Source organism: Dioscorea cayenensis, chromosome 10, assembly GCF_009730915.1.
Source record: "Dioscorea cayenensis subsp. rotundata cultivar TDr96_F1 chromosome 10, TDr96_F1_v2_PseudoChromosome.rev07_lg8_w22 25.fasta, whole genome shotgun sequence".
Lineage (NCBI taxonomy): Eukaryota > Viridiplantae > Streptophyta > Magnoliopsida > Dioscoreales > Dioscoreaceae > Dioscorea > Dioscorea cayenensis.
Window position 1 is genome coordinate 17,136,113 of NC_052480.1, and position 72,089 is coordinate 17,208,201.

Consider the following 72,089-nt stretch of genomic DNA (forward strand, 5'->3'; position numbering starts at 1 on the left):
AATGATTTTACATATAGTTTTATAATTTTTTTTAAATTTTAAGAATTTAAAAATTTTTAAGGTTCAAATTTGAAGTTTATATAAAAGAAAGAGTAATGATATTTTTACCGAATAGATTTCCCGAATAGGTTTCCTGAATGATGTGGATGTCAAGTTAGCATCTATGTCAGCATCCACGTCATTCTTTCTTTATTATTTTTTTTAAAGAAAAAATTAATTTCTCTTTATTATCTAAATCCTAAATTTAAACATTTAATCGTAAAAGATAAACATGTAAATGATAAACTAAAAACCCCTCCCTAAACCCTAAACTAGAAATCACAAACCCCCGCAGGGGGTTTGTGATTTATTGTTTATGGTTTAGGGCATAGGATTTACGGTTTAGGGCTTGAGATTTAAGGTTTAGGGTTTAATGTTTAGTATTTATTATTTAGGGTTTAAATTTTTAGATTTTTAGGGTATAGATTTTGTAGTATTTCGGTTTATGATTTTAGATATAGTTTTATAATTTTTTTTAAGGTTCAAATTTGAAGTTTATATAAAAAAAAATAATGATGTGGATGAGGATGTGGATGACAAGTTGGGCATCCACGTCATTCGGGAAACCTATTCGGTAAATCTATTCGGTAAAAATAGCATCGCTCAAAATTTAAACCCTAGATAATAAATACTAAACCTTAAACCCTAAACCTTAAATCTGAAGCCCTAAACCCTAAATCCTATGCCCTAAACCCTAAACAATAAATCACAAACCCCCTGCGGGGGTTTGTGATTTCTAGTTTAGGGTTTAGGGAGGGTTTTCAGTTTATCATTTACATGTTTATCTTTTACGATTAAATGTTTAAATTTAGGATTTAGATAATAAAGAGAAATTAATTTTTTCTTTAAAAAAATAATAGAGAAAGAATGACGTGGATGCCGACATAGATGCCAACTTGACATCCACATCATTCGGAAAACCTATTCAGGAAATCAATTCGGTAAAAATATGATTACTCTTAAATTTTTAGATTTTTAGGGTATAGATTTTGTAGTATTTCGGTTTATGATTTTAGATATAGTTTTATAATTTTTTTAAAATTTTAAGAATTTAAAAATTTTTAGTGTTCAAATTTGAAGTTTATATAAAAACAAATGATGTAGATGAGGATGTGGATGACAAGTTGGGCATCCACGTCATTCGGGAAACCTATTCGGTAAATATATTCGGTAAAAATAGCATCGCTCTTAAACAAAAGACTTTATTTTATAGAAATTACAAAGATGAAAAGCAATATGAAAAGCTTGTCATAAGAAAGATATTTCATATTTGTACGACATAAAATGTGAGATCTCAATATTATCTCCCTTCATCTCTAATCCGAACATGTGAATTTTTCGATGATTTTGAAAGTCAAAAAAGTTTAAAGTTCATCTGATCTTGATTTGGTACTCATTTACTTTCTAGAAATGACAGATTGTTAGAGGCTCTAAAGGTATAGAAACAGTAGAAAGAGATTTACTAAGTAAAGATACTAAAGAAATCTATCCCATTCTCCTTCACACATAGCACTAAAGTAGGTTTTGTTTTTCCTTTTTCCAAAGAAGTAGCATCCAACAAAAGCAAAAGGGGAGCTGGCTAAGATGTTTGGCATATCATAAAACAGCATAAGGGGAGCTGGCTAAGATGTTTGGCATATCATAAAACAGCATGAGTATAAGGTGGGAGATCCCAATAACATCCACTCTAGGAATGTAGAAGGGCTTTGTTGGAGCCACTTTTATTTTGGAGAAATGGAAAGTAGTAGAAAATTTGTTATAATGGATCTATTGCATCTATTTACCCCCTTCCATTGACTTTGTGGCTAGAATGCTAGCGGGTTGCTCAGGCCAATGCTGAGGCCAATCACCCAAAGATGTGTTCTCAATAGGCAGTTAATTTGAGTGAACCCAAAAAAAATAAAAAATTAAAAAATTGAAATGGAAAATACACTTTGTCCACCGGTCAAAAAAAAGGAATAAAATAAAAATAAAAATAATAAAATAATAATAATAATAACAATATTATTATTATTATTATTATTATTATTATTATTATTATTATGTATGGTTTCAGAGGTTGTGTGTCAGAGAATTCTATTAAGAATAAATCTGCTGATATTAATTAACTTGGGTTCTTTCATGTGAATCTTTGATTAGAAACAAGTGTGAATAATAGATAACTGGATAAAAGAACAAATTTAATTTTATTAATTTTATAAAGTACATAAATATATGAACTTGACTAGACTTATTACAATTAGAAACCTTATTGTCTTATTTTTTCTTCATCTTCTCCTAGCTTGAGTCTTTTTGACTTCACAAGAAAGAATAATGATACTTAAAATTTCTACTGACTTTCTAGCCAAGAATTATGCTTGAATATATGTCTTTTATTATGTTGACCTTCATTCTTTTGAATTTTTAAATTTATATATTCAAATATTATTTAGTTCTCAAATTGTGATCTCTTTATATTTATGAGTTACGAACTTGATGTCATTTGGCTTTGATGTTTGAAGACATTGACTTTCCATAATTGAAAGTTTTCAAGTCTTTAATTTATAAAACTATATTTAGGTCTTTGACATTTTTGTGTTTTACAATTTCAAAGTTGTATATCTCACTCATTTGAGATTTTTAAGTCATGACTTTTCCATGTTTTTGAGTTTTGACTTGATATTTATATCCTCATATTGTAAAAGTCTCATATTATTAGGTTACTAATTTAATTGCATTGACTTGTTTGCCTTTGAATTTATTTTTATTTTTTTTTTTACTTTTACTATATCTTCTGCCATCAAATTTTTTCCCCCTAATTAATTGACTTGAAACTTTATATCAAGTAACTTGTGAGAGTCTTGATTTCATGTGAAAACTTTCTTTATCAATATATGAATTAAAATTATCATGTGGATTTATTTTATTTATTATTACATGAGGAGTCTCTTTCTTTCTTAGTGAGTGAGAGAGCATCTTTATTTTTAATTGTTTGAGAGGTTTTTGTTTCTTTATCATTTAAGAGGCTCATTACTTAAGGGTAGTTCTCTTATTCATATTTTGAAAGGGTTTATAACATGATGCTTCTTAAGCAAAGGTGCCAATTGTTAGTGAGAAGAAAGCATACACCACATTGATTAGCCTTTTTATGCATAGCTACCAAATGCCAATGATGAGAGATAGTACACTAAAATAATCATTCTTTTGAAAAGGTAATTGTTTTTGAGTGGGTACCTTATTATGCCTATGTTTTATTTTGAACACTTTATTTCAATTTGTATCAAATGGAGCACTTGATTTTGATTTCCTTTCAACAGTATTGTACTAGGACTATTCCGGTGGAGAGTTGCTAATGTAAATACCCGGATTCTCATGTTGATGGCTTCGTTCATGTCATTTGCGCACATGGATGACATAACTTGACAATTTAACCACGTGGCCTTCCCCTATGCCATGCATCATGCCACGTTAAAAGACCCTCTTCTTCTTCTTCTTCTTCTTCTTCTTCTTCTTATTGCACTTTTGCCCTAATCTTCTTCACCCTCAGGAGAGCTCCTTATTCGTGCCTACACCTAGATGCTAAATACTAAGGAAGCAAACCATCTCCACATCGTGTGTTAGGGAAGCCCGCATAGTATTACCCAAAGAAACCAGATACTAGTTAGGAGGAATTGCCGGTGTGTGTAATACCCTGAACCTTTGGATACCTGTTGAAAAATATATTTAGGGTATTATTACAGTTGCAGTAAAATTATCCTGTAAAGTAATTCCGTTGAGAAACCCCAAGTAGAAAACTCATGGACCTAAGTGTGAGGGTTTATAAAAGTTTTGGGTTCACAAGTAAATTAAAAGGATTTTATTTGAAATATTTCCAGAGACCAAGGACTGAAAGGTAAGTTTGCAAGGACCTTTTGGAATACAATTTCATGATTTAGGTATCATTGGTGAATTTTTCAGGGACCTTTTTGTAAGACATTGTATTTTCAGGGATTAAAAGTGAATTTCGGCAGAAAACTTGGGAGAAAAGTCTAGAGATGGATGGTTTTCTCCTCCTTCCTCATAAGTGCTACAGTACCCCCGAGAGAGAAAAAAAGAGAAGAAATGGAGAAGAAAAATTGGAGGTTTTAAGGAGAGGGACTTGGAGATCGTCGGAGGTAGCTCTCCGGAAGGATGGTTTGGCTTGGTAAGAACTTTTCTTGGTGTATTTTTCATGAATGGGTGTATGTGTACATGCATGTATGATGTATGGCTGATTTGATGAAGAAGATGATGGATTTGAGTAGAAAAATATGGTTTATGGTTGTAGATGATAAATGCTTCAATTTCCTTTGAAATTCTTCTATTTTTGGAATTGAATCTTGCTTGTAATGGAGAAGAAATTTTCGGGTTTACTAGAACATTACTGTAGCAACCGGGGTTAGGGTTTGGTTTGGTTAATTAAGTTGATGATGATGGTGATTAAGTTGATGGTGATGATGGTTAAGTTGATGAAGATGATTAAGATGGTAATGATGATGCATGAGAATTGGAGTTGGTTGAGTTAGCCAAATTGATTTGGTTGGATCAAACCAAGTTGAAGTAAATTGGTTGAGTTGGGTTTAACTTGGTTGAGTTGGGCTTGATCAAATCAAGTGGAATGGGTTAAATTCAAGTGTGGGTTTGAGCCGAGATGGTTGGATGAGATTAGTAAGAGTTAAGTTGATTGGGTTCAATCACTTCTGTTTAAGTTTGACTAACCCTATTGATTTGAGAATGAGCTTGAGTTGAGTTAATTTGGGTTGACCAAATAAGGTTAAGCAGGTTTGGTTCAACCAGTTGAGAATTGGAGTGGTTGGGTTTAATCGAATTGATTTGGTCTAGGCTTGATTAAATCAAGTTAAGTTGGGGTTGGGCTTGAGTTATTTTGGTTAAATTAAGTGGGTTGAGACTGATTTGGGCTTCGTTTAGATGTTGGGCTAAGGTCTTTGGGCCGAACCAATTCAAGGAGAATTGGGTTCAGTTGAACCAAGTTGGTTCAACAGATTTTGTATAAGAATTAGAGTTGGTTCAATGCTGGTTGGTTAAATTGAAGTTGGTTTAGGTTGGTTTAGAATGGTTTAGCTCAAATTGAGTTAGTTTAAGTGCAATTGGAGACCGATTTAATTATGCAAGGTCGGGTTTTAACCGATTGGAGTGAGTGGGCCAATTAGAGAGTCAATTATTCGTTTCTTGTATTTTCTTTTGGGTTCAGTTATATCTTTAGGTTGTTATATATATTTATTTTATTCTGTTATCCTGTTAGGTGTTGTTCAGGCTTGGGAGGGAGTTCCAGGTCTAACAAGAAAACCAAAAAAGACCAGGTGACTTGGTACTAGCTATTGAGTCACAATCGACCAACTGAATGTGGTGTAGTTGCAAGAGCAAGACCCTAGTAAATCACCTGTTCGAGTATAGAGCTAGTCAGGGTTAAGTCCAAGATTTGTAGTGGGTCCCCTTTCTTTTTATTTGTTGGTGTCGTGATCTTGTAGCGGTTGTACCCACTAAATTTGAGTTATTATATTTGTTGTATTTATGTATTTGAATCTATAGTTGGTGTGAAGTTGTAAATCGAGATATGTAAGTCTAATTTGGTTTTTGAGGGATGTCAGTAAATCAGTTAAAAATGGATTTTTAACTGATTTGTGTGACATTTACCTCGGTAGAAGGGGTTGGTGTAACAGTGTGCCTCATGGAAGTGGATTAGGTGATAAGGCCACCAGACATAGGATCACTAATTTACTGTGAGGCATATATTAATTTGATTGCAATTTTGAATGTACACCCGTTTTAAGTTTTGCCATTTTTTTTCCAAAGTCTTGCTATTAAATTTTGAATGTACATCATGTTGTGTCAGATTGATCACTTAATTAAAACTCAATTCAATGAAAAACCTGAAGCAATTCAAATGTTCAAGCAGAACTTGTGTTACGTGTACTACTTTTGAAATTAAGCAACACAATATAACTGGCTAAACGATTGCTTAAGTATTTATATCTTCAATATAACTGGCTAATTTGGTTTTTCATATTGTGTCAGGTTAAGGACTTGATTGAAGCACAATTCAATGAAAGACCTGAAGCAACTCAAAATGTTCAAGTAGAACCTACATCACAAGTATTACTATTGAAATCAAGCAACACAATTAAACTGGCTAAACCATTGCTTAAGAATTATGTTTTTCAACAATATAGGTTATTAATACATAAGAGTAGGATCTCTATATTGCTGATGAAATGAGGCCAAAAAAATACAAAACTTCAGGCAAGTGGAAGGGGAAAAAGGCCATAATGAAGCTGTCCCAAAATTAGCAGAAAAAGACAAAGGACCTTCAACCAAAAGAGGAAAGAATGGATTCCACCAGTTATTAGTAGTGTTTCTAATGATGGAGGGAATGCTTGAAGGAAGACTAGCCTTTTTTTTTTGTAATTTCGTTTTTAAGGATATATTTCGAGCCTAATGGCATTTTTGTTATTACAAAGTGTAATCGCATTCCAAAACAAGCTAAATGAATGAAGTATAAATTTTTGTTCCCAAAATTTTGTCTCAAACTTACATGCCTTGTCTCTCAAATAGATGTTAAGTAAAACGGATATTGTGTAAGTAATTGATAACTGTATAAAAGTAGTAATCAGTGGTTTGAATGCAAGAATTAATACAGTATTAATTAGCAGCATTCCTCATTACTAATGTATATAATTGTGTGATTCAATTTCAATACTATTGGAACATCATTCTTTAGAATTTTTCATCAATCCAGCTTCATTCAAAATAGTTATTTAATTAGAAATAATTAACTTCAAAAGAATGTTACTTTCTCATAGAATGTGTAAAAGGAGGGAGGGGGGAGATCTCTCTGTCCCATGTTGGAACATCTTTCTCTAGAGATGTGGGCCTCTTTCGTCTCCTGTAGTGTAGATGCAAGAGCAGAGAAGTCACAAGTAGAGATGGTAGTATATGCCCTATTCAATGGATATACTAGTATCCATATCGGTACTCGTACCCGGTCAAAAAGGGTATTACTCTCTTTGACCGGGTACGAGTGTAGGTTAGGGTATTACCCATTATTTTTTATGTTGATAGGGGTTGGGTAAGGGTATATCTTTACCTAGAGGGAGGCACGAGCCTGTTAATCGAGCCTGACAGGCCTAACTTGGCGCGCTTGAGTCGGCTTAAGGCCAACCCGTAATTGGCCCGGCCAACAATGCCGGCCCGCTGGTCCAAGTCGGCCCGGCTAACCCAGCGAGTCATGGGTCACGATTGGGTGACCTGAACCGGTACACACTACAAAACTGGCGGGTCGAGTAGGAACCACCGGTTCACAAGCCGACACACTGGGTTTTATAAGTTTTTAAATAAATTTTAAATAACAATAAGTTATGTTGGATATTATGCCTTTTCCTTGGAACTAGCCAATGTGGGACTAAATAATGATAGTGTAACACTTGTTTATTATTTATATGATTTTAGTAAAGCATTTTTGTAACATCAAAATTCATCATTAGATTGGTTAGAGTGGTAGTTTATAAAGTGGATAAGGTCTTGAGTTCAAACCCTATTGGCTATCATTTTTTATTTTTTATTTTTTTTAAAAAAATCAATTACTTTTTAAATGACAAATTTAAAAATAAAATAATAATGTTTTTTTACTGTTGTCTAACATTATTTCACGATGAATAATTTTTTTTATCATAATTTAGTTTTCTTTCATCAAAATATTTTGTTAACACTGATTTTTATAAAAAAAATTATAATTAAAAGATTTTTTTGTAAATTATGTTGGAGTAAAAAGTGTTTTATTAATGGGGAAATTACATATTAGTCCCTGGAACTTTTCATTTTTACCAATAAGTCCCTATAACCAAATAGTATACCCTGCAGTCCCTTCTTTTTAAAATCATTTCTATTTCATCCCTGCCGTCATCTTTGCCAGTTTATATTTTTGAAAAACCCCACTTTACCCTTTGCTTTTGGGAGGGAAATCTGGCGCCATGTCTTGTCAAGGCAGCATATTGCTTGTACTTTGACATCCCTCAAAAGTCTTCTTCCTTACCTTTTGTCTTGCTGGAGAAGCTTGCATCTTCTTCATTTCATTTTCTTTTCTTCCTCCTTGGCCTTGGTTTTGGAGTGATTCTCCTCTTTCATCACCGATCTCTACTCACCATCTTTGTTCTTAGGCAGCGAGCTAACTTCACAAAGCTCTATCCCAGAGAATGTGTGAAGGTATTTCTTAGATCTCCATTAAGATGCATATCTTGGTCTTCATATAGGGTCCATGGTATCATATTCATCGGTCCTTCATCTATAGTAGTTTTTCTTAATGCAGGGTCTTCATGGACATGTTTTACGGTGTTGCGAAGTATAAAGGGGATCGTTATGTGTTAGATTTCACTGTCTTGACTAGATGGCAAACATTATTTGAGGAGATATGCACATATTGGGCTCTCGAACCTCCTGCAGTGCGAGTAAAGTATATAATGCCAGACGAGCACAAGACAATGTATTGTCTCTCATCTATCATTGGCAGTCGGTAGCTATGCATAAAAAGGCTGATCAATGTGGTGTATGCTTTCTTCTTATTAACAATTGATACTTTTGCTTAAGAAACATGATGTTATAATCCTTTTAATAATAAAAAGAACTCCCTAATTTGTTTCTCAAGTAATAAAGAAAAAATGTTCCTCTAAACAAAGATAACAAAGAAGCTTTCTCTCAGCCTATAAAGAGAAGCGACCATTTCAAGATATGAATAAGAGAAATACCCTTAAGTAATGATCCTCTTAAATGATAAAGAAACAAAAATCTCTGAAACAATTTAGAATAAAAATACTATCTCACACATTAAGAATGAAAGTGACTCCTCATGTAATAATAAAGAAAATAAATCCATATGACAATTTTAGTTCATATATTGATAAAGAAAGTTTTCACATGAAATCAAGACTCTCACAAGTTAATGGATATTAAGTTTCAAGTCAATCTAGGGAAAAAAAATTTGATGGCTAAAGATATAGTAAAAGTTAAAAAAAAAAAATCAAAGGCAAGCAAGTCAATGCAATTAAATGACCTAATGATATGAGACTTTTACATTATGAAAATATAAGTATCAAGTCAAACTCAAAAAACATGGAAAATTCATGACTTAAAAATTTCAAATGAGTGAGAAATACAACTTTGAAATTCTAAAACACAAAAAAATCCAAAAGACCTAAATAGTTTTATAAATTAAAGACTTGAAAACTTCACTAATATGGAAAGTCAATGTTTTCAAACATCAAAGCCAAATGACATCAAGTTCACAACTCATAAATATAAGGAGATCATAATTTGAGATCTAAATAATATTCGAAGATATAAACTTAAAATTCGAAAGAAATGAAGGTCAATATAACGAAAGACATATATTCAAGCATAATTCTTACCTTGAAAGTCGGGAGAAATGGTAAGTATCATTGTTCTTTATTGTGAAGTCAAAAAGGCATCAAGTTAGGAGTGTTAGATGTATGTACATATTGTTATGTGTGTATGTATGTACATATCTATATATATAGGTATACTTGTATGATTGTATATTAGTTTCTATATGTAGACCTAAGGTCATACATGAATTGTTGCTCAATGAATGATGATTTAATCCACTTTTGATCATCATCTTTCTGTCATGGTATCAGACTAGACTAGGTTCTTCCTCCGGTCATCTTCTCCAGGCCACTTCTCCGGCCAACTCCAAGCCACCTTCTTCTCTAACAACTTCCTTGGGCCACCTTCTTCTCTTTCTCCAGTAAACTTCTTCCTCCTCACTGAATACCTTCTTCTCCATCACCAACCACCTTATTCTCCATCACCGATCTTTTGCTTCTCCACCTCCATCACCAGTTAACTTCTTCTTCATCACCTTCTTTTATTTTCATTCATTAATTCATTTCATAAAAAAAAAAGCTCAGATCTTGCTCGTCACCTATCTCCTGCTTCTCCACCTCCATCACCAGTTAACTTATTCTCCGTCATCAACCTTTTTTTTTATTTATTACTTCATTTCATAAAAAAAAACAAACCTTAGATCTTGTTCATCACCCACCTTAACACCACTTCACTTGAGCCGCAGCAGCGCCACCTCTTTCACTGTGCAATCACGCCTGCCACCTGAGCCGGCGTTGCTGCATCACTTAGAAGCTACCCATGACATTCTTCTTTGCACTATGCTGCCAATGACTTTTTTTCTCACCGGTATATTATATATAAATATTTACTGATAGCTTGTGATCATTTTTCTTGCAACATCAAGACATTGATAGTGACTTGCATGTGATACACACAAATATATACATACATACATACATACATATATATATATATATATATTATATTACTACCAAGCTTTACTGTTAGCCTGTGATCCTTTGTCTTGAAAAAAAAAATCAAGACATTGATAGTGATTTTTTTAAAAAAGAAAGGTGGTTTCTGGTTATTAAAAAAAACATGGATGGTTATGGATTTAATGGGGTGTTACCAGAGATTTGTTACCATAATCTCCAACAGTCTGATATGGTGCTTGATGGCACCAATTACATTCCCTAGAAGCTTACCATCAAGCGAATCCTCGATGACATCCGCGTTCTTAGCCATGTTGACGACACCTGCACTTCTCTTATTACCCCTTTTATTCCTGGCACTATCGCCTCCTGCTCAGAGGCCTCTACTCTCCTCACAACCTTTGAGCAGCAGTTGGAGAAGTGGGCCGCTAATGACTCTGCGGCCAAGATGATCATATGCCAGACGGTCAGTCTTGAGATCCGTACTCAAATTACTGACCTTCCCACTGCTCGTGAGATGTGGAAGTATCTTGAGAGCGCTACTGTGGTTCCAGTAAAGCACAGCTCTACACCCTATACCAGACTCTCACTAGTCTCCAGCAGGGAGAGGATATCGTCGACCAATTTTACAGTCGGTACTGTGCCATATGGTGTCGAATTGATGCTCTCACACCTCCATATTACATTGTACATGCTGCTCAGATTCTCATCAGTTTTGAGTTCTGCTCTTGTCATCATCGCCACGAGAAGACACATCGTATGTATGAGTTCATCATGCGTCTTCGCCTGAGTTTGAGCTGACTTGAGCTCAGTTGCTTCATGCACCATACGTATACTCTTTGGATGAGGCATTCACATTTATTCGTGTTGAGGAGACCCGTCTTCAAGCTTCCTTCACAAGGGGGAGTGCTTTTGCTGTCTCTCGCCTTTCTTTAGTACCTCCAGCTCCTCCTCTCCTCGTCCTCCGGCTTCTCCTTTTGCTCCTAGTTCATCCCGACCTCTTCCACGACCGAAATGGATTATGACTTGTCACTATTGTGGCATTTTGGGTCATCTCAAGCATGATTGCCGATAGAAGCAGCATTGACTTCGGCGCATTGCTCCCCATGGTGCTTCTTCACCGGCTCCACCTCTTCTCCTATTGCCCTATTCTCCTTAGGTACATTCTGTAGTCTTCTCTTACTACGCCATCTCCTGCTCCGCTTTCTGTTGCAGATCAGTAGCTACTGGTGATATTATGGCAGTTCTAGTAGTCTCATTTGGCAAACTCCACTGGACATGCGCATTTTGTTAAGGTTCCTTCCTCCGCTTCAGGTAGTTCCTGTCCTCTTTGGCTTCTTGATTCTGGTGTTTCTCTTCACATGACCCTTGATGCCACTCATCTTCATCATTCCCGTCCACCATTACTTATCACACGTGCTCACACTGTTAATGGCACACTCTTTCCTGTCTCCTTTACTGGTCATATTTTATCCAGTACTTTCTCCGTTTCCTCTGTCTCTCATGTTCATCATCTATCCATGACCTTATGTTTGTTAGCCAGCCTACTGATTATGACTGTCAGGTTATTTTTGATCCTCGTGTTGTGTGCAGGATCACAGTGGGACGGTGATGGGAGCTGGCCGCCCTTATAGTGATGTTTATGTGCTGGACTCCCTCCAACTTCCATCATCTGCTGGACTTGTTTATCAATGTCATATCGCAGCTTTGTCTCATCATATGTGGTATCATCGTCTTGGTCACTTGTGTCCTTCTCGTATGTCATCACTTGTTTGTCGTGGCATCTTAGGAGCTATCTCTCCTGCCTCTGATGTAGCCTGTGTTGGCTGTAAGCTCAGTAAGCAGCTACAGCGCCCTAATCCTTTAAGTGTGTCTCAGACTTTTGCTCCCTTTGAGCTTAATTATTCTAATGTTTGGGGTCCTGCTTTTTTTTCTTGTCTCAAAAGGTGGTAATCGTTATTATGTTTTTTTTTATTGATGACTACACTTGCTTCACCTAGATTTATTTTTTGCATCATCATAGTTAATTATTGTCAATTTATCGCTCATTTACAGCTATGGTACAAACTCAGTTTGCTGCCTCTATCAAAACCTTTCAGTCTGACTCTGGCGGTGAGTACACTTCTCAGACATTTTGTGCCTTTCTGTCTTCTAAGGGTACCTTACCTCAGTTATCCTATCCTGGGGCTCATCCTCAGAACAGGGTCATTGAACGCAAACATCGTCATACCTTAGAGATGACTCGTGCTATTCTTCTTGGTGCTTTTCTCCCTTCTCATTTTTGGGCTTAACTTGTTAGCACTGTTGTTTATATTATTAACTTGCAACCCTCATCTCAACTTCATGGTCATAGCCTAGGTGAGTGTCTCCATAAGATACTTCCCCGCTATGATCACCTTCGTGCCTTTAGATGTCGTTGTTTTGTCTTACTCTCACCACGGGAATGGACAAAGCTCACTGCCCAATCTGTTTCTTGTGTTTTTTTAGGGTATAGCCTTGAGCATAAATGTTATCGTCTCATCGTATCCATATCTCCCGTGATGTCACGTTTGATGAGTTCACCCCCTTCTATGTTACTCCATCTTCCACTTTGTCTCCCTCTCCCTCGGCTCCTCTGTCCTTCCTAGTCCCTACCCCTTCTCCTAAGAGTGCTACCCTTGTGTCTTCTTTCCCTTCATTACTCGACCCTTCTCAAGAACCTCTTACTCACTCCACACTAGAATCTCCTCCTTCGCTCTCTGTTGAGTCATCTGAGGTGTATTCTCCTTCTCCGTCGCTTCCTTTTGCTCACCCACCTATTCATTTCTTTTATCATCGTCAGGATCCCGCAGCACCTCTCCCTCGGCAAGTTTTCTCTGACGCCTCTCCTGCTTATGATCCGGCTACTGAAGTACCCTCTCACACTTACTCTTTACGTGATCATTCCACTTTACCCGCAGCAAAAATGTTACTCTAACCAAAGATAATAGAGAGGCTCTCTCTCAACCTATAAAGAGAAGCGACCATTTCAAGATATGAATATGAGAAATACCCTTAAGTAATGACCCTCTTAAATGATAAAGAAACAAAAATCTCTCAAACAATTTAGGATAAAAATACTATCTTACTCACTAAAAATGAAAGAGACTCCTCATGCAATAACAAAGAAAACAAATCCATATGACAATTTTAGTTCATATATTGATAAAGACAGTTTTCACATGAAATCAAGACTCTCACAAGTTAATGGATATTAAGTTTCAAGTCAATCTAGGAAAAAAATAAATTGATGGCTAAAGATATAGTAAAAGTAAAAATTAAAGGCAACCATGTCAATGCAATTAAATGACCTAATGATATGAGACTTTTACATTATGAAAATATAAGTATCAAGTCAAACTCAAAAAACATGGAAAAGTCTTGACTTAAAAATCTCAAATGAGTGACAAATACAACTTTGAAATTCTAAAACACAAAAAAGCCAAAGACCTAAATAGTTTTATAAATTAAAGACTTGAAAACTTCACAAATATGGAAAGTCAATGTTTTCAAACATCAAAGCCAAATGACATCAAGTTCGCAACTCATAAATATAAGGAGATCATAATTTGAGATCTAAATAATATTCAAAGATATAAACTTAAAAATTCGAAAGAAATGAAGGTCAACATAACGAAAGACATATATTCAAGCATAATTCTTAGCTAGAAAGTCGGGAGAAATGGTAAGTATCATTGTTCTTTATTGTGAAGTCAAAAAGGCATCAAGGCAGGAGAAGATGAAGAAAACTTAGGACAATAAGGTTTCTAGTTGTAATAAGTCTTGTCAAGTTCATATATTTATGTACGTGATGAAATTAATAAAATTAAGTTTGTTTTTTTATCCCGTCATCTATTATTCACACTTGTTCCTAATAAAAAAATCACATGATAAAGTCCAAGTTAATTTATATTATGGGTTTATCCTTAATAGAACTCACAGATCCACAACCACTTGAAAACATAATAATAATAATAATAATAATAATAATAATAATAATAATAATAATAATAATAATAATAATAATAATAATAATTTTATTCCTTATTTTTGACCGGTGATAGAGTGTATTTTCTTTTTCAAATTTATTTATTTATTTATTTTTATTCGCTCAAATGAACTGCCTATTGACAATTCATCGTTGCGTGAATGGCCTCACTGTTGACCACAACAACCTGCTAGCATTCTAGCTACAAACCCAATGAAGGAGGTTTTTCTATCATAAATAGAGGTAATAGATCCATTATAACAAATTTTCTACTCCCTTCTGTATCTCCAATATAAAAGTGGCTCCGATAAAGCTCTTCTACATTCCAAACATACTCATGTTGTTGGGCTCTCCCACCATATACTCATGCTATTTTATGATATACCAAACATTTTAATCAGCTCCCCTTTGCTCTTGTTGAGTGCTGCTTCTTTGAAAAAAAAAACTCTATTTTAGTGCTATGTGAAAAGAAGAATGGTATAGATTTCTTTAGTATCTTCGTAAATCTCTATCTACTATTCCCATACCTATTAGAGTGCCTCTAGCAATCTGTCATTTCAGAAAGTAAATGAGTACCGAATCATGATCAGATGAACTTCAAATTTTTTTCAACTTCCAAAATCATCAGAAAATTCACATGCTCGGATTGGAGATGTAGGGAGATAAATTTGAGGCCTCAAAATTTTATGCAGTACAAATATGAAATATCTTTATTATGACATGCTTTGCTTATAGCTTTTCATCCTTGTAATTTCTATAAAATAAAGCCTTTTGTTTTACCAGTAATAATTGTATCAGTTGACTGCTTCATCGGTAGAGATGAATATAGAAATGACCATCAATTATAACTCATCATATGCATAATTAGCACATTCATCATAGTTAGCGTCTCTATATCAAGGTCAACATCAATATCCGAGCCAAATCTTTACTTTAATCTTTTTTAAAACTCTTTGGTTTCTAAAAAACTTTCTGTTTTACTCATGTTGCGAATATTTCCCTCCAACTTAATTTCTCCTTAGATAACTCAATTACAAGCTAAAGTCCCCGTCCTTACTTATCCATTTCTTTAATTAATCACTAAAAAAAAGTTCCATCTTACTTGAAATTTTGTCTCCTTTGTATCCTTAATGGGTTATCGATCAAAGTAATCATTTGATTTCGTCAACTCATCTCTTCAAACTCCACCTGTTGGAGGCAAGAACGTTTCAATTAACATGTTCTTTTCAAGCGCCGTACTCGGCAAAAATAAGGAAATGTTCTTTTATTTTCTAATTTTTCTGCAACCCAAACACAAACTTATAAAGAAAAGTCGTCATTATAATTTGATTTGATAAATAATCAAACATAAACAAAGTTCCTTTTTTATTTATTTCATAAATGCTTCCTATGGTATTCTCTTTTTAGTTTATCATAGAATCAAATTACAGCAAAATGGTTTTAGGATGTAACTGTTGGGATGCAGTGGCTTAGGACCATAGTCCCACATCGCCTGTGGGAGACACTTCCCTCTAGTTGATATACCACCACCAACCCTTCCCTCTAACTGCGGTTATGGAGAAGTTAGGGTGGTGGGTCCCTGTCTTAACATGGTATCAGAGCCATGGCTAGGATCTTAGGTCCCACATCCACTGTGGGCCCAGGAGGGGTGTTGGGACGCAGTGGCTTAGGACCATAGTCCCACATCGCCTGTGGGAGACGCTTCCCTCTAGTTGATATACCACCACCAACCCTTCCCTCTAACTGCGGTTATGGAGAAGTTAGGGTGGTGGGTCCCTGTCTTAACAGTAACAAATTATTTCTCACATGACAGTAGCTAATCACCCTTGCTTTGTTGAGCTTCATTGACAGTTTTCTTTAAAAGGGATATAACTTTGACTGGTTCTACAGCTCCGAATACCGAACTCCCTGTGACAAAGCAGTTCGCCCAGCAGAAGCTGCCATTTTGATAGTTGAAGGACCCAATCTACCATCAACCTGTAAGTAGCATTGCACATGAACAAAAGAAAAAGGTCTGAAAATCATTACAAAAACTTTGCCGACATTGCAATGAGATGAGTATTCCTTCATCGATGTCTGCTTTTCTCAATGTAGTCAATAAAATTCAAGGACATGTTCCAATCCATAAAAAAGACATTAATTAATATTGGATCCTAGCTTCCATATTCATATACCAAATCAAGTTGTGATCTAAATCTATCATGATTCAGAGCATCTCATGTTATACTCTGTTAATTTTCTTTAAACAGTTGCTCGACTATACTAGGCTAGATTTTTAGTGATTTCTGACAACCTAGAGATTTCTAGTTCTCACAACTGAGGAACTACAGTAGATTTCAATACTTTTACATAAGCATTAATAACCAATTTCTACAGGCACTAATTAAAAAACAAGTCATCACTAACACAAAAGTCGAAGATAGATTCCCGAGATCACTTCAAGCGAAAGAATTTGCATTCAAATGACTCAAAGGTGTGTTTCTTTTACCTCTATATCTAGAGAAGGGTACTTTTTTTCTCAATGCACCAACCTGGCAAGAAATTCCATGTGAATGATCAAATAAACAATAAACAATAAGCACCAGCTATTTAACATGAGTAGGAAACTGCATGAACCTTATCCATCATTTCTGGCATAAACTTTTGGCCACCAAAACCTGGTTCAACTGTCATAACAAGAACAATTCCACTGGGTTTTGTCTTCGACCTGTAACATAAAATAAGGCATGAACTTGTCAACCATGGAAGTAACAATAAATGTCAGAAATATAGAACGATGAAAATTATCAACAGGTGATGATAATATGCATTTTTGTCTGCATGGATGTTTGGAAAAAAATAGTGTATTGAATATAGAAATGTCAAATGGTGACAGTAATACAATTCAATCAATGCCCTCGTTTATCAGACTGGCAAAGATGTATAAATATAAATTAAACAAAATGTTGCTATTAAATACCCATAAATACCGTCTTTACAAGTCAACAAGAGGCCTCATTACAAGGTCCACCAATAAGGAGAAATGATAATATTGTTAGATATATATGCGTATGTCTGTATATATGTACAGTTGTTACTGGGTATACTTGTACCCTTATCTTCTATATGTACCCAAGGTCATACTTGTTTTCCTTTATTCTTTAAATGAGAATGTATTCTTCTCTATCTTATATCTTCTATCATGGTATCAAACTAGGTTAACCTTCTCCGGACATCTTCTCTGACCAACTTCTCCGGCCATCTTTTCAGGTCAATTTTTTCGGTCATCCTTTTCGGTCCTCTTCTTCTAGCTAACCTTCACCGGTCATATTCCCTGACACTCTTCATCAAACTTCTCTTTTCTTCTTCATTCTATTCTTATATATAAAAAAAAGATCTTCAAGCTCACAACGACCCCATCACCACAGCCATCATCATCCCACAGCCATCATCCTCATTATCCAGCCACCATCATCACCACATCACTACAGCCACCTTCACCACAACCATCATCATCCCACAGCCAACATCACCACAGCATCCATCCTCATCATCCCGGCCACTAGGCCCCGCCACCTCCATTATCATCCCAGCCATCATCATCATTCCTACCACCATCATCCGCCACCTCCATCATCATCACCATAGTCTCCCGTCCATCATCATCCCTGCCACCGGCCACCATCACCATCCTCATCACCGCCACTGGCCACCAACCTCCAGAGCCCAACAACCTGGCCAACCATCAGTCATCATCACCCAAGTCCCAATGTATTCTCACATGTGACCTCTTGCCTGGCCAAACAAAGACATGAGTGATGTTTACTGTTTTTCTGTGAATCTTTGTTTGATAAAACAAAAACATTGATATTGATGTTGAATTAAAAAATATGGAATATGGGCTCAGTGGCCCCTACAATCTCCACCATTCAAATGTGGTGCTTGATGACACTAATTACATCCCTTGGCGATTTACTGTCAAGCAGATTCTCGATGGTGCTCATCTTCTTCGTCATGTTGATGGTACCTATATTGCCCCTACTGCCCTTTCTTTTCCTGACACCCTCGCCTCTTTAGTGGCCTCTGTTCTTCTTATGGCATTTGAGCAGTAGCTTAAGAAGTGGGCTGCTGAGGAATGTATGGGTAAGATGATGATTTGTTAGACGATCACTGTTGAGATTCGTAATCAGATTGCCGATCTTCCTACTGCTCATCAGATGTGGGAATATCTTGAGCGTTACTACTGTCGTTTCAGTCAGGCGCAGCTCTACACCCTATACCAGGCCCTCACCAGCCTCCAGCAGGGCGAGGACATAGTTGACCAGTTCTACACTCAGTATTGTGCCCTATAGCATCAGATTGATGCTCTCATCCCTCCATATTGTGGTGTTCATACTGCCCAGATTCTCATCTGTTCTGAGTCTTGCTCTCGTCGTTGTCGTCATGATGAGACACCGCGTATGTATGAGTTCATTATGCGTCTTCGCCACGAGTTTGAGCTAACTCAGGCTCAGTTACTTCTTGCTCCGTCAGCTTATTCTTTGGGTGAAGCCTTCACTCTTGTTCTTGCTAAGGAAACCCACCTCTGAGCTTCCTTTACAGGGAGGATAGTGCTTTTGTTGTTTCTCGCCTTCCTTCTAACTCTTCGACTTCCTCATCTACTTGACCTCCAGCTCCCTCTACTGTCTCATCCCGGTCTCTCATAACTGAAATGGACTGTGACTTGTTACTACTATGACATACTTGGTCATCTTGAGCGTGATTGCCGGAAGAAGTAGCATGGACTTTCTCATACTATTTCCTATGGTAGTTCTTCACCTGCTTCACCTCTTCTTCCACTATCTCACTCTTCCCAGGTACATTTTGTGCAGGCATATCCTTCTCCACCGTCTCCTACTTCATCATCTTCTGCTCCACTGTCAGCTGCTAATCAGCAGTTATTGGTGACGTTTCGACAGTTCTAGCAGTTCCATTTAGCAGACTCTACTGGACATGTGCGGTCAGCTCAGGTTTCTCCCTTGGCTCCAAGTAGTTCCTGTCTTCTCTGGCTTCTTGATTCTGGTGCTTCCCTTCACATGACTCCTGATCCCATTCATCTGCATCATTCCCGCACTACTGATGGCACACTCCTTCCTATTTCATCCATTGGCAATTTTTCCTCCAATGCCTTCTCTGTTCCTTTTGTCTCTGTCTCCCATGTTCCTTGTTTATCCATAAACCTTACGTATTATGACTATCAGGTTATTTTGACAGTACATCATGTCATGTCTGGTACCATAGTGGAAAGGTGATTGGAGCTGGCCGCCGCCATAGTGGAGTCTATGTGTTGGATAGCTTTTATCTCTCATCTTCTGCTAGGCCCATTCATTAATGTCATGCTACAGTTTTGTCTCATCATATGTGGCATCATCGTCTTGGTCATTTATGTCTGTCTCGTTTGTCATCTCTTGTTTATCTTGGCATCTTAGGAGTTATCTCTCCTTCCTCTGATGTTGTTCGTGTTGGTTATAAGCTTGGTAAACTGTTACAACGTCCTTATCCTATGAGTGTATCTCAAACCACTACTTATTTCGAGCTTATTCATTCTGATTTTTAGGGTTTCGCTCCTTTTGTTTCTGAAGAAGGTAACCGTTATTATGTTATTCTTATTGATGACTACACTTGCTACATTTGGATCTATTTCATGTATCATCATAGTTAGTTATTGTCAATCTATCAATCTTTTACAACTATGGTTCACACCCATTTTACTGCCACGGTCAAGAACTTTCGATCTGACTTTGGTGGTGAATGCACATGCTAGGCCTTTCATGCCTTTTTGTCTTCTGAAGGCACATTGTCTTAGTTATCTTATCTTGGGGCTCATCCTCAGAATGGGGTTGCTGAACGCAAGCATCACCATATTGTAGAGACAACTCGTGCTCTTCTTCTTGGTGCTTTTCTTCCTCCTCATTTCTAGGATGGTGCTGTTAGTACTGCTATTTATCTAATTAACCTTTAACCTTCCATCTCATCATGGGACACCTCCTCGCTATGATCATCTTCATGTTTTTGGTTATCGCTGTTTCGTTTTGCTTGCACCTCGGGAGCGAACCAAGCTCACTGTCTAGTCTGTTTCTTGTGTTTTTCTGGGATATAGCTTTGAGCATAAAGGTTATCGTTGCTATGATCTCGTTACTCATAGTATATGTATCTCTTGTGATGTCAAATTTGATGAGGCCATCCCCTTTTATACTTCTCCTTCTTCTACTGAGTCTTCCTCTCCATCGGTTCCTCTATCTTTCCTTTTCCCTACCAATTCTCCTGAGGATGCTTCCCCTGTACCTTCCTCTCCTCTGTTACTTTCTCCTCTAGAGCTTATTAGTCACTCCTCTCTTGACCCCCTTTTCCTTTACCTATTATGTCTCCTGCCGAGTCTCCTGATGTGTCTTCCCCTTCTTCTTCACTTCCTCCTGCTCACCCACCCTTTTGTTTATTTTACCATCATTAGGATCCCACAGTGACTCCACTTGGGCAGGTCCTTTCTGATGCCTCTCCTACTACTGATCCAGCTCATGAGGTATCCTCTCATTCTTACTCTTTATGTGATCACTCCACCTTATATCCCCCTATTCGTTATGCTTCTACTAGCTCTAGTGTCTTAGATGTCTTTGAGCCACGTACCTACAAGCAAGCGGTTCGATCCCCTGAGTGGTGAACTGCCATGACTGAGAAGCTTGATGCTTTATCTCAGACTCAGATATAAAATATAGTCTCTTCCTGTTCATGCCATTCCCATCACTTCACACTAGATCTACCACGTGAAGACCTATTCTCATGGGTCTCTTGAGTGCTACAAAGCGCATCTTGTTGCTCACGATTTTCAGCAGGAGTATGGCGGTGATTATGAGTAGACCTTTGCCCCAATGGCTCACATGCATACTGTGTGTACATTAGTTGCTGCCGCAGCTATTCATAGGTGGGTTTTTTATCAGCTTGATATAAAGAGTGCCTTTCTTCATGGGCACCTGAAGGAGAAGGTCTACATGACTCCTCCCGCTGGCCTTCAGGTGCCTTTATGGTTTGTTTGTCATCTTCACCGCGCTCTCTATGGTCTCAAACAGGCCCCACATGCTTGGTTTGGGAGGTTCAACATAATCATTGAGGCTGCTGGGTTTACTCCCAGCATACATAATCCGGTAGTCTTCATTCATTCTTCACATCGTGGCCAGATTATCCTTCTTCTATATGTGGATGATATGATCCTTAGTGGTGATGATTCTGCTCACATTACCTTTGTGAAATAGAAACTGTATGAGACTTTCTTGACGACTGATCTCGGTCCGCTTCATTATTTTATGGGTATCAAGATCACATCTCATCTTGATGACTATTGTATATCGCAACATCGTTACACTCTAGATCTACTTGCTCACTCTGGTTTGATAGATACTCGTACGACCGCTACACCGATGGAGTTACATCTGTAGCTTCGTGCTTCTAAAAGAATTCCCTTATCCAATCCTTCTCACTATCAGGATCTTATTGGTAGCTTGGTATATTTGGCCATTATACGCACTGACATTTCTCATGTTGTGCACATTCTCAGTCAGTTCATTGTGGCCCCCATCTCTATTCATTATGGGCATCTTCTTCGAGTGTTACGATATCTTCGTGGCATTGGCTCATGTGGTCTGTTCTACTCTCACCAGTACACACTTCAGCTACAGGCCTATTCTGATGCTACTTAGGCTATCTCTCCTGATAATCGGGTACTCTATCACCGACTGCTGTATTTTTCTTGGGTCTTCACTTGTTGTTTGGAAGACTAAGAAATAGCAAACTGTTGCTAAATCTAGTGCTGATGCTGAGGTTTGTGTTTTAGCTTTTACAGTACAGGAGGTGCTTTGGATTTGTTCAATTCTATAGGATTTTGGTGTACCGCTTCCTTCTCCTATTCCTATTCACCATGACAGTACGGGAGCCCTTCAGATTGCTGCTGATCCAGTCAAGCATAAGCTGACCAAACACATTGGTTTGGATACACTCACCCGCTGTCATGTGCGTGCCCATACATTGTCACTTCATTATCTTCCTATAGAGGTACAAGTGGTTGATTTTTTCATTAAGGCACAGACACGTGATCAGCATCTATTCATGTTATCCAAACTCAAGACGCATGATCCGCCTTGAGTTCGAGGGAGGATGTTAGATGCATGTACATATGTCTGTATATATGTACAGTTGTTGTTGGGTATACTTATACCATTATCTTCTATATGTACCTAAGGTCATACTTGTTTTCCTTCATTCATTAAATGAGAATCTATTCTTCTCTATCTTCTATCTTCTATCAAATATCTTAGTTGATATTCCATTTTAAGGAAGAATTAATAATATGCGATTCACATGCCTTATTTTAACCTAGTAAGTTAGGAGGGATCAACATGCAACACTTTGGCTATAAAAAGGGGCAACCATATGTTGTTAGGTATTCAATTTATTCAATATCTTAATTCATATCCATTGTAGTTTCATATTTCCTAGTAGAAATAAATTTATCTTGATCTTGTACGGTGGTAAGCTTTTCTTGAGTTTATCCTAGAAGAGATTACCTATGTTTTCAAGCTCTGCTTTGTGGGTTTTTTTCCTGTGAACAACATATAAATATGAATATAGGGAATTGAATGTTTACACTTACAATTACTTCCACAACATTCTTGTTAGTTCATATGTATATTTCACTGAAAAGGAACAAATAAACACCATAATATATAAAGACATATATTTTTTTTAAGTTGAGCTAAGTTAAAAATTAATCTCTTTCTAACGGAAAGACCACTTTCTAAAGCAACTTTTGTACTTCAAAATGAAATCAGCTTGCAGCATACAATCCCCAAAAGAATTTAACACTTTTCTATGATGTGATTCAGAAACAACAATTAGCAAAACACTTAGCTTACAGGTATAAACACAATATTATTTTTTTTACATTTGCTTATAATGGAATGGTCAATTTAATGGTGATAAACAGCTTTATGTCCTAAGACCTCCTTTGTTGATGCAAAGAATAATTTAGCAATACTCAAATTTCAGAACCCGATGGTTTATATCTCAAATCGCTAATAAAATCATAACTGAAATAATCTCCATCACCCATGCCAAGATATGAAGTGGTAACTTTTAATATTTGAATTCCAAGGATCTAACATGAAGCTCAAGATTCGCTAAATGCTTCTAAACTGAGTCTAATGAGTCGAGGTAATCAAAGAACAACCGGCCCTTGCCTCCAAGCCACCGATACTAATCCCCTACAAGGTCATGGTGGAGAAATAGCTCATTTTCAACACCTCACACCCCATATGACCGAAATAAGCTCTAGGGATACCTAAGAGTAAAACCAATTCCTAAAGATAGATCCAACCCTATTTCCCTGTGAAGGATCCCTAACCCCCTACAAGGTCCCGGTGGAGAAATCTATCAATCTCATGCCTCACACCAAATATGGTAACATAGAGTGTAGGGAATACAGAGATAGAAAACACTCAATCAGAAGGGAAAGGGGATACTCCACTATCTCATAACTCACCCCCTCAACCCTCTTTAACCTTGGTGTTCTAACTCTAATGGAGACCTCTCTCTCATCAAAGTAACAAAATCATGCAAGATGAATAAATCAAAAGATCAATATAACATGCAAGCCATGGAGCCACAAGGTTAAAACTCAAATCAACTCATATTAAATAGAAACATAAAGCAAATCAATACAAAGGAATAGATCCTAGGGTTCACATGCCCAAATACCTACTAGGGTTTAGCCCTCAAAGGGTCAAGTTACAAAATAATAATTAATATAATCAAAAGCAATGAAAGCCATAGAGAATGACCTCCTTGAATTTGTGATGATGGCCTTGATGGGTCACTCAACGTCTTAAAGAATCCTCCTCCGAAGCTTGGTCGCCGAAGGCTCTCTCTATGCTATGACGGAGAGAAGATCGATCAAAGTTGGTGATGAACCTTCCCCAATATCATAAAAGACCTCCTCTAAAACCCTATCCGCCTTGCCCTTTAAGTGCTCATGAAAAGCTGGCAAAAAGTCTCCAAAGAATAGGGCGAACAACCTATTTATAGCCTAAAACCATGCCTATCACGTGCCTCACGTGCCCGTGTGGATTTTTCATGCACCCGCGTGGCCTACAGGAATTTCCATGCCATCGTGTGGAATTTCCACGCGGGCACATGAACAGCAATTCTGTTACAATATTACTATAGTAAAATGTGCAATGTTTTGCTGCTGTACTTAGCTACAATACTCTTCACAAACGTGGTCCAAACACTCTTCTCTTGAGCCCACATGGTCGGGGACACGTCCATATGGTAGGCTATAAGACTTTTCTTCATCGAAGGATCTTTGAAAGGTTTTGCAATCTTCACAAAGAGAAGGAACATGAAGATGTGACTACCTTTGCGCCCTTCCAACTAGTAAATTGGCTTGAATTTGCTTGGAAGTTAACACATCTCCATGTTCATGAACTCCTCTCGTGTCTTGGTCTTTGAATTGCACAAGAACTCCCAAAATTGTGTCTTTATAGCCTATCTTTGCTTCCTTTTGACTCTTCAAGGCCTTCACAACCTAATTGTTCAAAAAAATACCAAATACACAATATGAGACATAAACCATGGTTAAAATGATGCTCAATGTATGTAAAACATATAGAAAAATATGTCTATTCAAGCACTTATCAAACTCCCCCACACTTAAGCCTTTGCTTATCCTCAAGCAAAATTACACATTAAACTAATGGAAATAAAAGAGAAGTGCTTGGCCTTCGGTTCACCAAGAGGGTACAAGAATAAAATTCTAAAGTTATGGAGAAAATAAAACACTAGACAAAACAATCAATGCTCTAGTAAACAATCCGATTAAAAATGAAAGTGATGAAGTCCGAATGCGTGTGTGTGTGAAAAACTCAACTCATGTCAACACTATGTCCACTACCAAGTTCTTATTAACACGGGACTTATTTATAAACAAAAAAAAATAGGGAGTAGCTTCACACAATCCTCTAAGGTAGCCCTTTGCCAAGATGCCGCCCAAGTGGCTTTCACACTTTTGAGATGGTAGCTCTTTCTACCAAAGGTGGTAGCTTTCACACATCCGATGAGATAGCTCTTTCTCTCATTAGGGCATAATAAGTATCTGACTTATGAGGGTAGCTACATACATCGTGGGTTGTATCGCTTTCCACCCCCTATGTACAAACAATACAAACAATTGCCAATTTTGTTTTTCAATTTTTATCTGATTTTTCTGATTTTTTTAAGAATAAAACTAGCACACTAAAGCCCCAAAAAATAATGAACTAGAGTCTTCATAGGTCTAATGAGTGAGCTAGGGTCTTCATAGGTCTAATGAGTGAGAAAGGTGCATAAAGAGCAATCGGAAAAAAATATTCAAGGAAATTGGATGAAAACTAGAGCATGATAAAATCTAATGTTTACAACCTCCCAAAACTAAGAATTAAACTCTTAATCCTAAGTTGAACATTCATTGGTAACAAGAGCATGCTCATGAAAACGCAAGTAAAAGTCATGTATAAGGTGAACCCTCCCCCACACTTAAGATGTACATTGTCCTCAATATACGCATATAAATACAATAAAGATAGCATCAACGAAAGTATAATGTGTGTGGGAATGCAATTAAAACAATACTCCTATGAACTCCTCATTAACTATTTGGCGAAGTCTAACTCATGGGCGTGTTGTATAGGTTGTGAAGCTCACACGACCATGTGACAAGGTCACATGATCGTGTCTATGACTAAAACATCATCAACATCACTCTCAAGGCCATCTGCACAGAATACAAGGGGTTTAGTAAAGCTCAACAAAATAGAAAAGGAAATACAAGTTCACACAATTAGAACAATAAAGTAAATACTCGCAACAAAATAATAATATGAATATAAATCTCAGAAGGCGAAGCCTTTCTGAGCACACAAGTCCACAAACTACTAACACAACAAAAAAAGCAAAGAAAGTAAAATGAAAGTCTCATGAGTGTGACGCCTCAAGTATTGGTATCTGGAGATGGTGCTAATGATGGAGTGGGTATTGTTGCAGAAGTGGATGAGACCTCCTCGTCAAGGGTCTGCAGAATGCGATCAAGTCGATTTAGAATGTACACCTGGTTCTTGATGATGATAGCTACGACAACCTAGAGTCAAGCCAGATGCTCGTAAACTCGAGTGGAAGATGAATCAGGATTTGCTGATGCTATCGGTGCTACCTTGGGGACTATGGGCTCAGCTGCAGGTGGTGCCTCTGTAGCCTCAGCAGGCTCTTCATCGCGCTCAGATGAAGACTCAACTAATGCATATCCCCTTAAGCCTGTACGTCTCACAATGCCCATTTAACGGAGAGTGACCAATCCTAATGTTACTGGGCTACTAAACCTCTCCTCGCCTCTGACCGAGCGGATCAGACCCATCTTGAAAATGAGACGAGTAATATAGGGTCCCACAAACAGTGCTCTTATCAGCAAATACTCACTCTGTTGACAAAGGTAGTCAGCAACAACATATCAAAAATATAGAGGCACGCCAAGGTCCATGGAGTGGAGATACAAAAGATCTGTCCTACGAAGTGAGCCTGTACCATCTCCATGACCTATTACGGATCGGCTGAGAATATCATGAATATACCTGTGTGTCGGCCGTATTAGTAAAGAAGCCTTCAACTGGCCAGGGACATACTGGTGGCCATCGCATAGATCATGAAAAACCTGACCCTAGTTAGATCATGAGAGTAGTCGGTAAGCAGCTGTGTGTACTAGATGGTGTCAGCATAGTCCTGATCATACAAGCCGAGAAACATGGAGAACTGCGTCAAAGACATCCCATGTGGCTGACCAAAGTCTCAGAAATGAATGGTATCCTCCGTGTCAAAGTTTGTGTTGGCTAAGGTATTGTCGAAGGAAAATAAGGCAAGAACCTCCAAGGTGATGTCTCACCGAATGGGCTCCTGAATGGAGACCAATCGGTCCCAACCTCCCACACTAATAAGCGCTTTGACCTCATCCGCAAGACCAATCTCCTCTAGTGCGTCCCAATTAATAAAGCACGACTGTCTAATCTTAAGGTGTTGGAGGCGCTCAAACCTTTGCTAATGAATAGGGTCAGGAAACTCGACTTCCGGTGGTGGGGTCGGCTCCCTATCGTAGCGAGGATGTTTCAGAGCCAATCTCTTGGTCCGTGGTGCCATATCTACGAATAAAACATTTAAAAACATCAGTTCGGCATGAATACATTATAAACTGGGCACCACGCGTACGAAGGCAGTGAGCCGGTGGAGAAACAGGATAGTTTGTCCTCTATCCCAGCCCACATGGGCACATGGGAAGGCCACGAGCCCGCGTGGGCGCATGGTTGAGCTATACCCAAGGCTACGCATCTGTGTAGCCTGGGCAGCGTGCCCAGGTACGGTTGGTGCACCCGTAGGCGCGTGGTTGGCCTGGGCGTGCGTCTTGCCAGTCCATGCTTCTGCGCGCGCCCAGTCACGCGGGCGAGTGTCTAGGGCGCGCGCGTGGCCTGGCTGGCTGTGCACGGCCAGCCCAAGCAAGCGGGTGGGTTGTCCACGCGGCCGTGTGGGCACCCGACCTTGGCCAAATCGGCCAAGGTCGGACCCTTATGCCTTAAACTAGTCATTTCTACAATTCTAATAGGTGTCTAGCATGATTTCCCAAGAAGATTTGTACATAAACACCATGAAAACTCCATAAAAATGAGAATGAAGACATGGAAGGGATAAGGAGAGTTGAAGGCTTACCGGTGTGAATCAAAGAAGAAAATTTGGTGAAAACTATGGCATATCACGTCTAAACATCCAAGGAGTTGAGGAAAATTCATTTTAGAGATCAAAGATTGAGTTTTATAGGAGTTAAGGGTTGGAAGATGAAGAGGCTCTTTGAAGAAGATGAACATGAATAGTGACTTTTCAACTTCTTATAGGCACATGGGGGTGTGGATATTCCACACCCCGCGTGGGTACTGTATACGACAGTGTGGAAATTCCACGTGGCCGTGTAAACTGCAAAATTTCTGCAGACAGTCCACACAAGGTGCCTACCTCCAAATTAACACCAAATTTTTCAACTTTAAACATTAAATTCACCCTCAACCATGTCATACACATAAAAAAAAAAAAATCCAAATCACCGAAAAATTCCATGAAAACACCAATAATCAACAAAAATTAATCAAGACACACACTCATGACATTATTACTGTAAAATTAAAATTCTAAGACTAAAAACTAACTAAAAACTTGGGTTACCTCCCAAGAAGCACTAGTTTAATGTCACTTAACTTGATGTACCTGTCCTTACCTCATGGTAGCTCATAACGATGAAAAATCTCCTTATTAGTAACATGCACACATGATGGACAGAAATTCTACATACTCAAGGAAAAAGTTTTAAACATGTTACCGAATGAGGGAATGCCACACACTTCCTTTGTGTCTCCTATTGTGCTAGAGTGCTTTCGATGGCGACGTCTCGACCTCTTGACTCGGCCAAAAATCTGTTTCAAGAATCCTCTTTGAGGGTAAGCATTGAGAACTTGTTACACACAATTGTTCAATTTCTTCTCCTCCATGTCCGGCCATTCCTCATATGGATCCAGATACAAAAATTCCTGTAAGTACTCATTAGCAATCTCATCACTGACATCTAAAAAATAACAAGTGTCATCAAAGTCAAGAGGGTGCTTCATTGCTTCGGCAAGGCAGTATGTGATCTTTTCTTCTCCAATGAGCAATGTTATCTCACATCCATCCATGTCAATGAGTGCTTTGAAGGTTTGTAAGAAAGGTCTTCCTAGAATCAATGGATCCTCCGGATCTTCATCAACATCTAGTACAACAAAATCTGTAGGAAAAATATACTTGTCAACCTTAACTAAAACATCTTCAACTATACCTCTAGGATGACGAACGGAGCTATCGGCCAGCTGTAAGATCATGCAGGTTGATCTTGGTTCTCCCAGCCCAATTTCTGAAACAATGTGTATGATATGACATTAATACGAGCTCCCAAATTGGCCAAAGCTTTTTCTTCCCCCAAACCTCTAATTGCACATAGTATGATGAAGCTTCCCGGATCTTTCATTATGTTTGGCAAATTTTTCTGAAGCATTGCCAAACAATTACCTTCCAAGACTACATCCACACTCTCCTCCATCTTCCTCTTGTTGGTCAAGAGGTCCTTCAAGAACTTTGCATAGCGAGACATTTGGAACAACGCCTCAACAAATGGAATGTTGATGTGTAACTACCTGAATAGATCCAGAACTTTTCTATTTTGGTCATCAACTTGGTCTTTCTTCAATTGTGCCAGATAAGGGATTCTTGGAGTATATGAAGGGGGCGACACAGCTGGCCCCTTCTCCTTGTCTTGCATCTTATCTTTTGGCTTTTCTTGAGGAATTTCAACAGTCTTCCCAGTGAGGGTTTTAGCTTGATGAATATCAGAATTTTTCTCAGCAGTGAGCTCTTCTTGGAGCTCTTGACCACTCCTCAAAATGATCGCCTTCACTTGCTCTCTTAGGTTAGTCTCGGTGTTACTTGGTAAGCTTCCTAGAGGCCTTTCCGCCAATGACTTTGCTATTTGTCCCACTTGATTCTCCAAAGTGTGCAAGGAAGTGGTGTGATTGCGGAGTGTTGCCTCTATGTTTTAGAACCTTGTGTCAGTTGATTGAATAAACTTTGACAAAACCCTTTCTAATTCTGAAAATCTCTCTAGAATCAAAGGTGTTTGTTAAAATCCTGGTGGGGTAGTGGGTTTTTACTACCCTTGATTACCCCATGAGAGATTTCGATGGTTTCTCCACCCTTGGTTATAGATGTTGCTATAAGGATTACCTTGTCTTCTTCCCGAATTGCCCACAAAATCTACTTGTTCAATTGGTGCTAAAATAACAATCGAGATAGGACAATCGGATGGTATATGCGAACCCCTCACAACCATCACAACTTGTGATTATGGCTACCTTTGATGATGTCAAAGTGTCCAATTTCTTTCTCAATGCCTCTACTTGGGCTGCTAAGGATGTAACCGCATCAATCTCATGGTGTCCAGCCACTTTTATTCTTTTCTCTTGCATTCTATTGGTAGTTATTCAAACCCATCTCTTCAATCATTTGTCAGACCTCTTCGGGGGTCTTGTTTCCCAATGTTCCTCCCACGGCAGCATCAAAAGTTGTTTGGTGCTTAAGTTCAAACCATATAAAATGTGTTAATGACCATCCATTCAGGGAACCCATGTTGTGGGCACTTCCGCAAGAGGTCCTTGAATCATTCCCAAGTCTCAAATAAAGATTCAATCTCTATTTGAACAAATGAAGATATCTCATTATGAAGTTTTACAAACTTTCCCAGAGGAAAATACCTTGCAAGAAAAGCTTTGACCATTTCATTCCATGTTGTGATAGAAGCTCTTGGCAATGAATGGAACTATTGTTTGGCTTTTCCCTTCAATGAGAATGGGAAAGCTCTTAAGCGTATTGCATCATCCGAAACCCCATTGATCTTCAACATGTCGCACACTTCAAGAAAATTCTCAATGTGGTTGTTTGGGTCTTCATCGCCTAACCCATTAAATTGTGTGGATTGTTGAACCATTTGAACGAAACCCAGCTTTAACTCAAAATTTTGGGCTGCTACCGGTGGCCTAACAATGCTCGATTGTGTCCCATAAATTGTAGGTCTAGCAAAATCTGAAAGTTTTCTTTGTTGCCTCTCTTGTTAAGCTATATTTTCAGATTCTTCGATCTCTATTTCAGCTGGAAACATTATTCTTGCACGGGTTCCTTGCCCCTCCTACAAATTCTTTGCTCAATTTTAGGATCCTCTTCAATCAATGTTGAAGGGTTCCCTCGGGTCATAACCTATAGCCGAAATCGATGAAAAGAAATAATGAGAACAGCGTAAGAGAGATATATGAAGTAGAAAAGTAAATGAAAATGTGAATGACTAAAGTAACCAAGCCCTAGTGTTCTTAATATCCCGTTCCTCGGCAACGGTGCCAACATTCTGACACGTATCCGAATTGCGTGTAAACCGCAAGTGCACGGGTGTCGAAGTAATAATTACCTCAGAGAATGGGTAGTCGAATCCATAAGCAACGAAAGTATTAGTATTAACCAATTCTTAGTTATCTAGTCAGAATCAATGGATGTGATGAAATGAACTAATTGTAAGAAAAGTTAATGAGCAACCAAATGAGCAAGATATAAAGTAAAGGAGTTCTCAATTAATGAAGATGAGGTACTCGGGCAATACTCCCCCTAGGATCTAACATAAAGCTCAAGATTCGCTAAATGCTTCTAAACCGAGTCTAATGAGTCGAGGTAATCCAAGAACAACCGGCCCTTGCCTCAAAGCCACCGGTACTAATCCCCTACAAGGTCCCGGTGGAGAAATCGCTTAATCTCAACACCTCATGCCCCATATGACCGCAATAAGCTCTAGGGATACCTAAGAGTGAAGCCGATTCCTAAAGATAGATCCAACCCTATTTCCCGGTGAAGGATCCCTAACCCTCTACAAGGTCTCAGCGGAGAAATCTATCAATCTCACACCTCACACCAAATATGGTTGCATAGAGTCTAGGGAATATGAAGATAGAAAACACTCAATCAGAAGGGAAAGGGGACACTCCACTATCTCATAACTCACCCTCTCAACCCTCTTTAACCTTGGTGTTCTAACTCTAATGGAGATCTCTCTCTCATCAAAGTAATAGAATCATGCATGATGAATCAATCACAAGATCAATATAACATGCAAGCCATGGAGCCACAAGGTTAAAACTCAAATCAACTCAAATTAAATAGAAACATAAAGCAAATCAATACAAAAGAATAGATCCTAGGGTTCACATTCCCAAATACCTACTAGGGTTTAGCCCTCCATAGGGCAAGTTACAAAACAATGATTAATACAATCAAAAGCAATGAAAACCATAGAGAAAACACCCATTCAAATTATGATGATGGCCTTGATGGGTCGCCTAACATCTTGAGGAATCCTCCTCCGAAGCTAGGTCACCAAAGGCTCCCTCTATGCTATGATGCTATGACTGAGAGAAGATTGATCAAAGTTGGTGATGAACGCTACCCCTCCTACCCCAATATCGCCAAGGACCTACTTTAAAACCCTAGCCGCCTTGCCCTCTAAGTGCTCGTGAAAAACACCGCAAAAAGGCTCCTAAGAATAGTGCGAATGGCCTATTTATAGCCTAAAACCGTGCCTGTCATGTGCCCTCATGTGCCCGTGTGGATTTTTCATGCGCCAGCGTGGTCTACAGGAATTTCCACGTGGTCGCGTGGAATTCCAACGCGGGTACGTGAACAGCAAAATGCTACATCATTTTTGCTACAGTACTCTTCACAAATGCGGTCCAAACACTCTTCTCTTGAGGCCATATAGTTGGGCACACGTCCATGTAGTAGGCTATAAGATTTTTCTTCATCGACAGATCTTTGAAGGTCTTGCAATCTTCACAAAGAGAAAGAATATGAAGATGTGACTACCTTTGTGCCCTTCCAACTAGTAAATTGGCTTGAACTTCCTTCGAAGTTGGCACACATCTCCATGTTCATGAATTCCCCTTGTGTCTTGGTTTGAATTGCACAAGAACTCCTAACATTGTGTCTTTATAGCCTATATTTGCTTCCTTTTGACTCTTCAAGGCCTACACAACCTAATTGCACAAAAGAACACCAAATACACAATATGAGATTGATAAGTGTCTAAATGTAGATGTTTTCATGTATATATCGTATTCACTTTGCATGTATTTTGTGAGGTTTGATGCCCGTTTTGCACTTAATCATCTATTATTTGCTTTGTAGGGCATAAGGAAGCCATGGAGAACAAGAAGATATCATTTGGGCGAAAAGAGAAGAAAACAGGAATTTCATACTATCCCCATACTACTCAATATGGGGGATGTATGCACTGTAGCAGCGGATTGATTTGGAGTGTCTGCCCAGATTTCCATACTACCTAGTATGGGGGCCGTATGCACCCTGTATGGATCGTGAATCTAGGGTTTTTGGGTGCTATACGACCCCCATATGATCCATATGCCTCTGGGGGTATAAATACCTACTTTTAGGGCGTAAAAAGGGGACTTTTTGTCGGACCTTTTCTTGGCGATTTTGGGGAGATCACTTGGGAGATTTTGGGCGACCTTGGGAAGGAGAAGAAGGGCAAGGAAGCTAGAAGATCATTCAAGCCCAATGTCCAAGACTCTCAAGGCAAGAAGGCAACATCATTCAAGGGGAGATTTACCACGATTTGAAGGAAGGAGACCCACGGCTAGAGGAAGCGTCATTTGGCACTCCTTTGGCGGGGAAAGCATCATTCGACACATTCTTCACCTCCTCCTTCACCATTTCATCTAGGGAGTGTCATTTATGCTTTTGTTTCATGTTTTGCTTGTTTGTATTGCTTGTTGTGGGATGATGACACACTAGACCCCCAAGGCCACCGGGTGTTGGTGAACCTTGGGGGGTTTTATCATGTATGTTGGATGATAACTTGTTAATTTTATGCTTGGGTAATTTTTGAGATTTAATCCATTGTTTTTCATGCTAAGTGCTACACTAAGGAGAAATCCGTAGCTCTTTTATGAATGATGCATGTAGATGTAACTTGCTCGCATGTATTAGGTCATGAATGGATTAAAAGGGGATGCTTGTATCATCACGCCGAGAAATCGGGTGTTTGGTAGCCCTCCATGTAGTTTTAATCCGAAGAAGAGTAGGTTTAATCCTAAGTGAGATTTCCTTGTACTCAATGCAATCGTAGGAATGTAGATTTGGAAGAAATTCCTATCTATGTTCGTATGGGATTAGGGTTCAATCGCCGAGAAATTGGGGGTTGTTCTAATCTTGGAATCTCATGGTCCATTTTACCCTTGCATCTTTAGATCATCATCCATGTTGCATGATAACCCCTCAAGGGGATCCTCATCCATAGGCCTTTGCATCTCATTGATTTTCTTGCTTGCTTATTGCTTGTTTTCTCTAATTTGGTCATAATCTCGTTTTAGCTTTAATTACATTTAGTAGAGTAAAAATCCATCACTTGAGATCTTAGGCTAGATAATAGCTCGATAAGGAGTAATAGGAGATCCTTAGCCCCGTGGAATAAGATCCTCGTGTCTTCACACGAGGTATTACTTGGCGATCCCGTACACTTGCGGAGAAGCAATCAGAGACATAAACCATGGTAAAAATGATGTTCAATGAATGTAAAACATATTAAAAAATATGTCTACTCAAGCACTTATCACATTGTGCATCCAACAATGTATTTTTTTTTTTTTGCAATAAATATAAAGTTCATGTAATAATGGTCAAACTCAACCATGTTCACTAACCTTCAATAAAGCAAAGAATATAGAATAAGAAATGATAAAATGCTAGGGAATAGGGCATTCAAACATACCAATTGATAAACCTCTTCAATAGGGGTTCCAGGCTTCAATGACACCCCAGGTCGCATGCCATTTGCCTTGATGTTCTGAATAAGTTCACGCCAGTTATCTACATAATCATTGTTGATGCCGAAAAACAATGTTGAAGCTTAAGTGAAAAACAATAAATAATTACGGAACATATATTAAATACCTTTGGACATCTTAACATGAAAAGTAAACCCCAAACAAAGCACTAGCTTTTGCCAATGGCTCCGTATAAGCCAGAGGATTTGTGTTACAGATGCCTTTGTGGGTAAGACTTATGAGAGACGTGGACCACAGGATAAGGAGATCATAAGCTTTCAAGATAGGAAGGAAGGCAAATAATTTCATTCCTAATTTGAGGAATATGATCTTGCAAGCAATATCGCCAAAGATAGAAATGAAGGCAACCAATAATTTTATGTCTTTTAAATAGAGTTTGTTTTAGCAAGTATTTCAAATGCAATAAAGAGTCCTTAATTTCATTCCTTAATTCTAGTTTCATAATTTCTCATGTAACCTCTATTTAAGAAGATGATTTGGGAGAATAAAGACAAGCTAAATTTGATTATATCTCTGGAGGTTTAAGACTCTATCCATCCTAATGAGTCTAAGGTTAGGAGCTCCCTTCAATGAGTCTACATTTATCATAGGTTCGTCATGAGGAAGAAATTGCAATAAATGGAAGATGGCAGCATTCGAAGTGGATTTTCCAGCTCATCGCCTGGTGACTTGATCCATAGCCAGAGAACGTGATAACTTGGTACCATAGCCAAACACCACTGATGATCCCAACACAAAAGAAGACTTATAGGTGTCTCTACAAGAAGCACAAACAACAAATGAAGCAAGATTGGTGCTAAGTCTCGAATGGAAGCAAGAGTGGCGTAAACCAAGTTAAACTTGGGAATTTAGCTACAACACTTGTCACTGCAACTACAAGAGCTTTTTCATGGTTCCCATAGAAATTGTGGTAGGGAGTTGGATGGAGGTGCGAGCAGTAGTAACTTGGGAAACCGTAGCTATCATCACTCAGAACCATTAATGAGATCTGGAGTGGTGCTGCGGTACACAAAGCTTGATTTTCCGACTTTTGATTGGTCAGATGATCCTTTGATATGTATACATCGGTGCAAGAAGTTCTTTTCCAATCAACGGATAGCTGAAATAGATAAAGTTGGTTTTGCAGCTTTTTGCATATTGGGTGAAGCACAATTATGGTATTATCTAATCGAGTAGGAGGAATCAAATCTCACATGGAGTATTGCACTCTAAGATTTGGCTTACCACTCCACAACAATTCGTTAGGTGAATTGGTTAATTTAAAACATACAAGAACAGTGGAGGATTATCAATGCCAATTTCAAGGCCTATTAGCAAGTGCCTATACAGTATGAGTAGATCAACATGTGGATTTATTTACTGCAGGATTACTCGATTCTATTAGGTTGGATGTGGAGATGCAAAATCCTCCAAACCTTGTTTAGGCTATGAACTTAACACAAGCCTATGAGAAGAAACAACAACTTGCGAGGGCAACAAGCATGCAAAGAGGGCCTTGGCAAACCATCAACTCAAACACAAAAGGTACCAGCATGGCTGCAATTGCTTCCTCTTCTACTCCTAAAGGAAACTCTGCATAAGGCGGTGCACTAGTGGCAAGTTCAAACTTCGAGAATGTGTCTACTCCTTTTATCAAGAAGTTTACTGACATGGCAGAATGGAGGGCAAAGGGCCTTTGATACAACTGTGATGAAACATATGCATTTGGGCACCAATATAAAAAATTATTTTGGTTGGAAATAGAGGATCATGATGACCTTGCTCAAGATCAAGATAAAAACGAGGGAACTTGAAATATCTTTGCATGCTATAACTAGAAAACAAGATGGAAGGACTATACAATTGTGAGTTGTAATGCAAGAATATCATGTACTGATTTGACGGATTGCTGGAGCACACATAATTTCATTAGCTCTATAGTAGCCCAACGCCTTTAATTGACTATTGAACCTCAATCGGGTTTAAGTGTATCTGTGGCCAACGGAGTGAAGGTTTCCAGCTAAGAAGTTTGTAAGTCAGTATCATTTCAATTTGCTGATAATATTTTTACTGCTAACTTTTTTGTAATTCCATTGGATGGTTTTGACATTGTTTTAGGAATCAAATGGCTACAAACTTTGGGACCAATCCTATGGGATTTTGTCTCCCTCACTATAAGCTTTGAATTGGGTGGTGCCACCATCACTCTTTAGGGACTATGGACTTCTAATGGTGCTCGACTTCACTTATTACATGAATCATCTATGTCGCATGCCAAGTTAGACAAGATTTTGGGTGATTTTCATGATTTATTTCATGAGCCTATAGGATTACCTCCTCTATGTAACTGTGATCATCGTATTTGTTTGCAGCCAGAATCAGGGCCTTTGGTGGTCTGTCCCTATAGGTATCCACAATTACAAAAAGATGAAATAGATAGGCAATGTGAATAAATGCTTCAGTAAGGAATTATCTGACCTAGTCGATTACCATTTTCTTTACATGTTCTGTTGAGCAAGATGATATATGGAGATTTTGTACGGATTACAGAGATCTGAATGCTAAAACAATCAAGGATAAATTCCCTATATCAATGGTCGAGGAACTTTTAGATAAACTACAAGGGGCTCAATTTTTTACTAAACTTGATCTCTGGTCTGGGTACCATCAAGTCCGCATGGATCAAGCTGACATTGAGAAAACTGCCTTTCGAACACACCATGGCCATTTTGAGTTCTTGGTTATGTCATTTGGGTTATATAATGTACCATCAAATTTTCAAGCCCTTATGAACGAGGTATTTCATATAAACTTGCGCCAATTTTTTCTTGTTTTCTTTGATGGCATTTTATTTTATAGTAAGACATAGGGTGATCATTTGCTCCATGTTCGAGTGGTATTTGAATTATTGCGAGCTCATCATCTTTGCTTGAAAAAATCTAAGTGTTCATTTGGGGAATCCCAAGTAGCATATCTCGCCCACATTGTGTTTGTTGCAGGTGTTTCAGTTTGATAATAGCAATATACAATCAGTTACGGATTGGCCTCAATCTTAATCCCTAACGGCTCTACGAGGATTCTTGGGATTGGCGGGCTATTATCGTAAGTTTATTCGAGATTATGGTCAACTTGCTGCTCATTTGACTAATATGCTCAAAAGAAACTCTTTCTAGCTTATTGATGCTGTGTTAGCATCTTTTCATTCACTCAAACAAGCTCTAACAATAGCTCCAGTTTTGCAGCTACGTAATTTTGAAGATGAGTTTATCGTGGAGTGTGATGCCTCTGTAGAAGGAATTGGTGCTGTCCTACAACAACATGAACATCCCATTACTTTTTATAGCCGCCAGATTGCAGCCCGACATTATGAACTTGTAGCTTATGAAAAATAATTGATTAGATTAGTGAAAGTAGTGTAATATTGGTGCCTTTACTTGTGGGGAAAATCTTTCATTATTCGCACCGATCACTATAGCTTGAAGTATCTGATAGAGCAATGACTCACAACATCTCCTTAACAACACTGGATATGTAAACTAATGGGATTTGATTTTCATGTGGAATACAAGGCTGGGAATTGAAACCACGCTGCTAATGCACTATCATGCCGGTTGACAGTGAAGGCTTGTTGCATGCGATTACCCAACCTCGTGTGCTCTTGTTTGATGCTATCAAAGCAAAAATTCAAGAGACTGCATCTCTATGACAACTGTGCGATCAAGTTCAGCATGGAGAAGTAAATAATTCTTAGTCATTGCAAGATGGGCTTCTTCTCTACAAAGGTCACATTTATCTATTATCGACATCTTCCACTATTTCTTCCTTATTATCAGGATTCCATGATGGCACATATGAAGGTGTTCAGAAAATGTTACAAAGGGTGCATATACAATTAGGGAATATGTGGCAACTTGCCCAATGTGCCAGCTTAACAAGGTTGAGCAATTGAGCCCTGCTAGGTTACTTCAGCCTCTCCAATTGCCAATACAAGTTTTGCTGATGTTTCAATGGATTTTATCGATGGATTACCAAAATCAAGTGGCAAAACAGTCTTGTTTGTTATTGTTGATCAGTTCTCCAAATATGCCCACTTTCTACCAATGGCACATCCATATGTAACTACAAGTGTGACCCATATTTTCTTTGAGCATGTGGTACGCATGCACGATATTCCTAAATCTATTGTATGTGATCGGGATGTTGCCTTTACTAGTAATTTTTGGAAAGAGCTTTTTCACCTATGTGGGACTAAACTGGCCTTCTCTTTTGCCTACCAGCCATAAATCGATGGCCAAATAAAGGTGGTCAACAAAACTATTGAAATGTACTTACGTTGTTTTCTCGACAATCAACCTAAGCAATGGGTCACTTGGATTTCTTGGGGTGAATACTATTATAATACTTTATTCCATACTGCTCTCCACACCTCTCCTTTTAAAGTTGTTTATGGCAGAGATTCACCTTGTTTGTTATCTTATGTGGCTGGTTCTTCGAAAGTGGATACAGTAGATCAAGCATTGCTTGATCGGGATTCAGCATTACAGGATATTCAAGTTCGGCTTCAATAGGCTCAGGACCGTATGAAGGAATATTATGATAAAGGTCATCAGGATGTGGAATATAATCCAAGCTCACTTGTTTGGCTATGTTTACATCCTCATCGACAATAATCGGTGAATAGAAAGCTTCACCATAAGCTTACCCCCAAGTTCTATGGGCCTTTTACGATGTTACGCAAGATCAGAAAAGTTGCATATCAATTAGAGTTACCATTTGAATGTAAAATCCATAATGTCTTCCATGTTTCTCTTCTCAAGGCTTTCCGTGGGGCTGCCCCAACTGCTCCACCCACTCTACCGCCGATAATGGAAGGCAGACTCATTTCTAAATCTTGTGCTATTTTGCGCTCACATCTTAATTGTGAGCATTGGGAAATCCTAGTCCATTGGTTTGGCTCTACACCCACAGATGCTACTTGGGAAGATGTTGATCATTTCCATGCTGCTTATCCATATTTCGAGCTTGAGGACAAGCTCTTTGTCCAGGCGGCGACAATGTTATGGATGCCTTTGTGGGTAAGACTTATGAGAGACATGGACTATAGGATAAGTAGATCATAAGCTTCCAAGATCATAAGTTCCACATTCATTATAGGTTTGTAACGAGGAAGAAATCACAATAAAGGAAAGACGCCGGCATTCGAAGTGGATTTTCTAGTTCATCACCCGGTGACTTGATCCATAGCCCGAGACTATGACAATTTGTGACCATGAGGTGATAGTCCAAGTATGCCGTGGATGAGATAATCATGACAATGGCTATTTAGAAACTAGTAACTATTGCTTAAAACTCTCTACATCCTCAGTAAGTATTTAATTTAAACAGAGTAATGTGTGCTTCCGTAAACTCTCAATCACTGGGGTTCCAATGGTCAAGTTAGGAACAAAATGCCTGAGAAGATAAAGTTGAAAAAAGTATCATACAGTAATTTATTCAATAATATTACATTCTCTGGCATTTATTAAGAGAAATAATATTTGACATGTTATTAATAACACAAAAACTAGAAAATCTTTGATAACTAACACATAAGGATCACAATTTTCATGGGTTTGATGGATACCCATTCTACAGGAACTCTAATAGGACCCATTTTAAAAACCCTAACAGAATTTGATACATGTTTGGGATTTAAACCCGAGCGATTCCATATTTGTCACATGGGTACCCAAAACCCAAACCCATACACATATAGGTATATATATATATATATATATATATCTATGTAGTGTTTATATACATATAAGTATGTATATATATCATAATTTGTATAGTTTTGGAAGTTCTTGCACATAATAAATTTTTGCTTACGTAAGAAATTTTGTTTCATTATTTCTAAAAATATTTGAAGATCAATATATTAAACTATGAATAAAATTATCTGAAATAAATCAGTATTAATTTTGGACATATGATTAACCTTTCCTAATTTAGATATTAAACAGGATGGGCTTAGTAGATTTGGGATGGATATGGGACAGGGCATGATTTGAGAATTTTACTTGGGTTTGGGTTTGGGAATTGTATGTTTTTTTTATGGTACCTATGAATTGTCATCCCTACTAATACATATATAAATATAAGGTTGATAAAATAGGGTTACCAGTTTAATGCTGTTCATTTTAAGGTGGGGAAAAAATTATTAGAGGACTAGAATACAACTCACTGAGCCGGAGATATAGTGGTTAGATTTTCATAAGTGCATAGTGTTACAAATGCTCTTTAGAATCAGCAACCTCTGTTATCAATGGCTTAATAGAACCTACGAAAAGTGAGTTATCTAACCGCAAAAAGAAAACTATTATTTTCCTCTCATGTTGAGTGCCCAGAAAATTTCCAGGACTAAAGCAACATGATATAAGATGTTGTATATCAAAGCTTTGCAAGAGAATAACATGTCTAATAACCTACCAATGTGTGATTATCTTCAATTATATACTCTTAAAGCTATTAGTAAGAGGTAATTTAGCTAAATAAAAAAGCTATACAAGAGCTAGAAGGATGACAAAAAATTGCCTAGGAAATAAAAAAATGAGTTTATTTATTCCAAACTAATCTAGCACAGCCTAAGTAAATTAACAAAGGCTGCAACAAGGTATCCTTAAAATTTCAAGAAAAAAATGAGGGAAATGTTCTGTTGCTCAAGATAAAAGCCATTAGAATTTGAGATCATTTATTCCCAAAGATAAACTAATCCTAAGCTCAGCTGGATGATCGCTTCCCCGCAAGTGTACGGGATCGCCAAGTAATACCTCGTGCAAAGACACGAGGATCGTATTCCACGGGGCTAAGGATCTCCTATTACTCCTTCTCGAGCTATTATCTAGCCTAAGATCTTAAGTGATGGATTTTACTCTACTAAATACAAATAAAACTAAACACAAGATTTGCTAGCAAATTAGAGAGAACAAGCAATAAGCAAGCAAGAGAATCAATGAAGTGCAAAGGCCTATGGATATGGATCGCCTTGAGGGGTTATCATGCAACATGGATGATGATTTAAAGATGCAAGGGTAAATTGGACCATGAGATTCCAAGATTAGAACAACCCTAATTTCTCGGCGATTGAACCCTAATCCCATACGAACATAGGTAGGAATTTCTTCCAAATCTACATTCCTACGATTGCATTAAGTACAAGGAAATCTCGCTTAGGAATAAACCTACTCTTCTTCGGATTAAACTTACATGGAGGGCTACCAAACACCCGATTTCTCGGCGTGATGATACAAGTATCCCCTTCTAATCCATTCATGACCTAATACATGCGAGCAAGTCACATCTACATGCATCATTCATAAAAGAGCTACGGATTTCTCCTTGGTGTAACACTTAGCATGAAAACAATGGATTAGATCTCAAACATAACCAAGCATAGAATTAACAAGTAATCATCCAAAAAACATGATAAAACCCCCCAAGGTTCACCAACACCCGGTGGCCTTGGGGGTCTAGTGTGTCATCATCTCATAACAAAGCATACAATCAAGCAAAACATGAAACAAAGACATAGTATGACACTCCCTAGATGAAATGGTGAAGGTTGAGGCGAGAATATGCCGAATGACGCTTCCCCCACCAAAGGAATGCTGAATGACGCTTCCTCTAGCCGCGGTTCTCCTTCCTTCAAGTCGTGATCGATCTCCCCTTTTGAATGATGTTGCCTTCTTGCCTTGAGAGCCTTGGACCTTGGGCTTCAATGATCTTCTAGCTTTCTCGCCCTCTTTCTCCTCCCCAAGGTCGCCCAAGATCTCCCAAATGATCTCCCCAAAAGTCGGCCAGCAAAAAGTCCTTTAATCAGCCCTAAAAGTGAGTATATATACCCCCCGAGGCATACGGGCCGTATAGGGGTCGTATGGGGGTCGTATATCACTCAGAAACCCTAGATTCGCGTTCCATACGGGGTGCATACGGCCTCCATACGGCCCCAGTATCTTGGGTAGTATGGAAATCGGACGGAACACCAAATCAATCTGCTTTCTACGAGTGCATACGGCCCCCATCTTGGGTAGTATGGGGGTAGTATGAAAATTCTATTTTTCTTCTCTTTTTGCCAAAATGATATCTTCTTGTTCTCCATGGCTTCCATATGCCCTACAAAAGCAAATAATAGACGATTAAGCGTGAAGCGGGCATCAAACCTCACAAAAATACATGCAAAGTGCATACGATATATATATGAAAACACCTACATTTAGACACTTATCAAACATCCCCACACTTAAGCGTTGCTTATCCCCAAGCGAAGAACTCATGAAAAACAAAGAGACTGAGAAGTGGCTAAATGCAATACCTCTGGCTCAAGCAAATATAAGATTCCAAAAGCAAAGGATAACGAAACATAGATGTTGAGTTATAGTCATTAAACATAATAAAAAAATATCCTGTCTCACCCCTAATATGTATGTGCGTGTAAGTGAATCCTTTATCTCATTTGCCCTCGATGCGGTCTAGCTCAAGGACTTCAATCGATCAGACTCTAGATGCTAATCACTCCACATACAAAGAATACTAAGTCTTAAACTACTAAGTGCTACTTCAATGGCCAAGTAAGATCCTTCTAATTCTATAGCTTGAAACTAAATCCTTGTTCTTTTCAAAACCTTTGATAAGTACTCAAAAAGATCACTAGGGTTTTTATTTTGAACTCAATATTCAACACATTTTTTTTTTCCGACTAACGTAGACTACATCAAAATCATTTTAAAATCTTTCTAGAGGATGCACATGCTGGTTAGGCACAAGAGCCACCCAACTACTCGATTACGAGTCTACATAGAGCGCATTCATGCTTCATTAGCGGAGGAATCTTGACATAGACTCCTTTTTCACTTTCACTCTCACCCTAGATCACATCTTGAGTACACTACATGCCACAAAAACTCGGATTAGCTCAATAAGACTTAGAAGTTCTTAAGAAAACATTGAAGGATAGAACTTAGTGTTCTAAGGCCAAGTACTCATAGTAGTGTGTTAAGCATACAAGAGAGTTAGAGTAGTCACATTGGCTATTCCGGGGCATCGACAAAAAAATCGAGTGCACAAGACAATACTATGGGGTGAAAGCGAGATTCAATAAAAGCATAAAAAAACAAGTAACTCACATCCATCATTAGTCCAAGCTAAAAAGAATCTTACAAGAATGAATAAAAGCCATCATTGGTAACACTAGCATGTAAACAATGTTCCTAAAAACATGAAATGCACCCATCCCCACACTTAGTGTTGTACATTGCCCTCAATGTACACTAATCATGAAAAAAACATGCAAGAAGGGCCAATGCAAATAATAATAGAGGAGGGTGAAAAAAATAGAACTTCCCGGTTTATCTTGTGTTACGTCGTGAGGTGCGACTCGACAAAAGGTGTGGTGAGCAATACCGTCTTGTCCGACCTCCATTTAAAAAAACTAGGAAAGCTCACAAAAATTCCCTCAATGCCTTGCGAGGCAAAAAGGGGACATCATCATTCCACAAAAAAATTCACAAATACAAACACAAGGGAGAGACTAGGGAAAAAGTCAACAAAAATACATAGATGAAAAACAAAATAAAGTTCAACACAAAGAGTTGGGAGGAAGAGGTCCCATGCCAACTCAACAAAAACAAAAAAACATAATACAAAAACAAAAATAAAGTAAAGTAGATAAAAAAAGTGTCCATGCTCAAACGAGCCGCTACTCATCATAATCTGGTCTTTGGCGGTGGTGGCATGGTGGCGAAAAGAGTATCTGAGGCGGAACCATAGTATGAGGTAATGAAAGCGGTGAAAAATCGCCTCGAGTCGGTGCTGTCCCTCAAGGACACGGTGAAGCTGGTCACGGATCTCATGGCTGCTCCCGGCGCTCGCCACGAATCTCTCCCTCAATCCCCCTCGGGTCTCATGTCAAAGTCGGGGTAATGAAGTAGTACGGGGGTAGGAGCAGGTGCGCCCTCGGGGCTCGACTCGTGTGCTCTGTCGGCCCGATGCTGGACTCACCGGTGGCTTGGTCTTTGTGGGGGCCTGCCCCTCATGCGCTCAGCAACCACCAAGCCAATCGCTCGTATGTGTGCCTTCCCGAGGGGTGCCATACCTCCTTCAATAGTCATACCTCGCGTCTGCTCAAACAAACCCATGCCACGGATCAATCTGGTCACATAGGGCCCAATAAAGATAGCTCCCAATCGAGTATCACGAGCCACGGTGAAGGAATGCATCGCGACAAGGTAGCCAAGGTGAGTAGGGGCGCCTCTCAAAGATGCCATACATCGTAAAGATATCGGATTGGGTGACCACCCCCTTGCTATCGGTCCGGCCCCAAAGAGAATGGGCCATCAAGGCATGAATGAATCTATGTGCCGGGTCAATCATGCGTGAGGCCTTTCGGGTCGTATCTTCACCCGCCAAAAGTCGCCCAATAGTTGCTCCTATCCACCTCACTCGGGAAAATCAAGCTTAAGGCGTTTGCGGGCATGGATTTGATAAAATCATCATCATATATCCCCAAGTACTTGGCAAAGTCCAAATGATGCATAGTGCGCTTTCTTCCAAAAGCTTGAAAATGGATGGTGACAATCTTCTTATTCATACGATTCTCCATCTTGTCGCGCCTCAAATGTACTCAAGACCTCCAAGGTTAATTGGCGGAAGGTTGGCTCGTTAATGGCAAAGAGTTTATCCCAACAATCGTGTGAGAGCCAATCCGCACTTGACTTGCAAACCCAAGGTTGTCCACAAGTTCCCAATCAAGATAGCACAAAGTCCCGAATGGTTTTTGTCTTCAATCTATCATATCTCTCTCGATGGTGGGATAATTTGAAGAGCGGGTTCATCGAGTGTAGAGGATAGTTCCGTAGTTCTTGGGCGCTTGGAGGCGAGCCTTTTTAGTGTTAGAGCATCCCTACAATGAAGAAAAAAACTTTTGATCAAGCTCAAAGGGGTACAAGATAACTCAAAAATAACATGGTAGAGATAGAGGAGACTAATGAAAAAAATTGGGTTTTTGGGACCATACGGCCGTATGGGGGCCGTATGGTCACTATTCCACGACAAGAGTCTCCCCTATACTCATGGAATCGAAAAAAATTTGTACATAAATTTGAATGAAAATTCATTCACAACATTCACATCATCCAAATCAAGCAAATTGCTAAAGAAATTCCATGCACAAGTCTCAAGAATGCCCAAAAAAATGGAAAGAATAAAAACTAGGGTCATTGAAAAAAAGCATACCGACGAAACCTTGAGAAAACAAGCTTTTAAACTCGGGTAAGATCACTAGATCGAAGTCTCCAATGGATTGGGAGAAGTTTTTTTGGAAGAAAAAAATGAAGACATTCGGCCAAGAATCGAGAGAAAAAGAGAAAAAATTTCGGTGGAGTTGAAGAGAAATGAGAGGTGGAGAGAGAGAGAGAATGAGAGGCCTTAAAGGGGAAGCCCGCCACCATCGACCCCCATGCGACCCCGTATGGGGGGCCATATAGTGGGTAACTCCCTCGGCGAGACACCCGACCCGACTTGGGACGGCCCTCATCGGGGCGTATGGGGGCCGTCAAGTGAGCACGAGCCATCCGGGATCGGCTGCGTGGTCAGCTTAGACGGCCTCCATACGGCCCAGTATGGCCGTAAACCTTTAAAGGCCAATCAAATCCATGAAAACCTGCCTCAAATGATGTAAAAAAATGAAAAAAAGAAAGTTTGGCGACTTCTCCAAAAAAAGCGACTAAAAATGAATAAAAGCGACGATCTAGCACATAAATTAACACCTACCCATGTGTGTCTCAAGAGGTTGCACAAATATACCACAATAAAAATGATGAGAGCAATGTGCCAAGTGTATGAGCATGAACTTATTCACAAGCAAACAAGTCTAAGAAATACGAAAATTGAAATGAACTAAGAACTAAGAATACGGAAAATGCAAACAAATGCCCCCGAATGCTTGGGTTGCCTCCCAAGAAGCGCTTGTTTAACGTCACGAGCCTGACGTACCTTGTTTCTTACCTCATGGGGGTTCAAACAATTTGAAGCCACCCCCGGTTTCCCTTGTAGTGTTGCTTCTTCCCGGTAGATTGAATGACAACATTGAAAATACCTCGAATTGCTCATGAGTGGAGAGGGGTGAAAAATTTACCTTTCCTCCATGAGATGTGGGAGGATGAAGCTTGTTACCTTTCTTTTTTCTCCCATGGATCTCCCTCCACATTCTCTTCATAAATGATTCTTTTTTTCTTTTTCTTTAGCATTAGTACAGGATACCCTCTCTTTTGGTGGCTTCAAATTGTGAATTGGAGGATGACGATGAGGTTCTTCTTCTTCTTCGTTCTCCAACTCCCCCAAATATTCATCCAAAAGGATTTAAAGAGAGCACCTCACGCACACAATCAGAAATCAACCTATCAGTTTCATCAACGAAATAAAGTGTGTCATCATGATCTAAAGAATGTTTCATGGCAGCTGGCAAAGCGTACACCACTTCCTCTCCTCCGACTCTTAACGTCAACTTCCCTCCTTTCAAGTCAATTAAGGCACCCGAGGTGCTTTGAGGAATGGTCGGCCAAGAATTAGTGGTATCTCCACATCTTCATCTATATCCATGATGACAAAGTCCACGGAAAAAAACAAATTTATCCACTCGCACAATCACATCTTCGACAATCCCACGAGGTTTTTCTTGTTGATCGATCGCCTAGCTGTAAGGTCATCCTCGTGGGCCTTAATTCATCAAGCCAAGTTTCAAATACATGGTGTAGGGGCATGGCGTTTATGCTAGCCCCGAGTCCGCTAGAGCATTCTCTTGGACTCCACCTTCAAAGCATGCATGGAATAATGAAACTACCGGATCCTTCAACTTTTTGTGGGAGCTTCTTTTTCTAGAATAGCCGAGCAATTCCCGTAAGTGCAATCGTGCCTTCTTTCTTTCCAACTTTCTCTTATTTGTGAGGAGCTCCTTTAGAAACTTGGCATATTTCGGCATTTGAGTCAACGCTTCAACTATCGGGATGTTCAAATGAAGTTGTTTGAAGATGTTGATGAATTTTCTGAAGTGAACATCCTCCTTGTCATGCTTCAATCTTGTTGGATAGGGGATCGGAGGCTTGTACTCGGATGATTTTGGTGGTCCCTGTTGTTGGAACTTGTCATTTATGCCCAGATTTTTGTCTTCACTATTTTCTTCAACTAGCTTGGGGTCTTCCCCGGAGGCTACCCCACTTTTCCTGACACTTGGGTCAACTTCGACCCTTGTCTCCACTTGCCTCCCGCTTCTAAGAGCAATGACCTTTAAGTGCTCTCTTGGATTGTCTTCTGTGTTGCTTGGAAGACAACCTAGAGGACGTTCAGAATGTGCCTTCGCGAGCTCCCCCACTCGATGCTCAAGAGATTTCACAGAAGCTTGGAGGTTTCTTAAAACAGATCCTATTTCACTGAACTGCTCGGCGTGCTGAGTGAGTTGAGCATTCACCTTGCCAAATTGTGCATCCATGCTACTAGTTAGATTATTGAACCTGTCATTGGTACTGAGCATGAACTTGGCAAGGATCTCTTCAGTGGAAAACTTCCTCTCAACGGCCGGTTGTTGAAATTGAGATCCTTGAGGTGGTGCACCTCTTTGTTGTTGTTGGCCTTGGTTCCATGAAAAATTTGGGTGGTTCTTCCAACCCGGATTGTAAGTTGAACTATATGGGTTCCCTTGATTGCGTTGCCCCCAATGTAGTCCACATTCTCAGCGGATGCAGCAGAGCGAGCTAGCAATCGGACATTGGGCTGCACCGTGCCCACCACCGCAAGTACTACAACTTAGCACCGATTCGGGACCTTGAACTACTACCCATAAGAAGATCAATCTTTCGAGTCAACACGTCAACCTTTGCGGCTAAGGCATTATCACTACTTACTTCATAAAAGCCCAGCGGTCTTTTTGTGAAGATCCCCTTGAGGGCCCAATGTGATTCATTGCTTGCCATTGACTTAAGTAATTGCTCGGCCTCATCGAGGTACTTGTTGCTAAAGGGAACCGCCCGCCGTAGCATCAATGAGTTGGCGAGTAGCATAATTTAGCCCATTGTAAATGATTTGTACTCGCATCCATGAAGCAAAAACCATGGTGGGGGCACCTTCTAAGGAGATCCTTGAATCTCTCATAAGCTTCAAACAATGTTTCGGACTCCCCTTGTTTAAAGGCTGAAATTTCTTGCCTCAACTTCGCCGCTTTGCTTGGCGGAAAAATATCTTCAAGGAACTTCTCCACCATGTCCTTCCATGTTTTAATAGATCCCGGAGACAATGAGGGTAAAGCCAGCGATAAGCTCCATCTCTCAAACTGAATGGAAATAATCTCAAAGCGGATAGCAACGTCCGACACCCCATTGATCTTGAATGTAGAGCAAATTTGGAGGAACCGGGAAAGGTGGTCATGCACATCCTCATGGGCAAGACCATTGAATTGGACTGAATTTTGGATCATGCCGATTGTACTTGCTTTAATTTCAAAGTTGTTGGATGCCGCTGCGATTGCTTGAACACTGAACTCATCACCCGTGAATTGGGGTCTCTCATATTCGGATAAAGTACGTCGTTCTTCGGCCATGATTGTAGACACTCTATCCTCAATTTCGATGTTGTGTACCCGACCCTTCACCAACTTCTCTCAATCTCCGACGCAAAGTTCTTTCAATTTCACTATCCGGTGTAATCAAAAGGCGACGGATTCGACCGTGTCATGCACGAGTACCTTGCACAACCAAGAAAAAAATGATAGAGAGTTAAGATCAAGGGAAAAAGAAAAAAACAACAAATGAGTAAAGAATGAAATGGCTAGAGTAATAATCTAAAAGTTTCCTAGAATTCCTTAATGGTCCCCGGCAACGGCGCCAAAAACTTGATCGCTTCACCGCAAGTGTACGGGATCGCCAAGTAATACCTCGTGCAAAGACACGAGGATCGTATTCCACGGGGCTAAGGATCTCCTATTACTCCTTCTCGAGCTATTATCTAGCCTAAGATCTTAAGTGATGGATTTTACTCTACTAAATACAAATAAAAACTAAACACAAGATTTGCTAGCAAATTAGAGAACAAGCAATAAGCAAGCAAGAGAATCAATGAAGTGCAAAGGCCTATGGATGTGGATCGCCTTGAGGGGTTATCATGCAACATGGATGATGATTTAAAGATGCAAGGGTAAATTGGACCATGAGATTCCAAGATTAGAACAACCCCAATTTCTCGGCGATTGAACCCTAATCCCATACTGAACATAGATAGGAATTTCTTCCAAATCTACATTCCCTACGATTGCATTAAGTACAAGGAAATCTCGCTTAGGAATAAACCTACTCTTCTTCGGATTAAACCTACATGGAGGGCTACCAAACACCCGATTTCTCGGCGTGATGATACAAGTATCCCCTTCTAATCCATTCATGACCTAATACATGCGAGCAAGTCACATCTACATGCATCATTCATAAAAGAGCTACGGATTTCTCCTTGGTGTAACACTTAGCATGAAAACAATGGATTAGATCTCAAACATACCCAAGCATAGAATTAACAAGTAATCATCCAAAATACATGATAAAACCCCCCAAGGTTCACCAACACCCGGTGGCCTTGGGGGTCTAGTGTGTCATCATCTCATAACAAAGCATACAATCAAGCAAAACATGAAACAAAGACATAGTATGACACTCCCTAGATGAAATGGTGAAGGTTGAGGCGAGAATATGCCGAATGACGCTTCCCCGCCAAAGGAATGCTGAATGACGCTTCCTCTAGCCGCGGTTCTCCTTCCTTCAAGTCGTGATCGATCTCCCCTTTTGAATGATGTTGCCTTCTTGCCTTGAGAGCCTTGGACCTTGGGCTTCAATGATCTTCTAGCTTTCTCGCCCTCTTTCTCCTCCCCAAAGGTCGCCCAAGATCTCCCAAATGATCTCCCCAAAAAGTCGGCCAGCCAAAAGTCCTTTAATCAGCCCTAAAAGTGAGTATATATACCCCCGAGGGCATACGGGCCGTATAGGGGTCGTATGGGGGTCGTATATCACTCAGAAACCCTAGATTCGCGTTCCATACGGGGTGCATACGGCCTCCATACGGCCCCGTATACTTGGGTAGTATGGAAATCGGACAGAACACCAAATCAATCTCACTTTTCTAGATGCATACGGCCCCCATCTTGGGTAGTATGGGGGTAGTATGAAAATTCTATTTTCTTCTCTTTTTGCCAAAAATGATATCTTCTTGTTCTCCATGGCTTCCATATGCCCTACAAAGCAAATAATAGAGCGATTAAAGCGTGAAAGCGGGCATCAAACCTCACAAAATACATGCAAAGTGCATACGATATATATATGAAAACACCTACATTTAGACACTTATCACTGGACATTTGAAAAATCTACTTGATAAAGTCTCAATTCCAGATGATGATTGAGGGTTTCCAAAGTACTAGCCTAAATGTAGTCACAAGATTCCATAAACTGTTTCAGTTTCAAACTGAACAAAATTATGAATGTCAAAGTCATAATTGGTCCATTTAAAACCACACAAATAAAAAAAGACAAACAAAGTGTTGGGTTGTGGACCACACATTATATAGGGATATAAGGACTTATATGCATAAGTTGGGTAGACGTACATAACTAATGTTTATAATTGTGTATATTTTATTATATTTAAGTTTTGAATGGACCCAAATTGTTGTGATCTAATTCAAGTTTGAATAGGGTCCTAATTAATAATTTTAAATGTGTGGATTTACATAATAATCATATGTTGTGTAGAATTTCTTGGGGCAAAATTGTCAAATCTATGATGAGCAGACTTGTAATTAGTCCCATATAGATTTCTTATAAATAGGGTGTGGTCCCTGATTGAGCACGCAACGATCTGTGATTCAGAATTAGGTTTTCTGAATTAGAGTTCCCATCTCCCTTCTCTGCATGTGATCAGTGAGAAGAACCACAAGACCCAATCACCTTTATCGTAATCAATGGATTCAAGTACAGGTATGCTTCCGCCACTTTCTTTGTTCCTAAGCAATCTTCAAACAAGAAGATCCAACGATTTTACAACACTTATACCGATTAGATCCATCAAATGGTACCATAACCATCTTGTTTTGGAATTGTTTGGGATTTATTTTGATTAAATCTTGCATTCATTGATTTTATTATGGATGCTTCGGTTGAGATTTTTCATGCTAATATAACGATGGTTATATATACATATATTGGCATGTACAAGTTGATTAATTGATATATATATTGATCGAAGTGTAATCCGAGTGCATATAGCCTATTGTTGTGGTTTTTGGTTTTTTAAAATCTTAGATTGAAAACTGTGCCCATGTTTAAGATCCTCTGCTTAATAACATGCTCATGGATTTTGAGAAATTAAATGATGTTATGATGTTATATACTGTGAATATTATATAATATATATCATGTCATTGTTTCCTTGTTAGATATGAATTGATTTATAAAACATTCATGTTCACAAGTTTTTATTCATGATTAGATTTATTATTATTATTATTATTATTTTTTATGTTAATCTTGATCAAAGCTCTTGAGCATAATTAATAATTTATGTTACATTAATTTTGAATTAGAATAATATTTGGATTTTAGTTTAATTATTATGAATTTAATTTTTATTTATAATTATAAAGTTTTTTAATAATTATTAGGAAATAACAACTTAGAGTTGCTTTTATTGTTTTCTTGGGTATTTACTACAATTGGTAGATGCAACATCATCACCAAAGTAACCTCTGTTGTGGAAACTTTTTGTTTGTGAATAACCATGATGTTAGTGCATGCTTATTCTTATGCAGACTACACATCGGCACAAAGGAAGACTATTGTCTGGTGGAGATTTGTTTGCATATGTGGTAATAGGTTGTTTATAGTTATTAAGTGTCTATTGTGAGTATTTAGTCGGCCCAAAGGAAGACTTTATACTTGACTGGATTTTACTATAAAACTTGATTACTACAACAAGTTAATTACTAGTGAATTGAATCTCTATCAAAAGACTAGGTTTAATGTCACAAAAATTAACTTGGAGATGGGTGGTTGTTATTTATATGCTTGATTATTAGATTTTTTGTTATTTTATTATGAGTTGATTTGTTGTTAATTGCTCTATGTATAGATGATATCATTAGTGTTGGCAATGTGTCTACTACACTCGGTGGTGTTTTTGTGCTTAATGACACTGGCACACCCATTGCGTGTGACCTGCAAGTGCACAGGTTTGTCAAAGTAATAAATCCCAGGTGAGTGGGTTATCGTATCCACAGGGAATAGTGAATAGAAACACAATGATTGCTACTTAACTAAATGAAGATGAAACAATAATGGTGTGGATAAAATCAATGTGAATGCGACTAAAGAAAATAAGAATGAGAGGCATGACCAAATGAGAGGAAATACAATCGATAGAAAGTGGGGCACTCGGACATTGCTTCTCCTAGGGTTATTGATTCAAGTGCAAGACCAACTATTATATCTCCTAACTGATGCTTAATGAGTCATGGAAATCCTAAAAGACACTGTCCTAAACCTAAGGTCAACTGTGACTAACTCTACACTACGTCCCGGCGGAGAAATCGCTCAGTCTCAATACCTCACACTGTTCAAAGTTGTAAGAAGTTTTAGGGATTCCAAGTGATAAACCCTATTCCTATATGTAGATCTAACCTTTTGGTCCAGGCGAAAGACCCCTAGTCATAATTAAGCCTAGATACTAAGGATTAGTCCAATGCTTCCTCTCCTAGACCTTCACTCTATTGTGACCGTAAAGAACTCTAAGAAATGGAGGTAGGATAAATCACACTGGAGGGGAAAGGGGATGCTCTGCTACCTTTCGACTCATCCTCTTGACCCTCTCCAATCTTACTGATTGCTTCCTTGCAAGTGTACAAGATCGCCAAGTAATACCTCGTGTAAAGACACGATGATCGTATTCCATAGCACTAAGGATCTCCTATTACACCTTCTCGACCTATTATCTAGCCTAAAATCTTAAGTGACGGAATTTACTCTACTAGATTGCGATTAAAACTAAATACAAGATTACCAACAATTAAGAGAGAACAAGCAATGAGCAAGCAAGGCTAACAATAAAATGCAAAGGCCTATGGATGTGGATCCCCTTTAGGGGTCATCATGATACATGGATGAAGAACAAAAGATGCAAGGGTAATTTGGACCGAGAGATTTCTAGATTAAAACAACCCCAATTTCTCGGCGGTTGAACCTTAATCCCATACGAATGTTGATAGGAATTTCTTCCAAATCCACATTCCTACGATTGCATTAAGTACAAGAAAATGTCAAAATAGAGATAAACTCATCCTAAGTTCACCCCTCGAACACGGAGGGCTACCAACACTTAATTTCTTGGCGTGTTGATACAAGTATCCCCTTCTAATCCATTCACGATCTAATACATGCGAGCAGGTCACATCTACATGTATAACTCACAAAAGAACTATGGATTTCTCCTAAGTGTAGGTCTTAGCATGAAAACAATGGATTAAATCTCAAATTAAACCAAGCTTTGAATTAACAAGCAATCATCCAAAATACATGATACCCCCCCCCAAGGTTCACCGACATCCGATGGCCTTGGGGGTCTAGTGTGCCATCATATCACACCACTCAACAAAATTAAGTAAAACACAAAGCAAACTCATAAATAACACTCCCTAGATGAAGTAGTGAAGGACGAGATGGAAAATGGGCCAAATGATGCTTCCCCCGACAAAGGAATGCCGAATGACGCTTCCTCTAGCCGAGGATCTCCTTCCTTCAAATGGTTGTCGAACACCCCCTTAAATGATGATATCTTCTTGCCTTGAGAGCCTTTCACCTTGCCCTTCAATGATCTCCTCGTTTCCTCCCCCTTCTTCTTCCTCCCAAGGTTGCTCAATGTCTCCCAAGAGGTCTCCAAAAAGCCCTCTCCAAAAGTCAGTCCAAAGTCCCCCAATTCAGCCCTAGAAATCTGTATATATACTCTCATGGGGACCATATGGTGGCCGTATAGTGCTCAAAACCCCAATTTTCGCTTCATACGGGGTGCATACAGGCTGCATATGGCCTCCATACGGGCTGTATGGGGGCCACATGAAATTCTGGGCAAGCAGCTTCAAACAATCCCGATGCTACAGTGATTGCTACAATAACATCAATGTGGTGCTCTACTTCAATACTTTGGGCCTGCTTTCTTCTTCTTTTCGTCCAAATAGTATCATCATGTTCTCCATGGATTTCTTGTACCCTACAAAGAAAATACTACATGATTAAGCGCAAAATGGGCATCAATCCTCAACAAAATACATGCAAAGTGTATAAAATACATATAGGAAAATACCTACATTTAGACATTTATCACTTGCTTTGTTTAACTCTCATGGTGTGTCACTTACTCACAAGGATTACCAAAGTAGACTCTCAACCCTAGTGTCACTCTAAGAGAGAAATCATTCAACTAGCATGCAAGATTGGAACTCAATTAAAGGCATCAATTAAGGTAAACATAATAAAAGGTCAATGAAACAATAGCATCCTAGGGTTTACAAGTCCAAGTACCCACTAGGGGTTTCGCTCTCTATGGAGCAAGATACAATCGATAATGAAATCGAAAGTAAAAATATATAATCCATAAGAAAAATCCCCTCGGTATTCATGTTGATAGTCTTATGGAGTAGCCTCGTTCTCTCCAAAGGTTCCCTTGTCAAGCCTAGGGCGCACCTCGCTGGACCGGTGCCAATGAAAGCTCCCCCAATAACTATCTTCTAAGAGAAACGTGGTGTCGAAGCCATAGAACCACTCCAAAAGCCTTGCCAAAGCCTCTCTAAACCCTAGTCGAAAGTCTCTCAAAGGATGGAGAAAAGATGGAAAGAAGGATTTCGAAATAAGGCTGAATCGCGGCTTTATATAGGGCTAGAATCGAGAATCCACACGGGCGTGTGGATTTTCCACACGCTTGTGTGAATCTGCAGAACTTGGTTTTTCAGCGTCCTGTGAACTGTACTCCGCCAAAATACTCCCGAATCCACACGTTTCATCGAGGCAATGCAAACGGGCACACGTCTATGCTGTAGATCACGTTGCATCTTCAAGTAAAAGCACATTTGACGGGAATCTTGCTAGCCTTTCACAAGTCGGAACACATGAGTGTGACTACCTTTGTGCCCCCCAATTTACATATTCCATCAAGCATAATGGAGGTTGGCACACACTCTTATGTCTTCGAGCACAACTTGTGTCTTCTGGTATGTCCACTTCAATATTCCATCAACATAATGCATTTGCAATCTACTTTGGCTCCTTTCTTCTCAATTTGGCTTTACAACCCTATATGCGAAAAAGAACACAAAAAGACACGTATTAGTGCTAAAACCTGATAAAAGTAATGCTCATCATAAGATAAGAATACTTCATATTCTTAGTACACAAGCACTTATCAAACTCCCCCACACTTAAGCTTTTGCTTGTTCACAAGCAAAAATAAAACATTGAAGCATAGAAGAAGGAAATATTGAAAGTGCTTGGCCTTAGGTTCACCAAAGCATGCAAGGGAAGCATTCTACAAGTAAGAAAAATTTCAACACTAAATACAAAAAATCATTGCTCTAGCTAAAAACTCGAATAAAAAAGGACAACAAACCCGAAATCGTGTGTGTGTAAACTCACTCAAGTCAACCCAACTTATACTCCTCAAAGTTCTAGCTATAAAGGGACTTATTTATCTTCAAAACAACACAAAATAAAGAGATGGTAGTAGCTTCACACATCCTTTAAGGTAGCCCTTTCCGAAGCGGCCGCTAAGGTGGCTTTCACACTTTTGAGGTGGTAGCTCTTTCTATCGGGGTAGTAGCTTTCACTCATCCCATGAGATAGCTCTTTTTCTCATTAGGGCATAACTAGTATTTGACTTAAGAGAGTAGCTTCATACTTCATAGGTGGTAGCTCTTTCCACCCCAAATGCACAATGAAAACAAGAATTCTTTTCAGCAAAATTAACACATGAAAACACAACTAACTAGTCCCTTAAACATCGAACTTAAGTTTCCAAAAGAGTTTAATGACCAAGTAGTGCAACAGTTGTCAATATGGAAAAAATTCCTATAAATTCAAGTAAAAACTAGAGCATGAGAACATTCAATGTCAAAAATTCCCCTAAACTTAAGAATACAATCATTACTACTAAGGTGAACCGCCATCGGCTACGTGAGCATGTATTTCAGTCAAAACTTATGCAATGAACATGTGTAATGTGAACTCCCCAACATTTAATATGTACATTGCCCTCAATGTACGTAAGCAAGCACAATAAGATATAAATCAATCAAAAGCATATGTGGAAGTGGCCAATTGAAACAATACTCCCCTGAACTCTTAATGGTGCATTTGATGGAGCTATAATCATTGGGAGTTAAATCTCAATGGGTTATGGAGCACACATGGCCCTTAAACCGTGTCCATGACTGGTTTCTCAAATTCCATACTCACAAGACCATCTGTACGTATACACAAGGGGGTTTAGTGAAGCTCAACAAAAATAAAAAACCTCTAGTATATAAAGATAAGGCAATGAAATGCAACTCAAAACCAAAATAGAAGATAAACTCAGAAAGAAGATCCTTTTTGAGGTATACAAGTCCAAAATAAAATACAGAAATGAAACACGAAAACATAAAGGAACTAAAAGAAAGAAGCATCAACTGTCGGTGTTATGCTCGATTGCCTCTACTACTGCTAGTGGTGATGTTGTTGATGCTGGTAGATCAATAAGTGCCTGAACTGGTGATGGTGGTGCTGTGGACGCCTGAGGTATACGGGGTTTCATGATGAAAGAAGATGTCGCGTCTCGCTCAAGGATCTGCTGTAAGATATCAAGGCGCACCATGACCTCCATGTGGTTTGCGGCCTACGTCACGCGAACCTCAGCCAAATCACTCTAGAGCATCCCTATAGCACTCTCGAGCCTCTCAAGTCGATCATGGGCTCGAGGTGGATAGAAGATGCAAACTGGAGGTGCCTCTGGTGATGTGGGAGGTACCTCTATCTGTTCTAGCTGCTGCTGTAGCTCTAACGCCTGCTGTGACCCCTCTGCTGCCACTCCCTCAGCTTCTGCTATCTTATAAGGAGGTATAATCATCATATACACTCCTTGTCTATATCTCTAGACCATCCCCATCAATCTCATAGTGTATATGCCAAGTGGAGCCGGTACAATGGCCTTCTCAGCCCCCTAATAGCGTCTAATAAACCCATCCCCATGATGAGTCTGGTGATGTAGGGGCCTGAGAACAGAACACTAACTCTGGCATACTGGCCCTGATGACGAAGATAATCGGCTACGATATGCCCCACATACATCGGCTCAATCTGCACCATCGAATATAGATAAAGTAGCTCCTGCCGACTTAAAACACCTGTGCTGTCACCTCGGCCACTCACTGATCTGCTAAGAATGTGATAAGTGCTTGTGTGATAAGAATGCAAAGTGTTCTTTCCTTATGTTGAGCATTACTTTGCAGGTTTAAGCTCTAATACATGTGTATTTGTGTTATTTTGTGCATGTAGGGTTGTGAAGCTAAGTATTGAGAAAAGAACCCAAAAGTAGATCGTAAGCACATTATTTGGTGGAAGCTTGGAAGGAACAAATGTGAAGACACAAGTGAAACTCCAAGATATGTGAATGTGTGCCAACCTCCATGAATTTAAGTCACTACCGGACAAGGGGACCTTTGGAGAAGACTTGGCTTCTCCACAAGACCATCGACATGACTACCGAGGGAGTTTTCTTATGGAACACTTGTTTTTATTTTCGATTTCATTGTTGATTGTATTGTGCTCCATGGAGAGCTAAACCCCCTAGTGGGTACTTGAATTTTGTAAACCCTAGGATGTTATTGTTTTATTGATCTTTTATTATGCTTTCCTTAATTGATGTTTCAATTGAGTTTCAATCTTGAATGCTTGTTGAATGATTTCTCCCTTAGAGTGATACTAGGGTTGAGAGTCTATCTTGGTAACCGTTGTAGATGAGTTACACACTACGAGAGTTAGACATTGCTTGATTGGAGAGGGTTGAGAGGGTGAGTTGAGAGGTAGCGGAGCATCCACTTTCCCCTCTGGTGTGATTTATCCTACCTTCATTTCCTTGAGTTCTTTGCGGTCACAATAGAATGAAGTTCTAGAGGATGAACTCCACTGGAGCTTAGTTGCCCAAGCAACAGAGTGAAGCATTGAAGTGAATCTAGTGTCTGGGGCTTAAATGTGACTAGGGGCCTTTCGCCTGGACCAAAGGGTTAGGTTTATATATAGGAAGAGGGTTTATCACTTAGATTCCCTAGAACTCCATGCAACTTTACACAGTGTGAGGTGCTGAGACTGAGCGATTTCTCCACCGGGACATAGTGTAGAGTTAGTCACGGTTGACCTTAGATTTGGGACCGTGTGCTTAAGGATTTCCACAACTCATTGAGCATTGATTAGGAAGTATAATAGTTGGTCTTGCACTTGAAACATTAATCCTAGGGAAGCATTGTTCGAGTACTCTACTTCTATCGATTACCTTACCTCTCACTTACTTGTGCCTCTCATTCTTGTTTCTTTTAACTTTGTTCACATTACATTTTATCAATACTATCATTGTTCACTTTCATGTGGTTAAGTAGCAATTTAAGTATTTTTACTCCCTACTCCCTGTAGATATGATACCCCATTCTCCTGGGATTTATTACTCGACGAACCCGTGCACTTGCGGGTCACACGCAAGGGGCATTGTCATATTTTTGGCACCGTTACCGGCGAGTAGGCATTTAGAGATACTTTGCACTTTGCTATCTTAGCTATTCATTCATTCTATTTCATATCTTCTTATTCTAATATTGTTTTAATTTTGTTTTCTTTATTTTGGTGCAGCTCCAGGTTTTGACCCTAGGGAACCCTTCGACATTGCTTGAAGGTGATCCTGAACTTGAACATACACTCAGAAGAAGGGGTAAAGAACCTGTACAAGAATCATCGAATCTAGCTGAAGTGGAAGTTGAAGGATCTAACAACATGGCAGTACAGAATGAATAACAGAGAACACTCTCTGATTACGCCAGACCGTCAGCATTGGGGACATAATCTAGCATTGTGCGGCCCCCAATCACCGCTCTGAATTTTGAGCTAAAGCCAGAATTTATCCACATGTTACAACAGGCTGCATAGTTCAATGGTTTGGCCAATGAGGATCCAAATAGTCGCATAGAGAAATTCTTGGAAGTGTGTGATATGCTTAAGATGAATGGTGTTACGGATGAAGCCATTAAGTTGAGAGCCTTCCCATTTTCCTTAAAGGGGAGAGTGAAGCAGTGGCTATACTTATTACCTAGAGCATCGATCACTACATGGGAGGAGATGGTAGAAGCTTTCCTTGCCCATTATTTTCCTCCTGGAAAATCTGCAAAGCTTAGGAATGAGATCTCATCCTTTTGTGCAAATGGAAATGGAGTCTCTATTTAAGACATGGGAAAGGTTCAAGGAGCTTCTGTCAAAATATCCTCAAAATGGGTTTCCAAAGAGGATGATCATTCAGACTTTTTACAATGGTTTAAACCCAAGTACAAGACAGTTACTTGATGTAGCCGCAGGAGGTACCTTAGGTAGCAAGACCCCTGGAGAAGCCCAGCAATTAGTTGAAGAAATGGGGCTGAACAACTACCAATGGAATACAAGGGAAAGGAAGAAAGTTGTCGGACTCCATGAAATTGATGCGATTACATCATTGGTGACCCAAGTAGAGGCATTAAGTAAGAAGTTAGACACTCTAACCTCTCCTAGATTGGAGGTCATAACGAATTGTGATGGATGTGAAAGAGGACATGCCCCATCCAATTGCCAGATAGCCGTTGGTAGTACTTCATCGGTTAAGCAAGTTGACTTTGTGGGTAATGCAATGAGAAACCAAGGTAATCCGTATAACAACACCTACAACCAAGGGTGGAGGAACCATCACAATTTCTCATGGAGTAACCAAGGGCAGCAAAAGGCCATAGCAGTGCTGGATTTTCAACAACAACAAGCCCCAAATATGGAGAATAGAGTTTCAGGCTTGGAGACCCGGCTGACCGATTTGGAGAAAGCCTTGACTAGATTTGTACAATCATTGGATACATGGTTCCAATCGGTCGAGGCTACACTTCACAACCACACCGCTTCATTACACAACCTAGAGAATCAAGTGGGGCAAATTGCGAAGTCTCTATTAGAGACAAAACAAGGTAGTTTGCCAAGTAATACTGAAACCAATCCACGCGAACATGTGAAAGCGATCACTTTGAGAAGTGGTCATTAGGTGGAAGGCAAACTTCCTAGTGAGAAGACCAATGTTGAGGTTTCGGAGGTCGTGGAGGTTGAGGAAAGAGTTAACAAAGAAAAAGAGGTCGCACCCCCACCTTACAAGCCAAGAATACCTTATCCTTCAAGATTGAAGAATGACCAAAATGATGAGCAGTACAAGAAGTTCTTGGGTCTATTTAAGCAATTGCACATCAACATTACTTTTGTAGAGGCGTTGTCTCAAATGCTTCGGTATGCTAAGTTCTTGAAAGATCTTTGACCAACAAGAGGAAATTGGAAGAGAGTGCATCATAGATCTTAGATGCATCATGCTCGGTGATCTTGCAAAAGAATATGCCGAACAAGAAGAAAGACCTAGGAAGTTTCATTATCCCATGCAACATTGGCAATTTGGGTGAAGAGATGGCATTGGCCGACTCAAGGGCCAGTATCAACGTCATGCCATACTCTTTCTTTTAGAAGCTAGGCTTGGGAGAGCCTAGGTCCACTCAGGTGACATTGCAATTGGCGGATCGAACGGTGAGACATCCGAGGGGCATCATTGAAGATGTGCTTGTCAAGGTGGACAAGTACATATTTCCTGTAGACTTCATAGTGTTGGATGTCGATGAGGATGCAGATGCTCCTTTGATACTTGGGAGGCCATTCTTGCGCACTTCTAAGGCATTAATCGACATGGACGGCACGGAGTTGACATTAAGGGTTGGAGATAACAATCTCACATACCGCCTTGCTGAAGACAAGCGATATTCTCTTGACTTTGATGATACTTTATATTTTCTTGACACTACTGATGAACTAATCGATGAATATATACAGGAGATGTTGAATCCAAACCCATACGAGGGGTTGCTAGACTAAGACGAGAAGAACGAGGAGTTGATGATGCTTGGTTTAGAGAAGAAAGTACTACCTACACCGGGGATCGTGAAAAATATGCTCCAGAAGATGAAGCAAGCGAGAAGACACCGCAAGGTAAGACAAGGTACGTCAACCTTAGTGACAACTCTCCCAAGGCTATTGGGGATGTGCATGAAAGGAACAAGGTTGACAAGCTCTCAAGTGGTAACAAGAGTGACAACTCCCCCTCTACCTTCTAGAGGTTATGTTCATCATGCTTCCAAGTCATGGGTAAGAGGGAAACTTTCATCTATGAGCCCCGTAAGGTAAGACAAGGTACGTCAACCTTAGTGACGTTAAACAAGAGTATCTTGGGAGGAAACCCAAGTCTTTACTGTTTTTCTAGTTTTTAGTTTAGTGTTTGCATGAATAAGGTTTTCAGTGTTGGTGTCCTAATTTTGAGATGCTGTTGCTGTGTTTTTTTAGTGGATCTTTGGTGCACATGCGTGTTTAAATGAGTATGGTGAAGTTTTTGGTCGTTTGAGCATGTCATACATTTTTCTTTGGTGTATTTGCATGATTAAAGTAGGCTCTAAGTGTTTTTATATGTTCAGGAATTTTCTGCAGAGCCTGCAGAGTTTTCTAAGGCATCCAGAGAAAATACACGGGCGTGTGGAATTTCACACACCCGTGGGTCTCTACAGAGAGCTTATCCAGAGAAGGCACACGGGCGTGGACTCGCCCCTGTGAACGACCTTGTGAGATTCACACGCTTGTGGGTAATTTCCGCACGGGCGTGTGTCTTCCTGTAGAGACTTAGAGATTTTTCCCGAGAAGACACAGGGGAGTGGACTCGCCCCTGTGGATGACCTTGTGATAAACACACGGGTGTGGGTAAGTTCCGCACGCCCGTGTGTATCTCTGCAGAGGAGCTCTCTTTCATCCTGAAAAGACACAGGGGCATGCGAGTGCCCCTGTGAGCTGGCCCTGTACATGTCCACGCCCGTGAGGAATTTTCGCACAGGCATTTGAAACACTTTGAGTTTTTTCGGGTTAGACAGAGAAGTCACAAGGCCGTGGGGATGCCCCTGTGGGTCAAGCGCACGAGGCATGGGTATTTTTCGCACGCTCGTGTGGATGCATTTAGAGGCAAAAAAAAGTGTTTTCACGAGAGCACATAGGGGCGTGCGTTCACCCCTGTGACTCTCTCCTGTAGCTTCACACGGGCGTGGGTAATTTTCACATGCCCGTGTGGATGTATAGAAACTCTAGAGTCACTGGTTTTCTTTAAAATCTATTTGAGTTTCTCTACCTTCACACTCTAAACTGCTCAAAAAATACACACACTCAATCGCCTGACCTTCCATCATCATTTTAGAAGGATTTTACTTGATTTTTCCTGTTGATTTTAAGTTCTATATCTTCAACTTGTTGGTAACCCTCGTCCCTTCTCTTCTTTGTCAATTCTTGATTTTAATTGTTAAAACTGGTAAATATTGTGTAGTCTCTACAATTAGAAGGGGTATGCATGCTTAGAACTAATGTAAAAGCGATTTAATGATGTATTGGTGAGTTCTTAACGTGCAACCGTGCGTTTTTCATGCCCAGTGGATCCACACGAGCATGTGAAAATTCCACATGATCGTGTGGATTTCTGCAGCATTAACCTGTGAGTATTCTTCATTAATTTTCTTTTCAAATCTTGTAGGAATTGCCTCTCGATCGAAGAAGCAAGCTGACAAGCGTCCACGTGAGAATTCCCTTGAGTCGGATCACATGGAGTTTGCTATTCCCGAGCATCAGGCTCAGTTTGAGCAGTTTTCTAAGCTCAGGTTTGGTCAATCCCGATTTTCAGACATGAGCATTCTCAGGGAAGTTCAGTAAGCAGAAGACTTGGCAGATGAGATCGAAGAGATGTTGTCTGTTGATAAGTGCTTGTGCGATATGAATGCGAAGCGTTCATTCCTTATGTTGAGCATTACTTTTCTCAGGTTTTTACATTAATATGTGTGTTTTTATGTTACTTTTACGCAGGTAGGGCTGTGAGGCCGAGTATGAAGGAAATAGGCCAATGTGGATCATAATGCACTTATTTTGGAGGAGATCTTGCTAAAGTTCAAATGTGAAGACATAGGACAGGTGTGAGATGCTAGAGTGTGTGCCAACCTCCTCACATTCGAGTGAGCACATCCATTTGGAGGGGCATAAAGGCAGTCACACTCGAGCAGTCCGACCTATGCATATAAGAACAAGAGCTCCACCAACATGTATATCATTGAAGAAGCAAGTGATTCAAGACGTGAACGTGTGCCCGTTTGTGTTACCCCGATAAAAGTATGGAATTGGGAAGTTATTCAAGTCAAAGACTGTAGAAGAGCACTACAGCAACACTGTAGTAGCACTGTTCACAGCCGGCCGAGAAATCAGAGAAACAGAGAATCCACACGGACGTGTGGAAATTATCCACGCCCGTGTGGAAATTCCGCAGGGGCGCGTGTAGTGTCCACGCCTGTGGAGTTGCCCGATCCAGCCCAATTTAAAGCCGATTCAGCCCCGATTTTGGTATTCTTTTCTCCATCTTTTCCCCAACTTGAGAGAGGGCTTCGGCTAGGGTATTGAGGGGTATTGGCTAGGGTTTTGGAGAGGTTCTATGGCTCCGACATCGTGCATCGTTTGGAAGAAGGTTATTGGGAGAGCTTTCGTCGGCATCAATCCAGCGAGGTGTATCCTAGGCCGGACAAAGGATCCCTTGCGACGAGTAGAGGACTCTCCACAAGACCATCGACATGACCATCAAGGGGGTTTCTTTATGGATTCATTGCTTTTACATTCGATTTCTTTGATTGTACTTAGCTCCATGGAGAGCTAAACCCCTAGTGGGTACTTGGGTGATTGTGAACCCTAGGATGTATTCGTTTCATTAAACTTCTTTATTATGCTTTCAATAAATTGATGTTTATTGTGAGTTCCAACCTTGAATGCTTGATTGTATGAACATTTCCCCTAGAATGACACTAGGGTTGAGAGTTCTTGTTGGTAACCTTGTGAGTGAGTGACACACCACGAGCGTTAGACAAAGCTAGGTTGGAGAGGATTGAGAGGGTGAGTCGAGAGGTACAGGGATGAATCTCTGCTGGGGCTTAGTTGCGCGTGATAGATTCTACATCCGTTACTCGAGTTCTTTGTGGCCATAATACAGTGAATGGTCTAAGGGATGAATCTCTGCTGGGGCTTAGTTGCGCGTGCAACGGAGTGAAGCCTTGAGGGGATCTTAGTATCTAGGGCTTAATTGTTGTTAGGGACCTTCCGCCAGGACCAAAGGGTTAGGTCTATAATTAGAAAGAGATTTATCACCTGGAATCCCTAGAGCTCATTGCAACTTTATTCGAGTGCGAGGTTGAGAGGTTATTTAATCTCTCCTCCGGGACATGAATAGAGTTAGGCATAGTTGGCCTTAGATTTGGGACTATGTATGTAAGGATTTCCACGACTCACCATTGCATTGATTAAGAAGCATAATAGAGAGTTCTTGCACTTGAAGCGATTATCCTAGGTGAAGCATCATCCGAGTACCCCATCTTTATCGATTGCCTTGCCTCCTCCTTACTTTTGCTTTCTTACTGGTTGCTTTTAATTGTTGAGAATTGAATCATTATCACACTTATCATTGTGGATACTCAACATAGCTAAGAATCGAATTAAGTGTCTTTACTCCCTACTCCCTGTGGATTCGACCCCGCTCACCCGGGATTATTACTTCGACAAACCCCTTGCACTTGCGGGATATACGCAAGGGGAACTTGTCATGTATGGGTAGCTGGAGGCGTCTATTATCTATCCGAGAACCAGCTATTCGTCAGCTTACTTTGGAGGTACTTTCATCCTTTGAGTTTGACTGATCTTACTCGAGATTCGACAGTGTCGGTACTATACAGTTTAGAGCACTCGGTCATCATTACAGTATGAATGTTACACAGTTATCCGTCTATCTGGGCTTGTATGATGAGGTTCACACAGATACAGAGGAGTCTGACACCCTAGAGAGCATATAGGACACTTTGTGGGGAGGGGCAGTATGAGCCAAGAGTGTCCAAGGCTACTTGCCTTTCTCGGCCAACATACAGATACATCCATGCCATTCTTAGCAGATTAGTGAACCGGTGTAGTGATAGCACAGGAGTACTGAGTAGACAGGAGCTACTATACTTGTACTTTATGGTGTAAAGAGAGCCGATTCATCTGGGGCACATTCTGGCTGAGTACATGCGCCACCAGAGCCAGTATGTCAGAGAAAGAGTCATTTTCTCACGCCCATATATCACGAGACTAGTCAAAGGCATGGGTCTCCTGGATGTGATTTAAGGGGCCGAGAAGGTGAGTATACCTGCTCTCCTGAGCATAGAGACTATGAGGCTGATAGGGATGGTTTGCAGGGTCTAGTCTGGAGTATATGCTTTGATTATGGCCGCTCCAGAGATAGCCGAGGGTAAGGGTGATGATGCCGAGGCTTCTCAGCCCGCTCCCGAGCCTTAGCCGATACTGATGGAGACCGAGGCACCTCCTGTGACAGAGGAGCCACCCCCATTACGCATGTTTTCACCATCTCGAGCCTATGATCATTTGGAGAGGCTCGAGAATGTTGTGGGGGTTCTACATACTGAGATCGCCGACGTTCGGGCAACACAGGCTATGTAGTACACCGAGTTCATGGCACGTTTTGATACTTTACAGCAAATTTTAGAGTGAGACGTCACTTCATCATTTGTCCAGTGACCAAGGACCCCTGAGGTATCTCCGGCACCACCATCACCAATTATAGCACCAGTTGATCCATCTTATGCATCATCACTACCACCAGTAGTAGCGGAGGAGCCGACAGCAGATGACAATGACACTTGATGCATATCTTATTTCTTTCTTGTTATTTTTGTTTTATTTTGTATTTTTATTAGACCTGCACTACTCAGAAAGGATCTTCCTTTTGAGTTTATCTTTTATCTTTGTCTCGAGTTGTATTCATTGCCTTATCTTTAATATACTCGAGTTGTTTTTGTTTTTATTGAGCTTCACTGAACCCCCTTGTGTATGTGTACAAATGGTTGATAAGTGCTTGTGCGATATGAATGCGAAGCGTTCATTCCTTATGTTGAGCATTACTTTCCACAATTTTCTACATTAATATGTGTATTTTTATGTTACTTTTACGCAGGTAGGGTTGTGAGGTCGAGTATGAAGGAAATGGGCCAATGTGGATCATAATGCACCTATTTTGGAGGAGATCTTGTTAAGGTTCAAACGCGAAGACATAGGTCAGGTGTGAGATGCTAGAGTGTGTGCCAACCTCCTCGCATTCGAGTGAGGACATCTATTTGGAGGGGCACAAAGGCAGTCACGCTCGAGCATTCCGACTTATGCATATAAGAATAAGAGCCCCGCCAACATATGCATCATTGAAGAAGCAAGTGATTCACGACGTGAACGTGTGCCCATTTGCGTTACCCCAATGAAAGTATGGAATTGGGAAGTTAATCAGGTCGAAGACTGCAGCAGAGCAATGTAGCAACAATGTAGCAATTACTGTAGCAACACTATTCACAGTCGACCGAGAAATCAAAGAAACAGAGAATCCACACGGGTGTGTGGAAATTATCCACGCTCGTGTGGAAATTCCGCACGGGCGCGTGTATCATCCACGCCCGTGGAGTTGCCTGATTCCAGCCCTATTTAAAGCCGATTCAGCCCCGATTTTGGTATTCTTTTCTCCATCTTTTCCCCAACTTGTGAGAGAGCTTCGGCTAGGGTTTCGCGGGGTATTGGCCAAGGTTTTGGAGAGGTTCTACGGCTCCGACATCGTGATTCCATTAGGAAGAAAGTTGGTAGGGGAGCTTCCATCGAGGCGTATCCTATACCGGACGAAGGAATCCTTGGACGATGAGTAGAGGACTTTCCACAAGACCATCGACACGACCATCGAGGGGGTTTCTTTATGGATTCATTGCTTTTACATTCGATTTCTTTGATTGTACTAAGCTCCATGGAGAGCTAAACCCCTAGTGGGTACTTGGATGATTGTGAACCCTTGGATGTATTCGTTTCATTGAACTTCTTTATTATGTTTTCAATAAATTGATGTTTATTGTGAGTTCCAACCTTGAATGCTTGATTGTATGAACATTTCCCCTAGAGTGACACTAGGGTTGAGAGTTCTTGTTGGTAACCTTGTGAGTGAGTGACACACTACTAGCGTTAGACAAGGCTAGGTTGGAGAGGGTTGAGAGGGTGAGTCGAGAGGTACAGGAGCGTCCCTTTTCCCCTCCGACGTGATAGATTCTACCTCCGTTCCTCAAGTTTTTGCGGCCATAATGGAGTGAATGGTCTAAGGGATGAACCTCCGCTGGGGCCTAGTTGCGCGTGCAATGGAGTGAAGCGTTGAGAGGATCTTAGTATCTAGGGCTTAATTGTGGCTAGGGACCTTCCACCTGGACCAAAGGGTTAGGTCTATATTTAGGAAGAGATTTATCATTTGGAATCCCTAGAGCTCATTGCAACTCTATGCGAGTGCAAGGTATTGAGATTGTTCGATTTCTCCTCCGGGACATGTATAGAGTTAGGCATAGTTGACCTTATATTTGGGACTATGTATATAAGGATTTCCACGACTCACCATTACATTGATTAGGAAGCATAATAAAGAGTTCTTGCACTTGAAGTGATCATCCTAGGTGAAGCATTATCCGAGTACCCCATTCTTTATCGATTGCCTTACCCTCTTCTTACTTTTGCTCTTTCAATTGTTGTTTTATTGTTGAGAATTGAATCAATTTCACACTTATCACTATTGATATTCCATATAGCTAAGAATCAAATTAAATATTTTCACTCCCTACTCCCTGTGGATTCGACCCCGCTCACCCGGGATTATTACTTCGACAAGCTCGTGCACTTGCGGGATATAAGCAAGGGGACCTTGTCAAGTTTTTGGCGCCGTTGCCGGGGAGCAGGCGTTTAGAGACCCTGAGGTATCATTTTTGGCGCCGTTGCCGGATTCGACCCCGCTCACCCGGGATTATCCGAGTACCCCATTCCATATCTTCTTATTCTATCATTTTTATGATTTTATTTTTCTTTTTTCTTTGGTACAGCTCCAGGTTATGACCCAAGGGAATCCATCAATATTGATTGAAGGAGACCCTGAGCATGAACGTACACTTCGAAGGAAAGGGAAATAACCTGTACAAGAACAACCTAATCCAGCTGATTTGGAAGTAGATGGATCTGACAACATGGCGGAACAGAATGAGCAACAACGACACTATCCGATTATGCCAGACCTTCTGTGTTGGGGACACAATCAAGTATTGTGCGTCCCTCAATTACAGCTCAGAATTTTGAGCTAAAGCCAGCATTCATCCATATGCTGCAGCAGTCCGCACAATTCAACGGTTTGGCCAATGAGGATCCAAACAGTCACATAGAGAGCTTCCTCGATTTGTGTGACATGCTGAAGATCAATGGTGTGATGGATGATGCCATCAAATTGAGAGCCTTCCCATTTTCGTTAAAGGGGAAAGGAAAGCAGTGGCTACACTCATTGCCTAGGGCATCAATCACTACATAGGAGGAGATGGTAGAAGCTTTTCTAGCACGTTATTTCCCTCCCGGAAAATCAGCCAAGCTTAGGAATGAGATCTCATCCTTTATGCAATTGGAATTGGAGTCTCTATTTGAGACATGGGAACGGTTCAAGGAACTCCTGTGCAAGTGTCCGCAACACGGATTTCCGGAGTGGATGATTGTTCAAACCTTCTACAATTGGTTGAATGCAGGTACAAGACAACTCTTGGATGCGGAGGCAGGAGGTACCTTAGGTAGCAAGACCCCCGATGAGGCTCGTCAATTGATTGAGGAAATGGGGTTAAATAGCTACCAATGGAACGTGAGGGAGAAGAAAAAGGTGGCCGGTCTCCATGAAATTGATGTGGTAACTTCATTGGCGGCCCAAGTGGAGAGTTTGAGTAAAAAGCTAGATCTTATAGCTTCGAATAGAGTTGCGGCGGTAACCAATTGCACCAGTTGTGGTGGAGGACATGTTCCCTCCGATTTCCCAATCGTCATTGGTGATGTTTCTTCAGTTGAGAATGTCGACTTTGTAAGTAATGGAATGAGACCTCAAGGGAATCCATACAGCAACACCTATAATTCAGGTTGGAAGAATCATCCCAACTTTTCATGGAGTAATCAAGGACCACAGAAGACCATGGGGCCATCGGGGTTCCAACAACAACAACAAGCCCCTCAAGTGGAAAACAGAATTTCTGGCTTGGAAACCCGAATAACGGATTTGGAGAAGCACTTGGCTAGATTTGTTCAATCGGCAAATACAAGGTTTGAATCAGTCGAGGCTACACTTCGCAATCACACGGCCTCCTTGCACAACCTTGAAAATCAAGTGGGGCAAATTGCGAAATCTCTTTCCGAAAGGCCACATGGGAGTTTACCAAGCAACACGGAAACCAACCCGAGAGAACATGTGAAGGCGATCGCTTTGAGAAGCAGTCGTGAGGTTGAAGGGAGGCTTCCGAGTGAGAAGCCGAAAGAACACGCACCCGAGGTCGTAGAGGTTGACAAGGGAGCAAGCAAGGAGAAAGAGGTGGCACCCCCACCTCTCAAGCCAAGAATCCCTTATCCCTCTAGATTGAAGAATGACCAAGGGGATGAACAAGATAAGAAGTTCCCCGAGTTTGTTCAAGCAACTCCACATCAACATTCCTTTTTGTTGAGGCTTTTGGCTCAAATACCTAAGTATGCTGAAGTTCCTTAAAGATCTATTGACCAACAAGAGGAAATTGGAGGAGAGTGCTTCGGTGAGTGCTTGATGCTTCATGTTCGGAGGTGTTACAAAAGAACATGCCAAACAAGAAGAAGGACCCGGGAAGCTTCATTATCCCGTGTAACATCGGCAACTTAGGTGAGGAAATGGCATTGGCGGATTCGTGAGCGAGTATCAATGTCATGTCATACACTTTTTTTCCAAAAAGCTAGGTTTGGGCGAGCCTAGGCCTACTCGGATGACTTTACAATTGGCGGACCGAACGGTACGACATCCGAGAGGCATCATTGAAGACGTGCTTGTCAAGGTGGACAAGTATATTTTTCCGGTTGACTTTGTAGTGCTAGATGTCAATAAGGATGCAGAGGTACCCTTGATACTTGGGAGACCATTCTTGCGGACTTCCAAAGCATTGATTGATATGGATGGCGGAGAGCTCACATTGAGAGTCGGAGACGATAAGCTCACTTACCGCTTTGCTGAAGCCATGCGGCATTCTCTCGATTTTGATGACACTTTGTATTTTCTAGACAGTACTGATGAGATTGTTGATGAATATATACAGGAAATGTTCAACTCGGATCCGTATGAAGGTTTGTTCGACCAAGAGGAGAGCAATGAAAAAGTACTGATGCTTGGTTCGACTGGAGAGGAAACATCTACCCCGGGAATCTTGAAGAAGGTGCTCCGAAAAATGAAGAGGGCTCGAAGACACCATCGAAAATGCCCCTAGACTGTTGGAGACGTACATGAGCCAAGGGAGTTGGACGAACAATTGCTTGGTGGTCCAAAGCCCGCTAATACACCCTCTACCCTCAAGAGACTTTGCTAATCATGCTTTCAAGTTATGGGTAAGAGGGCAACCTTCATTCATGAACCCCCATGAGGTAAGAAAAGATACGTCAAGCTTAGTGACGTTAAACAAGCGCTTCTTGGGAGGCAACCCAAGTGTTTACTGTTTTCGTACCTTTTAGTTTAGTTTGCTTGCATGAATAAATTGTTAAGTGTTGGTGTTTAAATTTTTGAGTGCTTGTGCTGCGATTTTATTGTGGATCTTTAAAAGAATTCATTATTGGTTTTGTTGTGAGTTGTTGAAGTTTGGTCGTTTGAGTTTTATTTTGTGTT

General features: G+C 39.9%; 4 non-coding genes and 1 pseudogene across 4 annotated transcripts; 2 read left to right on the plus strand and 3 right to left on the minus strand.

Annotated features, from left to right (window-relative positions):
* Window positions 1–16,168: 16,168 nt before the first annotated feature.
* Window positions 16,169–45,142, minus strand: LOC120270325 (annotated as a pseudogene).
* Window positions 30,630–30,735, plus strand: LOC120271230. The gene has a single exon (XR_005539850.1). It is a non-coding gene; the product is annotated as a small nucleolar RNA R71 (small nucleolar RNA).
* A 3,879-nt stretch (window positions 45,143–49,021) lies between the features above and the next one.
* LOC120271313 lies at window positions 49,022–49,128 on the plus strand. The gene has a single exon (XR_005539929.1). It is a non-coding gene; the product is annotated as a small nucleolar RNA R71 (small nucleolar RNA).
* An 11,272-nt stretch (window positions 49,129–60,400) lies between these two features.
* LOC120271353 lies at window positions 60,401–60,508 on the minus strand. The gene has a single exon (XR_005539966.1). It is a non-coding gene; the product is annotated as a small nucleolar RNA R71 (small nucleolar RNA).
* Window positions 60,509–69,806: 9,298 nt separating this feature from the next.
* Window positions 69,807–69,913, minus strand: LOC120271186. The gene has a single exon (XR_005539808.1). It is a non-coding gene; the product is annotated as a small nucleolar RNA R71 (small nucleolar RNA).
* Window positions 69,914–72,089: the final 2,176 nt, after the last annotated feature.